Raw genomic sequence first — 72,089 nt, forward strand, 5'->3', positions numbered from 1 at the left:
CTGATCAGCTTGCCGAATGGGCCGAACTCAATAGATTGTCCGGACTCGCCATGAGGTCTGTCGTGGATCATCTGTGGCCGGAAAGGCCAAAGCCGAACAGCTATTTTAGCTTGGTGTAGCAGTTCCTTGGTGCGGTGCCATGCATTAATGCGATGAAGAGGTCGGCGTGCATAGAAGGCTCGCGGATGGCCCTTGCCCGTGTCAAAACATACTGGGCGGAGATGGATGCCACCACTGTCGCGGCGCAGGGTTCGGCCATAGGCCGAGTGGCTGCCGAGCACTATTTTGAAGAAGTTCTTGAGGGCGCTCATTCGATAGAGGCCCAGTGCTCGAAGAATGTTATGTTTGAGTGACATGTATTCCCATTGTAAAAACAACATTTTATTGAATTTATCAAGGTTGTATTTATACTTTTGCCCGAAAGTATTGTGATGCCTCCTGTGCGGCCGTTTATGTATATATGTATATAACCTGAAAGATTGCAGTCGTCGGCTTCAGCCCCCACACATATAATGCGGGGGTGTTCGCAGAAGACGCGTATTCACACTTAATCCGACGTCTTGGTCCTATTAAGGAGGTGATAGCGCAGCAAACTAGGCAACCGGACTATAATGCTTTAACACTTTCACTTAGCCAGAGGAGTTTGATAGTGGGGCTACTATATAGCCCCTGGTGGCTCCGCACTCTTCCGGATTCGGGGTGCGTACATGCCTGGCCGAGAAACGACCCTTTGTTAATGCGGAGGAATCCCGAAGATTCCAATAGGTCATCGAGTGGTTGACCAGTCTCACGCTATATCATGACAGTCAGTTTTTGGTTTTCTCTACTGAGGTGCTCGTCCGGATGAACCAGGGCACAATCGCAGTAGTTCTCCTGGTGCCGCCTTAGCCGATAGAGCGGAACGTAAGGCAGCAAAACACAGGAGCCGGGCAAACCCAACATTTGACCAAAGACATGATTCGGAGCTGATGCATATAAGGCCAAACTCGCGACGCCGAACACTCCCTAAGGTATTCGGTCTTTATGGTGTAAACCGGGTCTAAACATTACCCTTTGTAATAAACCCCTGGTGTCCAGGTACGTGCATTATTCTGGCGTGGCCACATGCCAATACGTCAGCATCCTTCTCGATTGTACTGAGAATCCGAGGGATGTAAATCAACAAGAGACAATAAAAAAGGTTTACGCAGGGTCTTAATCTACAAAGAATCCTTGGAACGGGTCCCTGCTGCACGTGTGCGCCTGTATCTCCGTTGTGCCGTATCCTGGACGGGTGTAGCACGATGGTCATCTGAAAAAGAGAGGAACTTAATTGAAAAGTTGCCATGCAAACGTTAAGTTATACTAAATGAACAATATATAGTTCAAAATGAGTAAAGGTGAGCCTTATTGCCACTTGTGCGCGCGCGTTGAGCCCCTTGTATTGTAATAGGGGTATAGCCATCAAACCTGTATCAATTATATATTGCTGTACCAGACTCGTCCAACCGTGTCCGTGGTCTTAACAACCTGTCAAATACTTTAGTTGGTGAGGCCGTTTACTGTGCGGCTGCCAAGGCAGCCGCACTGTCTTCGGCGCGCAAGGAGCGCTCAATATTTTCATTTACTTTGGTGATGCCGCGTGGACCGGGCATCTTAAGTGTGAGGGAAGCGTAATGCGGTATTGCGTTAAAGCGAGCGAAAGCTTCGCGTCCGAGCAGTGCTTGATAGCCACTTTGGAACGGAGCGATGTGGAAGGTTAAATTTTCACTGCGGAGGTTATCGGGGAAGATGAATATAACCTCTAGTAGTAGGGAGCCCCTGCAATGGGCCTCTGGGCCTGGCGTTACTCCTTTAAAGGTAGCATTGCTGCGGCAAATTTTTGTTGGGTCTATCCCCATTTTGCGGACTGTGTCCTGATATATCAGATTTAAACTGCTGCCACCGTCCATCAGGACTCGTGTGAAGTGGTATCCGTCAATTATTCGATCTAATACCAAGGCAGCCCATCCTGCACGCCGAATACTTGCCGAGTAATCCTGATGGTCGAAGGTGATCAGTTGGGACGACCAGTGGCGGAGCTCTATGGTGATAGGCCCTCAGGCATGTCTTTCTAGGGGTGCCGCTTTGTTTTTCCCCTTTAACACATGTAACACGTTGACTGTTTTGACTTCTGGTGGGAATTTCTTCTATTCCCCTGTGCTTTGCTTGCGAGGCTCATCCTCGTCTTCGCTTGGTGTATCATGCCCCTTGTGCTCGGCATTGAGCTTGCCGGACTGTTTGAAGACCCAACATTCTCTATGGGTATGATTTGCAGGTTTATCAGGGGTGCTATGGATCTGACATATTTGGTCCAGAATTTTGTTTAGGCTAGACATTTCGTCTCCGTTGCCTTTGGAGGGCGGCTTCTACTGACCTGGCCGAGAGCTTCTAAATTCGGCGTTTACCGTCATGCTCTTCGGGCTGTCTTCTTTATTCTGGCGCTTATTCTTGCTGCGTCGTGATTTCCCATTTCCATCCCTGACTTTGGATGTACTTGGGTCGCTGGTGCTGCATCGGGCGAACCAGTTGTCCTCGTCTGCGCAAAAACGGGTCATGAGGCTTGTTAATGCTGCCATTGTTCTCGGCTTTTCTTGACCGAGGTGTCTAGCAAGCCATTCGTCTCAAACGCTATGCTTGAAAGCTGCTAAGGCTTCGGTGTCCGGGCAGTCGACTATTTGGTTCTTTTTAGTGAGGAACCCGTTCCAAAGTTTTCAGGCTGACTCACCGGGTTGTTGAGTTATATGACTTAAATCGTCTGCATCCAGTGGTCGGACATATGTCCCTTGAAAATTTGCCCGAAAGGCGTCTTCGAGCTCTTCCCAGCTTCCGATGGAGTTTTCGGGGAGGCTTTTAAGCCAGTGCCGAGCTGGCCCTTTGAGCTTGAGGGGTAAGTACTTGATGGCGTGGAGATCATCTCCTCGAGCCATATGGATATGGAGGATGTAGTCCTCAATCCAGACCCCAGGGTCTGTTGTTCCGTCGTACGCCTCTATGTTTACGGGTTTGAATCCCTCTGGAAATTCATGGTCTAGCACCTCGTCGGTGAAACATAGGGGGTGTGCGGCACCCCTGTATTTGGGTGTACCGTGGTGTTCGGATGTTTGTTGTGTTGCATTATATGTTGGAATGCGCTTGCGTGGTCCATAGATGGATCTGGTTGCGCCGTCCTTTTGATGCGAGCCCTTGCGTGGGTCGCGTACTGGCTTAAGTACCGCGTCGTTTGCCGCTCTATATTGGCCACGAGGTCATCTATCCGACCGGATGGCCATTTTATTTTTTAGTTGCAGAGGATCTAAGGCCTCCTCATCGAATTCAGGTAGCAACTTTCGCTCCGGGTAGCTCTTGGTGTGGTGATTACTGCCGTACTTCGCTGCTATGTTGAGTACTTCACTCCATCTGATTTTGAGTGTGTCTTGTGCAGCCCTGAGCCTTTGCTTCTGCTTTTTCAGACTCCTCGCAGTGGCAACCAGCCTTTGATGGGCATTCTGTTGCTCCGGGAGCCTGTCCGGTGTGATGTCGTCCGGACTGTTATCTTCGACGGAGTCGGGTTGTTCGGTTTGATTCTCCGTGTTGCCCTGGTTGGGCGATGGTTCACCCTGCTCTATCGCTGGGCCTATATGGCCGCTGTTTCTGCCGAGGCGGGGTTTGGAGCGGCGCTTGCACCGCCGGTTTGACTGCTTCTCGAGGGGACAATCCTTTGTTGCGTCCTTCCGTTCCTCGTCGTCATTTTCTTTGGGTGTGTCCACCATGTATACATCATATGATGAAGTGGGTGTCCAGTGCCCTGTGGGCGGTGGTTCCTGTTCGTCTCCAGCATCGTCGTCCATACCATCGATGTCTTCGGAGTCGAAGTCCATCATGTCGGTTAGGTCATCGACAGTGGCTATTAAGTGGGTGGTGGGTGGGCGGCGAAGTTCTTCGTCATCCGCATCCCAATTCTGCCGAAGGTAGTTCGGCCAGGATTCTCCTAACAGGGAGAGAGACCTTAATGAGTTCAGTATGTCGCCGAAGGGCGAGTGCTTAAAAACATCCGCGGAGGTAAACTCCATGATCGGTGCCCAGCCAGATTCGACAGGCACAGGCGCAGGCGGTTCGGAGTCCGTGGCCGGAGAAGGATCCGGTAGTTCGGCAACACGGCTCTCGTGAAAGGTAAGGTTGTTCCTTGGCTCGATCGCCGCTGAGAGTACGGCCTCCAAGGCGGGGTCTATCCACCCGTCCATGGATGGTGCGATTGGCTCCGAATTGAGGGTCGGAGCAGTCGCCGGTGAGATATCCTGAATACTGTCCGACGGCAGAGCTAAATCATGCTCATCGAGACCGTGCAGCGCACTTGGCAGGGGTGCGAATCCGTCGAAGATCAAGTCTCCGCGGATATCGACCGTGTAGTTTAAGCTTCCAAACCTGGCCTGGTGGCCAGGGGCGTAACTTTCGATCTGCTCTAGATGGCCAAGCGAGTTGGCCCGCAGTGCGAAGCCGCTGAACACAAAGATCTGTCCGGGGAGAAAAGTCTCACCCTGGACTGCATCGCTATCGATGATCGTAGGAGCCATCAAGCCTAACAGCGACGACACAGAGGAACTCTCAATGAAAGCACCAATGTCGGTGTCAAAACCGGCAGATCTCGGGTAGGGGGTCCCGAACTGTGCGTCTAAGGCGGATGGTAACAGGAGGCAGGGGACACGATGTTCTACCTAGGTTTGGGCCCTCTTGATGGAGGTAAAACCCTACGTCCTACTTTGATTTATTCTTGATGATACGAGTATTACAAGAGTTGATCTACCATGAGATCGGAGAGGCTAAACCCTAAAACCTAGCATATGGTATGATTGTATTGTTGGGGATCGCAGCAGAAATTCAAAATTTTCCTACGTGTCACCAAGATCAATCTAGGAGATACTAGCAACGAGAGAGAGCGAGTGCATCTTCATACCCTTGAAGATCGCTAAGCGGAAGCGTTACTAGAACGCGGATGAGGTAGTCGTACTCGTAGCGATTCAGATCGCGGTCGGTTCCGATCTAAGCGCCGAACAACGGCGCCTCCGCGTTCAACACACGTGCAGCCTGGTGACGTCTCCCATGCCTTGATCCAGCAAGGAGAGAGGGAAAGGTTGGGGAAGACTCCGTCCAGCAGCAGCACGACGGCGTGGTGGTGGTGGAGGAGCGCGGTACTCCAGCAGGGCTTCGCCAAGCACTACGAGAGACGAGGAGGGAGAGAGGTAGGGCTACGCCTTGGGAGAGAGAGACTCGTGTGTTGTGCAGCCCCAAAACCTCCACTATATATAGGGGCAAGGGCGAGGGGAGGCGCCCTAGGGTTTCCCCTAGGGGGGCGACGGCCAGGGCAGATGGGATCTCCCCCTTGGGTGACTTGGCCCCCAAGCCAGGAGGTGGGAACCCTAGATGGGGCGCTCCAAACCCCCTGGTCACGTGGGAATAGGTGAGGGGGCGCGCAGCCCCTTAGTGGGCTGGTTTTCCCCCTTCCCTTGGCCCATGAAGGCCCCCAACACTTGTCGGGGCTCCCGAAACACCTTTCGGTCATGCTGGTCATCACCCGGTACCTCCGGAACACTTCCGGACTCCAAAACCCTTCGTCCAATATATCAATCTTCACCTCCGGACCATTCCGGAACGCCTCGTGACGTCCGGGATCTCATCCGGGACTCCGAACAACATTCGATAACCGCGTACATACCTTCCCTATAACCCTAGCATCGTCGAACCTTAAGTGTGTAGACCCTACGGGCTCGGGAATAATGCAGACATGACCGAGACATCTCTCTGGTCAATAACCAACAGCGGGATCTGGATACCCATGTTGGCTCCCACATGTTCCACGATGATCTCATCGGATGAACCACGATGTCAAGGATTCAGTCAATCCCATATACAATTCCCTTTGTCTACCGGTATAGTACTTGCCCGAGATTCGATCGTCGGTATCTCGATACCTCGTTAAATCTCGCTACCGGCAAGTCTCTTTACTCGTTTCGTAACACACCATCCCGTGATCAACTCCTTGGTCACATTGTGCACATTATGATGATGTCCTACCGAGTGGGCCCAGAGATACCTCTCTGTTTACACGGAGTGACAAATCCCAGTCTCGATTCGTGCCAACCCAACAGACACTTTCGGAGATACCCGTAGTGCACCTTTATAGCCACCCAGTTACGTTGTGGCGTTTGGTACACCCAAAGCATTCCTACGGTATCCGGGAGTTGCATAATCTCATGGTCTAAGGAAATGATACTTGACATTAGAAAAGCTTTAGCAGACGAACTATACGATCTTGTGCTAGGCTTAGGATTGGGTCTTGTCCATCACATCATTCTCCTAATGATGTGATCCCGTTATCAATGACATCCAATGTCCATGGTCAGGAAACCATGACCATCTATTGATCAACGAGCTAGTCAACTAGAGGCTTACTAGGGACATGTTGTGTTCTATGTATTCACACATGTATTACGGTTTCCGGTTAATACAATTATAGCATGAACAATAGACAATTATCATGAACAAGGAAATACAATAATAACCATTTTATTATTGCCTCTAGGGAATATTTCCAACAGTCTCCCACTTGCACTAGAGTCAATAATCTAGTTCACATCACTATGTGATTGCAATGAATCCAACACCCATGGGGTTTGTTCATATCTTGCTTGTGAGAGAGGTTTATTAGTCAATGAGTCTGAACCTTTTAGATCCATGTGTGCTTTACAAACCTCTATGTCATCTTGTAGATGCAGCTACCACGCACTACTTGGAGCTATTCCAAATAACTGTTCTACTATATGAATCCGGTTTACTACTCAGAGTCATCCGGATTAATGTCAAAGTTTGCATCGACGTAACCATTTATGATGAACTCTTTTACCACCTCCATAATCGAGAAAATTCCTTAGTCCACTAGTTACTAAGGATAAGTTCGACCGCTGTCGTGTGATCCATTCCTGGATCACTCTTGTACCCCTTGTCTGACTCATGGCAAGGCACACTTCAGGTGCGGTACACAGCATAGCATACTGTAGAGCCTACGTCTAAAGCATAGGGGACGACCTTCGTCCTTTCTCTCTCCTCTGTCTTGGTCAGGTCTTGAGTCTTACTCAATATTCACACCTTCTAACACAGCTAAGAACTCCTTATTTGCTGATCTATTTTTAACTCCTTCAAAATCTTGTCACGGTATGTATTCATTCGAAAGTACTATTAAGTGTTTTTGATCTATCCTTATAGATTTTGATGCTCAATGTTCAAGTAGCTTAATCCAGATTTTCCATTGAAAAACACTTTTCAAATAACCCTGCATGCTTTCAAGAAATTCTACATCATTTCTGATCAACAATATGTTAACAACATATACTCATAAAAAATTCTATAGTGCTCCCGCTCACTTCTTTGGAAATACAAGTTTCTCATAAACTTTGTATAAACCCAAAATCTTTGATCATCTCATCAAAGCGTACATTCCAACTCTGAGATGCTTACTCCAGTCCTTAGAAGGATTGCTGGAGCTTTGCATACTTGTCAGCATCTTTCAGGATTGACAAAACCTTCTGGTTGTATCACATACAACCTTTCCTCAAGAAAAATGTCGAGGAAACAATGCTTTTACATCTATCTGCAAGATTTCATAAATAATGTAGTAACTGCTAACATAATTCCAACAGACTCTTAGCATCGCTACAAGTGAGAAAGTCTCATCGTAGTCAACTCCTTGAACTTGTCGGGAAACATCTTAACGACAAGTCGAGCTTTCTTAATGGTGACACTTACCATCATTGTTTGTCTTCCTTTTAAAATCCATCTGCACCCAACAGCCTTACGACCATCAAGTGGTTCTTTCAAAGTCTATACTTTCTTTTATACATGGATCCTCTCTCGGATTTTATGGCCTCGAGCCATTCTTCGGAATCTGGGCCCACCATCACTTCTCCATAGCTCGTAGGTTCATTGTTGTCTAGCAACATGACTTCCAAGACAGGATTACATACCACTCTGAAGTAGTATGCATCCTTGTCGACCTATGAGGTTTGGTAGTGACTTGATCCGAAGTTTCATGATCACTATCATAAGCTTCCACTTCAATTGGTGTAAGTGCCACAGGAACAACTTCCTGTGCCCTGCTACACACTAGTTGAAGTGACGGTTCAATAACCTCATCAAGTCTCCACCATCCTCCCACTCAATTCTTTCAAGAGAAACTTTTCCTCCAGCCGTTTCTAGAAACAATCACTTTTGCTTCCGGATCTGAAATAGGAGGTATACCCAACTATTTTTGGGTATTCTATGAAGATGCATTTATCCGCTTTGGGTTCGAGCTTATCAGCCTGAAACTTTTCCACATAAGCATCGCAGCCCCAAACTTTTAAGAAACAACAGCTTAGGTTTCTCTAAACCATAGTTCATACGGTGTCGTCTCAACGGAATTGTGTGGTGCCCTATTTAAAGTGAGTGCGGTTGTCTCTAATGCCTAACCCATAAACGATAGTGGTAATTCGATAAGAGACATCATGGTATGCACCATATCCAATAGGGTGCAGTTGTGATGTTCGAACACACCATCACACTATGGTGGTCCAGGCGGTATTAGTTGTGAAACAATTTCCACAATGTCTTAATTGTGTGCCAAACTCGTAACTCAGATATTCATCTCTATGATCATATCATATACATTTTATCATCTTGTCACGACAATCTTCAACTTCACTCTGAAATTACTTAAACCGTTCAATAATTCAGACTTGTGTTTCATCAAGTAAATATACTCAACATCTACTCAAATCATCTGTGAAGTAAGAACATAACGATATCCACTGCGTGCCTCAGCACTCATTGGACTGCACACATCAAAATGTATTACTTCCAACAAGTTTCTTTCTTGTTCCATCTTACTAAAAACAAGGCCTTTCAGTCATCTTGCCCATGTGGTATGATTTGCATGTCTCAAGTGATTCAAAATCAAGTGAGTCCAAACGATCCATCTGCATGGAGTTTCTTCATGCATATCTACCAATAGACATGGTTCGCATGTCTCAATCTTTTCAAAATGAGTGAGTCCAAAGATCCATCAACATGGAGCTTCTTCATGCGTTTTATACCAATATGACTCAAATGGCAGTGCCACAAGTATGTGGTACTATCATTACTATCTTATATCTTTTGGCATGAACATGTGTAGCACTACGATCGAGATTCAATGAACCATTCATTTTAGGTGCAAGACCATTGAAGGTATTATTCAAATAAATAGAGTAACCATTATTCTCTTTAAATGAATAACCATATTGCGATAAACATAATCCAATCATGTCTATGCTCAATGCAAACACCACATAACAATTATTTAGGTTTAACACCAATCTCGATGGTAGAGGGAGCATGCGATGCTTGATCATATCAACCTTGGAAACACTTCCAACACATATCGTCATCTCACCTTCAGCTGGTCTCCGTTTATTCTGTAGCCTTTTATTTCGAGTTACTAACACTTAGCAACCGAACCGGTATCTAATACCCTGCTGCTACTAGGAGTACTAGTAAAGTACACATTTAATATATGTCCAATACATACTTCTGTCAACCTTGCCAGCCTTCTCATCTACCAAGTATCTAGGGTGGTTCTGCTTTAGTGACCGTTCCCCTCATTACAGAAGCACTTAGTCTTGGGTTTGGTTCAACCTTGGGTTTCTTCACTAGAACAACAACTGATTTGCCATCTCATGAAGTATCCCTTCCTTCCCCTTGCCCTTCTTGAAACTAGTGGTTTTACTAACCATCAACAATTGATGCTCCTATTTGATTTCTACTTTCGCGGTGTCGCGAATAGCTCAAGGATCATCATATCTATCCCTGATATGTTATAGTTCATCAGGAAGCTCTAGTAGCTTAGTGGCAGTGACTTTGGAGAACCATCACTATCTTGTCTGGAAGATCAACTCCCACTCGATTCAAGCGATTGTAGTACTCATACAATCTGAGCACATGCTCAACGATTGAGCTTTTCTCCTTAGTTTGCATGCTTAGGAAACTTGTCAGAGGTCTCATACCTCTCGACGTGGGCACTAGCCTGAAATCCCAATTTCAGTCCTTGGAACATCTCATATGTTCTGTGATGTTTCAAAAAAGTCTTTGGTGCCTCAATTCTAAACCATTTAGCATTACGCACTGAACTATCATGTAGTCATCAAAACGTGTATGTCAGATGTTCGCAACATCCACAACCGATGCTCGAGGTTTAGCTCACTGAGCGGTGCATTAAGGACATAATCCTTCTGCGCAGCAATGAGGACAATCCTCAGTTTATGGACCCAGTCCGCATAATTGCTACTAACAACTTTCAACTAAATTTTCTCTAGGAACATATCTATAACAGTAGAACTAAAGCGTAAGCTACGACATAATTTGCAAAGACCTTTTGACTATGTTCATGATAATTAAGTTCATCTAATCAAATTATTTAATGAACTCCCACTCAGATAGACATCCCTCTAGTCATCTAAGTGATACATGATCCGAGTCAACCAGGCCGTGTCCGATCATCACGTGAGACGGACTAGTCATCATCGGTGAACATCCTCATGTTGATCGTATCCACTATACGACTCATGTTCGACCTTTCGGTCTTCCGTGTTCCGAGGCCATGTCTGTACATGCTTGGCTCGTCAAGTTAACCTAAGTGTATTGCGTGTGTAAATCTGGCTTACACCCGTTGTATGCGAATGTTAGAACCTATCACACCCGATCATCACGTGGTGCTTCGGAACAACAGACCTTAGCAACGGTGCACAGTTAGGGGGAACATAATTCTTGATATTTTAATGAGGGATCATCTTATTTATGCTACCGTCATTCTAAGCAAATAAGATGTAAAAACATGACAAACATCACATGCAAATCATAAAGTGACATGATATGGCCAATATCATCTTGCGCCTTTGATCTCCATCTTCGAGGCACGGCATGAACACCATTGTCACCGGCATGACAGCATGATCTCCATCATTGTGTCTTCATGAAGTTGCCTCGCCAACTATTACTTCTACTACTACGGCTAACGGTTAGCAATAAAGTAAAGTAATTACATGGCGTTTTCATTGACACGCAGCTAATAAATAAATTAAGACAACTCCTATGGCTCCTGCCGGTTGTCATACTCATCGACATGCAAGTCGTGATTCCTATTACAAGAACATGATCAATCTCATACATCACATATATCAATCATCACATCCTTTTGGCCATATCACATCACATAGCATACCCTGCAAAAACAAGTTAGACGTCCTCTAATTGTTGTTGCATGTTTTACGTGGCTGCTATGGGTTTCTAGCAAGAACGTTTCTTACCTACGCAAAACCACAACGGTGATATGCCAATTGCTATTTACCCTTCATAAGGACCCTTTTCATCGAATCCGATCCGATTAAAGTGGGAGAGACAGACACCCGCCAGCCACCTTATGCATCAAGTGCATGTCAGTCGGTGGAACCAGTCTCACGTAAGCGTACGTGTAAGGTCGGTCCGGGCCGCTTCATCCCACAATGCCGCCGGATCAAGATAAGACTAGTAACGGTAAGCAAATTGAACAAATCATCGCCCACAACTGCTTTGTGTTCTACTCGTGCATAAAATCTATGCATAGACCTAGATCATGATGCCACTGTTGGGGATCGCAGCAGAAATTCAAAATTTTCCTACGTGTGATCACCAAGATCAATCTAGGAGATACTAGCAACGAGAGAGAGGGAGTGCATCTTCATACCCTTGAAGATCGCTAAGCGGAAGCGTTACTAGAACGCGGATGAGGTAGTCGTACTCGTAGCGATTCAGGTCGCGGTCGATTCCGATCTAAGCGCCGAACAACGGCGCCACCGCGTTCAACACACGTGCAGCCAGGTGACGTCTCCCATGCCTTGATCCAGCAAGGAGAGAGGGAGAGGTTGGGGAAGACTCCGTCCAGCAGCAGCACGACGGCGTGGTGGTGGTGGAGGAGCGCGGTACTCCAGCAGGGCTTCGCCAAGCACTACGAGAGACGAGGAGGGAGAGAGGTAGGGCTACGCCTTGGGAGAGAGAGACTCGTGTGTTGTGCAGCCCCAAAACCTCCACTATATATAGGGGCAAGGGCGAGGGGAGGCGCCCTAGGGTTTCCCCTAGGGGGGCGACGGCCAGGGCAGATGGGATCTCCCCCTTGGGTGACTTGGCCCCCAAGCCAGGAGGTGGGAACCCTAGATGGGGCGCTCCAAACCCCCTGGTCACGTGGGAATAGGTGAGGGGGCGCGCAGCCCCTTAGTGGGCTGGTTTTCCCCCTTCCCTTGGCCCATGAAGGCCCCCAACACTTGTCGGGGCTCCCGAAACACCTTTCGGTCATGCTGGTCATCACCCGGTACCTCCGGAACACTTCCGGACTCCAAAACCCTTCGTCCAATATATCAATCTTCACCTCCGGACCATTCTGGAACTCCTCGTGATGTCCAGGATCTCATCCGGGACTCCAAACAACATTCGGTAACCGTGTACATACTTTCCCTATAACCCTAGCGTCGTCGAACCTTAAGTGTGTAGACCCTACGGGCTCGGGAATAATGCAGACATGACCGAGACATCTCTTTGGTCAATAACCAACAGTGGGATCTGGATACCCATGTTGGCTCCCACATGTTCCACAATGATCTCACCGGATGAACCACGATGTCAAGGATTCAGTCAATCCCGTATACAATTCCCTTTGTCTACCGGTATAGTACTTGCCCGAGATTCGATCGTCGGTATCTCGATACCTTGTTCAATCTCGTTACCGGCAAGTCTCTTTACTCGTTCCGTAACACATCATCCCGTGATCAACTCCTTGGTCACATTGTGCACATTACGATGATGTCCTACCGAGTGGGCCCAGAGATACCTCTCTGTTTACACGGAGTGACAAATCCCAGTCTCGATTCATGCCAACCCAACAGACACTTTCGGAGATACCCGTAGTGCACCTTTATAGCCACCCAGTTACGTTGTGGCGTTTGGTACACCCAAAGCATTCCTACGGTATCCGGAAGTTGCACAATCTCATGGTCTAAGGAAATGATACTTGACATTAGAAAAGCTTTAGCAGACGAACTATACGATCTTGTGCTAGGCTTAGGATTGGGTCTTGTCCATCACATCATTCTCCTAATGATGTGATCCTGTTATCAATGACATCCAATGTGCATGGTCAGGAAACCATGACCATCTATTGATCAACGAGCTAGTCAACTAGAGGCTTACTAGGGACATGTTGTGGTCTATGTATTCACACATGTATTACGGTTTCCGGTTAATACAATTATAGCATGAACAATAGACAATTATCATGAACAAGGAAATACAATAATAACCATTTTATTATTGCCTCTAGGGCATATTTCCAACATGTATGTTGTCCTACGGACTAAAATCCTCCGGTTTATATAGACACCGGAGGGGCTAGGGTTACACAAGGTCGGTTACAAAGGAGGAGATATCCATATCCGTACTGCCTATCTTACCTTCCACACCAAGTAGAGTCCTATCCGGACACGGGACGAAGTCTTCAATCTTGTATCTTCATAGTCCAACAGTCCGGCCAAAAGATATAGTCCGGCTGTCCGGAGACCCCCTAATCCAGGACTCCCTCAACCACCTTGGTAGATATACAAAAAAGCTCCATATCGACCTTATCACATGGCAGATTCGAGATGTTCCATTGTCTCTTCGAAGTGGTCCCCTGCAAACCATGACCAACGGAGATGGAGCGCCCTCCCAAAGCGCTCTGAACCAAGCACCTAGAGCCCTCCAGGCTCACGCGGGTGATAAAGACCGACCAATTAACGAGATAGTGGTCACCATCCTCACCACTCCAAAATGAAGGCACACTGCAATTTATTGAATTTTTTTCTCACACACTTACTAAGGGGAAAGATAGTCATATGAAGAACCTCGATGGCTGAGAGCACATATTTGGCAAGAGCAATTCTTCCGTCCATATTGAACAACTTACCTCTCCAACCTTTTAAGCCTAGAGCCTCCTTTATCAATAAGAGGGTGGAGATCCACATTACTTCTTTGAGGTGGAGGAGTAGCCCCAAATTTTTGCATGCGAAGGTGTCAACCCTTGCATGAAGGTGAAACCTTGTTCATTATAGCATATATTATTTCACCAACGAGCAACCATGAAAGACTAGACTGATGCAAGATTACAAATTCCACTAAGTTAAGTTAGTTCTATGCCTAATCTTTGATATTATTTGTTTCCACTGGTTGCTAAGTTGATGCAAATCATGTGCAACCTATGTGAAGCATACGGTTCGCCTTTTCCAGTCGGGAGTCAAACTTAGCTGTAAAAAACATAGTCAATGTAACAAGAAATTTGCAACTTCAATCGGAAGTGGTTCCATTCACCGCCGATCCACACACCAGTAAAAAAAGAAAACAAATAATTTCCCGGTGATGAAGAGTAGATCATTGATTCTTTTCCTAGAGTTTACTATGTCGATGAAATTATGTGTAACCAATGTCATGTGTTAAATGCACCTTTCAAGTCAGGATTAAACCACCAAAATACATATTCCCTTGCAATGCGCAGACAAACTAACTAACTAACTATAATTTCATAACTTAATTCTTGTGGTTTTATTCACTGCCAGTCCAGCCCCACACACAGATTATGGCCCATTTTCTAGCAATGAAGAGAACACGAGAGCTCCTAATCAACGCCTTTAGCGCTGATGTACTGCATATCGCATAGGGAGCAAATGGGTCGAGAACCAGCAATCTTTTACGCTATGTGCTCGCTTGTTTCACACGCCTTTTCTTGTTGTTCTTTTCTTCGTTTGCGGATCTTTGTCTCCGGATAAAACAACTAAGTTTTTTTTGTTAACTCAAAAAAGTTGGTGAATATGAAAAAAGATTGTAAAATTTTAAAAAGTTGACAAATTTGAATAAATTTTTTGGATTTGGAAAATATCAACGAATTTAAAAAAACTTTATAAGTTTTAAAAATACGCCTGAACTTTAAAAATAGTTCAAAATTAGAAAATTTCACGCTTGGTTTTGAAAAATGGTCTGTCTAGAGCACATCTAGACTGACCTAGTGATTGCACATCTACGTGATTCAATCAAATCAAACATAAATAAAAAAATATCCGCACGAATCTTCATGTAACATCAATGACATATGACTTAGATGTGCCGGATGTGCAATACTTAAGGCATATCTAGATTATATTAGCAAAACCGTTTGAAAAAAGAAAAGCGAAAAACCAAACAGAAAACCGAATAAACCAAAGATAAACAGGAAAAGAAACCAAGCGAAGGAAAGCTTATGCAATGCTCCCAAACCGAAAGAACCTCACTTCTGCATTCCCTCTATATGGGCCGTCCCATTTAAGAAATGGTCATCCTTGTTGCGCGTTCTCCATTGCCACTTTGGGCCGGCCCGGGTCTGGCCCATCCATACCATGGCCTGATGGCCCGAGGTTTCTCTAGGTATAAATTCGCTCGCCAGGCATCACCGTGTCTTCTTCTCCTCCCCCTGCTCTTTCCCCCCCGCCGCCGCCGCCTCCCCCCTAGGATCTGCGCAGCCGACCTCCGCCGTCCACCATGGTGAGCCCCTCTCCTCCGACGATTTGCATGTCTCACTTTCTTCCGTGGCGCATGGCGATGTGCTAACTAGCGAACGTATTCTTGGGGTGCAGCCGAAGCAGATCCACGAGATCAAGGACTTCCTGCTGACGGCGCGGCGGAAGGACGCGCGGTCGGTGCGGATCAAGAGGACCAAGGACGCCGTCAAGTTCAAGGTCCGCTGCTCCAGGTACCTCTACACCCTCTGCGTCCACGACACCGACAAGGCCAACAAGCTCAAGCAGTCCCTCCCCCCAGGTCCGCTCCCTTCTCTCCCCCACACACCCTCTTTTTTCCTCGGATTTCTTCTATGATCAAGTGCTCTCGATTGTTACGCACATCAAAGAGCATACGAGCTGCAAGTAAATCTGGAATGTTAATCATTGTGATACAAACAATTGTTATTTTTATTTTGCAATAGACCATCACCCAACTGTATCAGCTAGAAGCATGCTGGCAGGCCTGGTTGCTCATACATGGTGCTATCAGCATAGCAAAACACACCTACGAGCATAGTGACGCAAGAAATTGTTTTCATTTTGCCACAGACCAATACCCAGTTGTATCAGTTGTAATTGTCTGTGCTGGCCACATGGCCAGCTTTGGCGACAGTTACTTGTTCTCTGCAATGCCATTGCACTATTTAGTTGTAGACTTGTAGTCCTGCACAGATCAGTTAACATTTGGTCAGCTCTAATGTTATCCTTGTTTGTTCGAATTTGCATTTCCAGCGATGTTGTCACCGCATAATGCAAACATAGCCTCGTTAATCTCATATATATCTGCCATGTTTGTGGTTACACACTATTCAGTTTTGTACCTGACTGTATTGGGTAGGTGTGCCCAAATTGTGTTTAGTAGGCTTATATAGTCGTTATGACATGTATCTCTTGTTCCATGCTTCCCTGACCTACTGTTTGTTGCTCAAATCCCACAGCCAGCCAGTTTTGTTAACACTTACTAACTGTGATGATCTTTTCGCTGCAGGTTTGAACGTCCAGGAGGTTTAAGAATCATCAAGCCAGATCATGCCTTTACTCTTGTAGCCGGAATGTTGGATTTAGCAGCGTCTGTGTCCAGTAAACGAGTTTACCATGAGTATGTTCTAGACTGAAATGTAATGTTTGGGACCTGTGAGGATTCTGTGTTATTTCACTTGCTGGAGAATGGAGATATGTTACTCCCTTATTATATCCTATATAAATTGATTGCACACTATTTTTCCTCCTGGATTGTTCTGCATTTCCTTGAAGCCATTCATTGTTTGTTCTGAGATGCCATATGTCTGGTTTTTGTGGTTGTGATGGTGAAACCAGTTGTTTTTCTGGGTTGGAGGATCCAAGGAAGTTTTTTTTACTTGTGTTATTGGCATTTTGTGTTGTTCTTCTGCAGGATTTAAGCCACGCTATATATGTTAGTTATGGTCCCAAATGCAGATCCAGTATAATAGTTACAGAAAAAGATACTGGTTTTGTTGCTTGACAAGTCCATATGAATGATATAAGTTTGTGGGTAGGCAATGTAGATAATTGTGTTCACGACTTGTACGGCTTCTGTTTTCATGTTGCTTGGGTATTTGGATTTCAGGTATCTTATGTATGGATCAGTCATTTGGTTGATTGTTTTCAAGCTTGATTGTTGGTTAAGAATTTGTACCCGTATATACTGTTGTGCACGATTGCAGTTACCAAGGGACAACAACAAACTGGCCCAGTCCAGCAATGCAAATGATACTTTTGCTCCGCGAAAGGCATTGCTATTGGTATATTCAGGTACACCTAGTTAACACTTTTATATGTTGAACAACTACACAAATCTGCCATGTAATTGCTATTGGTATATTCAGGTACACCTAGTTAACACTTTTATATGTTGAACAACTACACAAATCTGCCATGTAGTTATACTATGATGCTCGCCGTCGCTAGAATCTGCCATCCTAGTTATTCGGGGACGATTGGAGTCTTATGTGAGCCTCCTAGTCCTGACTGAGTCCTGGTATAGTTGATACATTTGCTGAAAGCATAGTACTCTGCTCTCCTGCTTGCACTGAATGGAATGAGCGTCTTTTGCCACAAGATTTCCGATGGTTCTCCAAAATATCAAAACTGAGGCGGCAATATGGGTTACCGCCGGTGCCAGGAAATTAGGAACAATCATGTCGGCAGAGTTATGGACCTTGTGTAATGTCGGTGTGTTCTACAACAAAAAACTCTATTCCTTCTTAATTAATAGACGAGGCAGCAAATTTGCCTTAGCCCCTCATGCGCTACATTACACTTCAGTATGCTGCACCTGCATGGCTGCTTGTGTTTGAGTACTTCGCTACTGCTTGTGTTTGCCAGAGTCATTTTTTTTGAGTTGTTCAGGTTCATGTACTCAACAAAAGAGCAAGGAACAAATGTCTCAGTTTTTCTTTTCTTTTTGCCGCGTGTTAGGTTCAGATCCAGGTTCACGCACTCATGGGACACACAAGTCATTCATGAAAAAAAAACCCGTATAATTTTTTTGTGTGAACACAATACAGACGCAGACACAGCCCAAAGTTTCCTTTTTAATGAACATAATCTAAAGTTGGGCGCGACTATGTATCGCTTAGTTTTTTCTCAGACAAGACTATGTGTCACTTAGTGTGAGACCGAACAAAGTCTTGCCTGAAACGGGCGGCAATGAGCTGGCCTAGCGCGCTGGAGGTCCATACGCCTTAAGCACTTATTTTTTCACATTTTTTTGGTTTGCTTACTTTTTTACTTTTCTGTTTATATTTTGAATATTATAAACATATAAATATATATGAACTATAAAATTGAACTATAAAATAATTTGAAATTCAGTTTTAAGTAAATGTTAATCATGCATTTGAAAAATGTTTAACAAGTATAGAAAACTGTTCCAGTGAATACAAAAAATGACAATGTGTATGAAAAAAATAAACATCCAAACATATATATGAAAAGTTGTTAAACGTGTATAAAAATTGTTTATAATGTACAGACAAAATGTACATGGTGTATGAAAAACATTAACATCAAGATATATATTTGAACAAATGTTAATCAGATATTTGAAAAGTGTTGAATGTGTATAAAAAAGTTTCTGACATACAGGAAAAATGCACATTATGTATGAAAAAAAGTTGACATCAAAACATATGTTTGGAAAAAATTATTAAAAGTCTGCATAAGAAGCTGTACAATCTGTATGAAAAAAGTAGACATTAAAACAAATATAAAAAAATGTTAATCATGTACATGAAAAATGTTAAACGTGTATACGAAAAATGTTTCCTATGTATGCAATAGATGTACAATCTATATATATATATATATATATATATATATATATATATATATATATATATATATATATGTAGACATCAAAACATATATCTGAGAAAATATTAATCAATTATTGGAAAACTGATTATTGAATATAAAAGAATTTTACTATTATGTATGGGAAATGTATAAGCTATATGAAAAAAACTGGACGTCAAAACATATTTTTTAATGGTTAATCATGTATTTTAAAATTGATATATATATATATAATTTCTTTATGTATAATAAATTTATAATGTTTATGTAAAAATTAAATAGGAATCAAAACATGTATTCAAAAAAGGTTAATCATGTATTTGAAAAGTGTTAAACGTATATAAAAAATGTATCGGATATATACAATAAATATTAACCTGCTTCAAAAGACCAGAAGAAAACCGAGAAAACAAAAAAAGAGAGAAAAGGAAAGAAGTCATATAAAACAGAAAAGTAACCAAGAAAGCCAGAGAAAACCGAAGAAAACTAAAAATCAAAATCAAAAAGGGAACAAAGAAGCATAAAGAAAAATAAAAACAAAAAAGATAGAAAACCAGAGAAACCTAGAAAAACAATTGTAAAGCAGAGGAAAACCATGCTGCAGTACAAGGCCGACCCAGTACTGTTGTAGAGATTGGGAGCGAGGGGAGCGTACATCTCACTATAAGCATCATTTAACTCCCGCGCTCAAAGTTTGGCCTAGCAAGTATGCACGAGATGGCAATGGGTACCCATTACCTGCGTACCCTGCGGGTAAAAACCCTATTAGGGTAAGGGTATGGAATTTTTTTACCCATGGGTACTTAAATGGGAAAATATCATACCCATCGGGTAGAGAGGGTATGGGTATGCGATCGTGTAACCCATGCCCACGTACCCATCTAAAATGTTGACAAGTGGGTTTCTTTTATAATATTCTAACGTATTACCCCCCCCCCCCCCCCCCCCCCCCCCATCGCACTAGGTAAAAACTCTAACGTGCAGTCAAATTATCTCTATAATTTATCGTGATTTTATGAACTTAAAGTGTATGATTATGTGTTGTTATTTATGATTATGTGTTGTTGTTTAATGGGTTGCTTTATGTGCAAGTTTGTTGTTTTGTTTTTGAGAATGTGCTTTTATGCATTGTTGTTTAACATATGTTGCTATTAATAATTTATGATTATATGTTGCTTTTCACAATTATTTTCTACTCAATTTGATGTGTTGTAAATGTGGGTATTTTTACCCGCGGGTACCCATATACCCTGACGGGTGACGGATATGAGAAAAAGTTGTACCCTTGACGGGTATGGGTATGGGTGATAAGTAAGTTCAGAGTGAACGGGTAAGGGTCTGGGGAGGCTCCACCCGTATCCATACCCTGCGGGTGCCATCCCTATGCACGGCTCAACGAATTATCTGTGTGGGGTTTATCCCAAAAGCTTTTGCAAGCCCAAATGCATTGAGGCTAATCAAGCCTTTTACCCACCTCATGGGTTTCAAGGAAACTAATCCAGCATACTAAAAAAACATTAAAAAACCACAAAAGAAATCCAGGTTAAAAAAGGAAACCAAATCTATCTAGAGAGAGAGAGAGAGAGAGTTATGAGACGAAGAGGCGACAACGACTAGGGTTTTGATCGGCGGTGAGCGTGGTTCCCTGGCCTCCGGCCTCATGCGGCGAGGTGATGGGGCCTCGGGTCCTTCCAGGTATGTTTAAAGTTTTTAAGTATAATTTTTATGGTCTTCGTCAGCGACATTCTTGCGAAAGTTGCAACGCCGGTGAGATAAAGTTACTCTTGTTCTTCTTTTGCTGTGATGAATCCTTACCGGGTAGTGCCACAAAGCCAAAGTTATATTGACTTCATAAGTCCAATCTTGCGAAATTCAGGTTTTTGTTCTCACAGATGCATTTATGCAGATATGCGTTTGTGTTAGTGTCTGGTGCTTTTATTGGTATGATATTTTGTGGCTTCAGTGTGCTTCTCCGACAGCTTGGTGAAGATTTTGCAATTTGACAACCTACATTTCTATCGTATCATCTCCGGCACAAGAACATTCAACGCACAGGTCTTGTCATCTTTTCAAATGCACGACTCACGGGGCTTTCAAAAACCTTGGTAGTTAAGCTCGTGCAAGTATATGATTGGGGGTGCCACGACTTAGGTCTAGTTGCATTATGGTTACTGAAGCCTTGGTAGTAGGTCATGTTGCAAGGATTGACACCATGGAGAATACGTCTCCAAGAAATATATTTGTAATTCGTAGTAATAGGAGTATTTCTTTTGCCAGATGTAGTAACATGAGTTATTCTATAATTTTCCTGGGTCTATGATCCAAAGCATTGTACTACCTATAATGGATGTTGAGCTTCAATAAGACTACTGGTGATTCTCAAAATAAAACTAAAAAGGAAAGCTAACTCATCATGCGACTTTTTTGTGTGATGGTAATCTATCATGAGCTTATTCGCCATAGAGAAGTCAAAGCGTGTCCTAAAGAAAGGCTTCTCCCGAGGAGAGTACTTTGGTAGCTTACCACACGTGCATGTGGCCAAATTACTGGTTCTTCGATGTTGAAAACAACAACTTTTTGAAAAAGAACAACTGCTAGTACTTAATTGAATGTGAAAAAAATGAAAATGATGAATCCCAAACGTTCGGGATCTAAACATGGCAAATCGAACGTTTTTATGGCTATTTTTCTGATGCGAGGATGTCAAGTTTAGTTGCCAAGCACATCAATTTTCCGGCAAAAAAATATACATGGAGCATGAATTTCCATGTGTTTGAACTAAACTTATCATCCTCGCATCACTAAAATTGTCATAAAAACGTTCGATTTGCCATGGTCAAAATCCAAACGGGAGTTGTTGGTTTCCAAAAAAAAAATGGCCATCTTCTTGCTGCTAGTTTTGGAAAATAAAAACAAATTACCGCTACTTTCTTACCCTTGTTTTTTGTTGCACGGATGGATATTGGAGATTATACTTTAGGTACCGACCCGTTTCAATTTTTTTTACTTCAGGTAGATGTACGTAATTCCACACGAGCTAGTGACACGTACGTACGTGTTGCTTAGTTACAGGTTAATCGGGTCGAAAATTCCGTAGCTGTTCCGGGCAAAAAAAAAAAATCCTTAGCCGTGTAGCACCGACTGTCGGACCGACGCGGTTAAGCTAGCTGCGTGCAGTGTCATTTTCCATCTCAAGAAAACGCGCGACGGCCATTGATCGAGCCACACTACGAAAGCGAAATATATCTGAGATCGGTCGGTATCGATTCGTATGAACAAATTGAAAAAACAAATCTGTGACGCGAGTACTCAAGCAAACACAAAGCATCTTCTATTTGTGAGCAGAAGAGTAGCTAAAAGCACACGTCGAAAAAGTTGAGAACGCGTAAGAGGAACGCGCGTAGGTACGTGCGAGTCAGCTGCATATGCTAGCGCTGCGCCCGTACATGATCTTCTCCATCCTATATAAAGAGACATGCATGCCCTCATGTCAAGCACATATCACAAACACAGATCCTCCTCCTTCAAACACATACATAGATCCTCATCCTCCTATATACCCATCGATCACACAAGGCACGAGTGCGTACGTACACGAACGTATACCGGTGAGAGATCGGAAGGCTAATTGGTGATGGGGCGCCACAGCAGCAGCGGCAAGCCCGAGGCCGGCGGCGAGCAGTACCGCGAGGAGGAGAAACATCACAAGCACATGGAGAAGTTGGCCAAGCTCGGCGCCGTCGCAGCCGGAGCATACGCTAGGGTACGCCCCACAGCTCACGCTTTACATATTACTTGCAATTGATGGCATACGCATTACTCTACTCATGGTTAACTATAGTGCTGATAATTACTTGACAATATGCAGCACGAGAAGCACGAGGCGAGGAAGGACCCGGAGCACGCAAGGTCGCACAAGATCAAGGAGAAGATCGCCGCCACGGTCGCCGCCGGCAGCGCCGGCTTGGCGATCCATGAGCACCACAAAAAGAAAGAGGCCAAGAAGCACGCCCGCCATGGCCACCACCACTGATACACATACACTCATGGATGCAAATGCACACGTAGACCCTTGCTAGCTATCTTATATGTACGGCCGGTTACATTCATTCATTTTGTTGTCTTGTTCCATAGTACTGAATTGCTGTTTGGTATGTGTATTTTCGTCACATAGTCATGTTGGTACATTCTTGTAGTACATGTTTGGGCACATCTCCTCTAATAATAACCTACACGCCTTCTTTTCTCTCGAAATAGCAGGGATCTCCATTGAAAATGCCCAACATTACAACATTACTAGATGTCATGGAGTACTGGGCGTGAACCACATGATAAATATTTGTCTCCATGACTCGTGGTTACTTTCTTCTACCGAGCTTTATTATTTGGTTGAGTGTTGCATTCTACCATAACATGTTGGTATTGTTGCAAGATCTATTGCCTCATATAGGTTGAAGCAACTTAGTTGTATTTAAACTTTGGAGAACTTATACTTCCACTGTCTCTAAATCAACTAGGAAATTTAAAATATGTAGTCGGCTATTTGACCCCACCTCTAGTCGTCATCTTTGATCCTTCGCATGGGGATTCGAAATTTGTGTCTTCTGACCCATAACTAGAATAGTCTTGATAAGTCTCAATCGACTAAGCTTCGTTAAGTCTCACTCGATGCTATATCCGTGAGATCTTACATTGAGATCCGTGCAAAATTTTATTTTTAGATTTTCCATTTTCTCTATTACATGTTATCACTTGACTGAGACTTGGTTAAATCTCAGTCGACTGAGACCAAGGCACACCCAAATTAGAATGAACCAAATCTTGAAGAAAAACATCACCTTGAGTTAAATGAAGAAGCTCACCCATTTCCTTTATCAACATCAACTCTACCCTTTATTTGGCAACTAGGACAAGGTTATTACTACCTGGACTATCTAGCTCAAGGCGACTTCAATGAAATTGTGCATGCTCATGAGAAAGAGGGTGGAGTTGCACACCCCAACGTTGTATGCAAGCGTTTAGTAATGCTCTTTGATTGCAGTCTGGATTATCTTGGATATAGTGGTGATATTTTCTTGTGGCGCTGGGTCATATGCATGAACGGCTAGACTGGGAAGTGGGCAACAGTGGATGGGTTGGTTTGTTTCCCTGCTTCGATGTGTCAAATGAACGCTTTGACAAATCGGTACCATCACCCGATTCTGGTGGACATCGAGTTCCAGCTAGGCCTGCAACCAAGAGGGTCTAGTGGAACGTTGTCTTGCCGAAGAGGATCTCAGAGAATTGTCCAAACTGCATTAATGTGGGAAGATGCATGGTGTGGTGTCTCTAGGGCAGCTCACATCGGTCATTCGCTCTGCGCTACACCGCTAGGACAAGGAGGTTTTGAAGGGGCCTCATAGTAGAGTCTGAGAATTAGAAAAGAAACTGAATGAAGTAACGCCCAGCCCACTAACATGAAATTCCTATGAAATGGAGTACCTGCTAGAACAGGAAAAGAATTTACTAGATCCAAAGAGGCGTGCTGATTGGCTCAGTCACGGTGACCAAAACACTGACTTCTTCCACAGGGCAGCGATGGGACGACGTAAGGAATTTACATTAAACGATTGAAATGCGATCCATGTGATTGGATTGAGGACCAAGACATTATTGATAACGTTAAGCCTAGTGTGACCGAATATATGATTTGTTTTGCGAGAAACCGGATATATAAATTAGGAGTTAAACAAACCTTACACTAGAGATGAGGTTTAAAAAGCTATGTATAATATCAACAAATTAATTAAAAGTACCAAGCCTGGATGACCTACATGTTGTTTTCTATAAGAGTTTTTGCCACAAAGTCGAGGACGATCTCATTGATGAAGTGTTGTTGGCAGTAAACACTAGGAAGATTCCGGATGGCTAGAATAATACCACTATATTTCTCGTCCCTAAGATCGACAATCCTGAGGTCATAACTCAGTTTTTTGACCCATAAACTTATGCAACGTGGTGTATAAGGTGATTTGAGAACTGCTTGTTAACCGTCCGAAATTTCTTCTGTTGGAGATTATTTCGCCAAACCAAAGTGCTTTTTTCCCGGGAGGTCTTATATCAGATAATTTGCTGATGTCTTTTGAATCTAATCATGCTATTAAAAAGAAGAATAAAGGTAAATATGGAACTTGTGTGGTGAAGCTTGGCATGCACAAGGCATATGATAGGGCCAAAAGGATTTATCTAGAGAGGATCTTATTACACCTGGGGTTCACGACATATTGGCTGTCACTTATTAAGTATTGGAAATATGCCTTAGAGACAATAATACCGTATTATTATATTTCTATATTGATAATTAAGAGTTTACATTCTATGTTATAACTGCTATGATCATGGAATAAGCGATCCAATGGGAAACTCATATGCACATGTGGAGTGATAGATGGTCAAAAAAGATTCCTAGTCTCGTCTCTAAGACTAGCTGAAGTGTTGTTGGTGATCACATTTTCCAGATCTTGGGATATCATTAAGTGCAACGATAGTTATAAAACAAAACTAAGAGTATGACCTTAGAATAACGATCATATTGAATCAACCCAAACTTGTTTGTTATACTTTGAGATAATATCGCCGGAACAAAACCGGTAGCGAGGAGACCGGCATAGTGAGCATGTGTATGACTCAAGAGGATACCGATATACCTCACCTTGGGTTTTGTAAAGTATCACGAAGCAAAGGAAATAGCCCATCAAAACCAAAAGTTCACTTGAATGTCATCATGTACTCATAGGGATCGATATGGATGTCCACGGTTTCACTTTTAGTCAGGGATTTTGTTCATGTCTATATTTTACCAAACCTACAGGTTCGCAAGCTTAATGTAATCATGATCTGCTGAGTGTTAATATGATAGGAGTAATGAGAAAATATTTATGAAATTGTTTCATTAATATTCGAAATAGTTTCGAGAGGAACCGGAAGCGCTTCGGGGTTTCCGGAAGGGTTTCAGAGTTTATTGGACAATACCGGGTATTACCGATAAAATATATATAGGTGGAAAATGTCTCCAGAGATGTTAAATTAATAATAAAAGGCTCTAATAATAGTTATGAGGCTTTTATATTAATTAAATATCAACGAATCTTAAAAGGCCAAGTGGTGGAAGGAGAATTGGTCCACAAGGGCCCAATAGGGGAGGCGCCCCCTTTTCCTCATGGAAAGGAGGGAGGGAGGATTCATCACTGCACGGTAAACAAACATCACATAATCATGCTATAGATGTCCTTGCGAAGGGTGCAACGCCGGTTAGAATGAAGTTACTCTTGTTCTTCTTTTGCTGTGATGAATCCTTACGGGCTAGTGCCACAAAGCCAGAGTTATCATCACTTCATAAGTCCAATCTTGTGAAATTTGGGTTTTTGTTCTCACAGATGTGTTCATGCGGATATGATGAGTTTGTGTTAGCGCCTGGTGCTTTTGTTGGTCTGATCTCTTGTGGCTTCAGTGTGCTTATCTGGCATCTTGGTGAATATTTTGTATTTCAACAACCTACATTTCTAGGGGGTCATCCCGGCCGAAGAATGTTCGACGCACACGATGTTTCATCTTTTCACATGGACGACTCATGCGGATGTCAAAAAACCTTTGAAGGTAGTTAATATGCTGATGCAAGTATACGGTTGGCCGTACCACAACCGAGGTGTGATTGCATTATCTTTACCAATGCGGTAATGCCTTGCTAGTAGGTCATGTTGCAAGGATTGTCACCATGGAAAATAAGTCTCCAAGAAATATCTTGGTAATTCATCGTAATAGTGTAATTTTCTTGGGTCTATGATCCAAGGCATTGTACCTCCAATGGATGTTGAGCTTCAATAAAACTATTGATGATTCTTAAAATAAAATTAAAAAGGAAAGCTAAGGGCATCTCCAACATCGATCCGTAAATTCGCTCTGACATCTGTCCGCGGATATGGGGACCAGTCCGCATATAAGGATGTGGGAGACGACCATCCAACCATAGCCGCATATATTCAAAACATCTCGCGAAACATTTGGCTAAATGAACCTACTAAAAGCAAACATTTGGCTAAATGAACCTACTAAAAGCACTAAGCAAGGCTACGAAGTACACCACTATGGCGGAAGCAAACATTCCGCCAAATCGAAGCAAGGCTACTAAGCACGCCATGCCATGGCGGAAGCCAACCTTCCGCCAAATGAATGCCTATTTTGATTAATTAAAATACTAATTAGCACCTTCCGCCAAATGTAAATGTATTATTCAGTACTACCTTCCGCCAAAGTGCTAGCTATTTGCTGCAATTATCACATTGCATTTCACTAAATACTAGTCATCATAGGCAGACGCAGAGTAGAGATGATACATGACGGCTTTTTGTTGGTCATCCAGATGTCAGGACTCTTACAAAGCTCAGCTACGTTCTGTTCCGATTTGTGGGAGAACGGACGTCCCGACCCGTCGGCGGACCGATGCAGAACCGTATTGAATGGCACAATACATCCACACAACACAGTCCAAACGTATGCAAACAGTTTGAAGGTTGACATTGAAATGCCCTAACTTATCATGCGACTTTTTTTATGGTAATCCATCATGAGATTGCTGGCAGTAGAAAAGTCAAAGGGTGTCTAAGAAAAGGCTTCTCGTGAGGATAGTACTTTGGCAGCTTACCACATGTGCATGTGGCGAAATTACTAGTTTTTTTAGCTACTTAATTGAATGCTAAAAAATGAACGTCTTCTTGCTGCTACTTTTGGACATAGTACAGATGCAAATGCTTATACATGTGCACATACACTTATTTTATTCTTATGAGCATCATCGAGAGACTGAACGAGAACATCATCTTGCGATTGACGAAGTCGATACAGACGCATTTGTAATCGACGAGAACGTCTCCTCTCACTGAACGCACAGCGCCGGAGGATGTGAAATAAATCTATGAAAATACGATCAGCGGTGTCAAGTTTAGGACTTGAATCCTGTTGCGCTAGAGATAATACTGTCCTTCTAACCTTCCTACTACAGGTTGGTTCGCCTTTGCCTCTTTTTGTTGCATGGATAGATACTGTAGATGATACGTCAGGTATGGATCCGTTTCAAAAAAAAATGTTACTCCATTTGTAAAGAAATATAAAAATGTTTAGACCCCTATCTTATACTCTCTCCATTTCAAAATAAGTGTCTCAACTATAATACAACTTTATACTGAAATTAATACACAATTGAGTCACTTATTTTGGGCCGGAGAAAGTATTTCTTGAGAGAGGAAATACTTTCAGGTAGATGCACGTACGTCCACACGAGCTAGCGACACGTACGTCTTGCTTAGTTACAAGTTAATTAGTCGGGTCGAAAATTCCGTAGCCGTTCCGGGCACAAAAAATAAAAAATAAATCCTTAGCCGTGTTGCACCGACCGGCCGGCCGACGCGGTTAAGCTAGAATGCAAACGAACTCGGTCGTCCTCGAGTAGTTTCCGTTTCTACTGGAAATCCAGTGGCGTGCGTGTCGTTTTCTATCTGAAGAAGAAAACGCGAGGGCGATTGATCGAGCCACATCTAGTCTACGAAAGCGAAGTATATCTGCGATCGGTCGGTATCGATATGAACAAGGCTCAATAATTGCTTGAAAATTGAGAACGCGTAAGAGGAAGGCGCGCACGTACGTGCGAGCTGCATGTTGCGCCCGTACACAGATCCTCCTATATAAAGAGACATGCATGCCCTCATGTCAAGCACATATCACAAACACACAAACACAGATCATCATCCTCCATTCCTCATGTATAGACAAGGCAAGGCACGAGTTTAGTTCGCACACCGAGGTACTCCATTGCTAGCTCGGAAAGCTAATTTGTGATGGGCCGCCACAGCAGCAGCAGCGGCAAGACCGAGGCCGGCGGCGAGCAGTACCGCAAGGAGGAGAAGCATCACAAGCACATGGAGAAGCTGGCCAAGCTCGGTGCCGTCGCCGCCGGAGCATACGCTAGGGTACGCAGCAAACACCTCATGCGTTGTACTACTTATTTTCTACGTAATGTCAATTACTCATGCTTAACTAGAACTAACAATCACTTCACGATCGGTATACAGCACGAGAAGCACAAGGCGAGGAAGGACCCGGAGCATGCGAGGTCGCACAAGATGAAGGAGACGATCGCCGCCACTGTCGCCGCCGGCAGCGCAGGATTCGCCATCCACGAGCACCACAAGAAGAAAGAGGCCAAGAAGCACGCTCGTCATGCCCACCACCACTGATACAATCATGGATGCATATGCACATGTAGACCCTAGCTAGTTATTTTATATGTACGGCCGGTTACATTCATTCATTTCGCTGTATTGCTGTTTGGTATGTTTATTAGTTTTGATTCGTGCTAGGCCATTGACGTCGTTGTGGCATACTATGTTGGTACATTCTTGTACATGTTTGGGCACATCTCCTCTAATAATCTAAATGTCTTCTTTCGAAATAGCATGTATCTTTTTTTTTGCGAGTTCAGAAATAGCATGTATCTCCATTATTGTAAAAGGCATCATTACAAGATTACTTGATGAGTTCATGTCATGGAGTACTTTCTTAGGTTCACGTCACCACCGTCCTAGGGCGTGAACCACATGGTAAATCTTTGTCTCGTTGACTTGTGGTTACATTTTTCTACCGAGCATTATTATTTGATTGAGTGTTGCTTGCTACTGTAACATGTTGGTCTTTTTGCAATATCTATTGTCTCATATAGGTTAAATCATCTTAGTTGTATTTACATTTTAGAGAACTTATAATGCCGCAGTCGCTAAATCAAATAAGAAATTTCGAATGTGTAGTCTGCTATTGACCCCACCTCTAGTCGTATCTTTAATCCTTGGCCCATAATTAGAATCAAGCAAATAGACCCAAAAAACATAATCTAGCGTTAAAAAATGAAGAAGGTTCACCCATATTCCGTTATCAACATTATCTCTTCCCTTAATTGACAATTAGGTCAAGGTTATTAATCCATCTGAAGGTGACTTCAAGTAATCTTGCATGCTCATGAGAAAGAGGGTGGAGTTGCACACCGCCAACGTTGTATGCAACCATTTAGTAATGCCCTTAATGATTACAATATGGATTATCTTGGTTACAATGGTGATATTTTCTCGTGGTGCAGGGGGTCACATGCATGAATGAGCAGTGGGCTATAGTGGATGGGCTGGTTTGTTTGTTTGCTCCAGTGTGTTTCATATGCAAATGGAGAACCTGCTCAAACAGGAAGAAATCTACTAGATCCAGAGAAGTTGTGCTGATTGGCTTACTCACGGCGACCAAAACACTTACTTCTTCCATAGGGCAGCCACGGGGCGACATAATAAAATTCTCATTAGACGATTGAAAGCAGATACAACTGATTGGATCGAGGACCAAGAGATGTTCAAGTCACATGTGGCGACCTATTTCTGTTCCCTGTTTTTGCCGGTGGTCCGAGAAACTGACCAGAATATTATTGATAAGGTTAAGCCCAGTGTGACCGAATATATGAATGTGGAGTTAGACAAACCTTACACCAGAGATGAGGTGAAATATCTATGTATAATATGGGTGGATTTAAAGGCACTAGACGCGGATGGCCTACATGTTTTCTATAAGAGATTTTGCCACATAATCAGGGAGGATCTCATTCATGAAGTGTTAGCAAACTAGTGTTGGAGACTTTTATTAGAACCTGTCTCTTTATGAGATAGCGTGTTGAGAGCAAAATACACCCCTGCTGATGGAGACCTCCTGAAGTGCAACCTCAAGAAGGGGAGCTCTTATACTTGTCAAAGCCCGTGGGGTGGGATCCAAACTTTTAGGGCATGTTTGGTAGCCGTAGCAACTTTTGTCTGCATTGCATGCTTGACCCAGTTGAGCCTAGCTGAGTAAAAACAAGCAAAAACCAACATTTGCATGTTGTTTTGTTGCCTGGATACCCTCTACCCTACCTGGGGCGAAACGGAAGGTAGGATGTTTCATTGCCCGCTTGTTTAGGTGGAAACACAAACCATGGCGTTTGGTTACATGCAACGCATGTGGTCTGGCAACCTCCTCATCAAGGTGGCGAGGTTACCAGCACACTAATTAGGTAGAAAAAACAAAAAGACACACATAGTAGCATAAAAACATACTTTTAAACCAAACCAAGCAGTTATGACGATAGTACGACACTTCAACCAAACAGTTTTGAACCAAACCAGTACGGCATTAAACTAATAACAAAACCAGCACGAGCACGAGAGAGCTCTTCTAGACGTTTACGGCGATGGTGTCATCGTGCCTCCCGTACTTGGTCACCACTTCAATGCCTTCTCCATGGCTGGCATGACGTCCTTGCCCTTGTTCTCCGTGTCGATCTGCATTATGAGCATCACAAAATTCTGCATTACGAACAACACAAAGTTCAAAGGTTGATCGGCATTAAATCCTATCGTCCACCTCTCCAAAACACCTATATTTACTCAGCCAAACACTAACTACTTACCGACCACCGCACTCAATTAAGCCTCCTTGTCTCTCACTCCTCTTCCACCTCTTCATCTCCATGAACTCCAACCCCAACCCCTTCCCTTGGGGCATTGGATGGAGGGCTTTCTTCCTCAGGTGCTCGCTCGGTGACCGCAACAAGTTCAAGAACACCATGGAAGTGTGCTCGAACTTCACTAGCATCGAAGACATGCAAAAGGAGGCAGACGTTGTGGTGAAGAAGGCGACGGCGAAAGAGTTGAAGACGCTGATTCTGAACCAGCGAAGGGTTCTATGTCAGTGGACATCCTGCACAGGGCCATGAATACCGATTCCGGTGATGCTAGTTAGAGGGCAAGATGGTCCAAGTATAGGGGGTACATGGCTCATCAAGACCAACTTCCTGCGTTATGGACTAAGACATTGGTGGCACCGGGGGTCATCGGTCTAGAGTTGGAGGAGGAAGAAGAAGCGGTGGAGGTGGTGGTCAGGGCGCTGGAGCCAGGCCATAGTTGTATGCCGATCGATCTGAACACCAGCAAGGATGAGGAGATGGTGCATGCTACGGTAGCTAGGGTGCCGGAGCCAGGCCCCGCCGCTCCAAGCGCCTCTAGGGTCATCATGGCTAGGATTTACTACTATTGTGTAAGATTAACCTCGAATCCCTGTTCCACCTGTACTCAATCCCGAACAAAACCTAAAATCCATCGCTACTTAGTACTAATGAAGAAGTGTTGATCAATCTTATGGCTATTTACCCCGATTCCCCTTTTCCGTAGAATGTGGATTGAATAGGTGGACCGAATCTTAATGCGGATCGAATATGATAAACATAAGCGAGGAGATGAAAATAGGGCTTTCCGCCATTGCCGAAGTGGTGCAGGTGATGTTGGTGATGCCGGTGATGGAGGCCGATGGTTGGCTTACTGTTCTCCGATCCTCTTATAGCAGTTGTCGGTGTGAGAATGGTAGAATGGTGAGGGAAGGTGGGGGTAATTATTGCTGGTGCTTCGGAAAACAACACGACGTCTTGAGTGTGGCTCCTCGCGTGCAGCCGACGCCACCGTCGTGCATCCCACGCACATGGGTGTTGAAAAACTGTCGATTCGTAGGTTCCCAGCGAGCCTGGCCCCAAGGTTCTTTAAGTTTGTGCTATGAAAGACAAACAGTGAAAGCAGGTAACCAAACAACCCATTTTCTTCCCGGGCGGGCTTGGTTGGCCTATATGCAGGCAACCAAACACGTCCTTATAAGAGGATACATATGGAGAGTTAGTGATGGATCACAAATAAATATCTGGGAGGCCCCGTGGATCCCTAGCAGACCTGCCATGAAAGTGATGAAGAGTGGAGGAAACATTCTGATCATGAAGGTTTGCGACCTACTCAATGTGGACAACAGAGAATGAGATGAACAACTTATCACAAAATCTTTTTGGCCAGTTATTGTGCAACGAATCCTAGACATCCCGCGTGCTATGGGAATGATGGAGGACTTCGTTTTCATGGCACTATAACATGAGTGGTATATTTTTGGTAAAAAGGCTTATCGCGCAGAATGCAAACACTAACATGGACGAATGTTGAGGAGATCCCCATGTACTAGGGACGTGTCTGTTAGCTTGCATGAGGCCCGGTCTGGCTCGCGCGGGACGAAAACGGGCCGATTGGTTGCCTGCTTTCACTTTTTGGCCCGCATGGCACGAACCTTAAAGCACTCATGGGCCTGGCTCCCTGGGAATGCACAAATCGGTAGTTTCTCCAGGGCCAGGCCCGAGCGGTGCACGTGGGCTGCGGCGGCTGCACGCGTGCGGCCATGCTCGAGAAGCCGCGTTGCTTCCTGAAGCGCCGGCAGTTATTAGCCTCACCGCCCCTCACCGCTCCCTCTCCCCACTCTCCCCCACTCTCCCAACTCTCACCGGCGGTGGCGGATATGAGCAGAGCAAGAAGACCACCGGACTCCATCACCTGCGAGCGGATCATCAGTTGGCTCGCGACAATGGCGGTAAGCACTTCTCTCTGTTCGACATGCAGAACTTTTCCCCCTTCGATCCGGCGATAGATTCGATCCACGGCGGAGGGGAATGGGGAATAGAGGTAGATAAGCATGTAGAGGTAGTTCATACTAGTTCATACGAGTTCATAGTACTTCAAACTAGTTCATGCAAGATCAGAATAGAGGTAGATGCGATCACCAGAAGGGGGATTGGGGTATAGGGGGTACACAACGGACACTGGCTCACCGCGGCGGCCGTCACTGGTGTGTGGAGCGGCGGGTCGAGCCGCTGGGCTTCATCTTCTTCTTCATCCACGTGCGGGCCGGCGGGACGTCATCGTCGTCCTCGCCAGAGCGAGGTCGATCTGCCAGGTACAACAGCCTGGCTCCGGTGCCCTCACTGGCATCTGCACCACTTCTTCCTCCTGCTTAGGCTCCCCATCGATGACCGCCGATAGCGCGTTAGCCGTCTCCCAATACACTGCGGCACGACGGTCATTAGGAGCCCAGTAGTTCTTATACTTGCATCACTTCTTCCTCTGTTTAGCGTCATCAGAGACGTCCTGATTCATGGACCAGCGAATGATGACGACTAGAAGTGGGGTCAAATTGCCGAATACATATTTTAAATTTCCTAGTTGATTTAGAGACAGTGGAAGTATAAGTTCTCCAAAGTTTAAATACAACTAAGTTTCTTCAACCTATATGAGGCAATAGTGAGTATGTGTATGACTCAAGAGGATACCGATATACATCACATCGGGTTTTGTAAAGTATCGCAAAGCAAAGGGAATAGCACATCATAACCAAAGGTTCGCTCGAATGTCATCGTGTACTCATAGGGATCGATATAGATGTCCACGGTTCCGCTATCAGTCATTGAACGAAAGGGGTTTTGTTCATGTCTATGTTTTACCGAACCTACATGGTCACAAGCTTAATGTAATCACGGTCTGCTGAGTGTTAGTAGGATAAGAGTAATGAGAAAATATTTATGAAATTGTTTCATTAATATTCGAGATAGTTTCGAGAGGAACCGGAAGCGCTTCGGGGTTTCCGGAAGGGTTTCAGAGTTTATCGTGGAATACCAGGTATTACTGATAATATATATATATAGATGGAAAATGTCTTCGGAGATGTTAAATGAATAATAAAAGACTCTAATATAGTTATGAGGATTTTATATTAATTAAATATCAACGGATTTTAAAAGGCCAAGTGGTGGAAGGAGAATTGGTCCACAAGGGCCCAATAGCGGAGGCGCCCCCTTATCCTCATGGAAAGGAGGGAAGCAGGATTCATCACTGCACAGTAAACAAACATCACATAATCATGCTATGGATGTTCTTGCGAAGGGTGCAACGCCGGTTAGAATAAAGTTACTCTTGTTCTTCTCTTCCTGTGATGAATCCTAACGGGGTAGTGCCACAAAGCCAGAGTTATCATGACTTCATAAGTCCAATCTTGTGAAATTTGGGTTTTTGTTCTCACAGATGCGTTCATGCGGATATGATGAGTTTGTGTTAGCGCCTGGTGCTTTTGTTGGTCTGATCTCTTGTGGCTTCATTGTGCTTATCGAGCATCTTGGTTAATATTTTGTATTTCGAGAACCTACATTTCTAGGGGGTCATCCCAGCCCAAGAACGTTCAACGCACATGATGTTCCATCTTTTCACGTGGACGTTGCATGGGGATATCAAAAATCTTTGAAGGTAGTTGTCGGTGTCAAAACCGGCGGATCTCGGGTAGGGGGTCCCGAACTGTGCGTCTAGGCGGATGGTAACAGGAGGCTGGGGACACGATGTTTTACCCAGGTTCGGGCCCTCTTGATGGAGGTAAAATCCTACATCCTGCTTGATTAATATTGATGATATGGGTAGTACAAGAGTAGATCTACCACGAGATCAAGGAGGCTAAACCCTAGAAGCTAGCCTATGGTATGATTGTTGTTCGTCCTATGGACTAAAAGCTTCCAGTTTATATAGACACCGGAGAGGGCTAGGGTACACAGAGTCGGTTACAATGGTAGGAGATCTACATATCCGTATCGCCAAGCTTGCCTTCCACGCCAAGGAAAGTCCCTTCCGGACATGGGACGAAGTCTTCAGTCTTGTATCTTCATAGTCCAGGAGTCCGGCCGAAGGTATAGTCCGGCTATCCGGACACCCCCTAATCCAGGACTCCCTCAGTAGCCCCTGAACCAGGCATCAATGACGACGAGTCCGGCGCGCAGATTGTCTTCGACATTGCAAGGCGGATTCCTCCTCCAAGTACTTCATAGAAGATTTCGAACACAAAGGTAGTGTCCGGCTCTACAAAATAAGTTTCCACATATTGCCATAGAGAGAATAATATTTACACAAATCTAATCTGCTGACGTATTCCGTAGCGTGACATCACACCACGGCCAAGTCTTTATTCAAATCGTTTTACTGTTCCACCTTAGCGCGTTAGCGAGGCGGTTTCCTTGGCACGTCTTGTCAAAGCAGAGATCGTGTCCCCTTATTCCGGGATTCTCATCAATACGGGCATGGGTAACCCAACCGTACCCGTTGGTATGTTTTCTCGATCAAAGGCGAGTCCCAAACGGTCACCAGGAGGGCCCTTGGTATTCAACCTCTTATAAAGAGACCAAGGCCTTACTCCTTTCTTTCAATCTCAAACGAGTTCGCCCTTCGCCTCGAGTTCCAACACCCAAGGCTCCAGATTTCAGGCGCTTCGGACCTTCGACAATGTCCGGTTCCGACCTTCGAGGCCGATGGATGCCCTCCTCCGTCACGGAGGAGGACGTGCTGAAGTTGAGAGAGGCCAGGTTCTTGACCGGCGAAATCTCGCATAGGCTGCCTGCTCAAGGGCAGGTCATTCTCACTCCCAAGCCTGGTGAGAGTGTGGTGTTCATGTATCACTTCCTTCAGGGGCTAGGCTTCTCGACGGATCCCTTCATGAGGGGGCTCATGTTTTATTATGGGCTGGAATTTCACGACTTAGCTCCGGAGTCCATCCTCCATATTTCCTCATTCATCGTCGTGTGTGAAGCCTTCCTCCGTATTACCCCTCACTTCGGACTATGGCTCAAGACCTTCAAAGTAGAGCCGAAGATGATCGAGGGACGGCACGCGGAGTGCGGAGGTGCTTTTATAAGCAAGAATGCTGGTGCTCCATGGCCCGAGGGCTCTTTTCAAGAGGAGTCCAGCTTATGGCAACGAGAGTGGTTTTATATCACAGCTCCCAGGAGCACCAAGTGGGTGGCATTGCCTGCTTTCCGCTCGGGTCCCCCCGCCACGACTGGCGTCATGGGTCAATAAGGGGCTGGACTGGGGATCGGCAAAGGATGTGCCCCTATTGCAGGGCCGCATCCGAGATCTCCTAGAAAGAGACATCAGTCTGGTCATGGTGACGCAGGTTATGTTAATTCGCCGAGTTCTACCCTGCAAACGTCCCCCCCTCCGCCTGTGGGAGTTCAACCCAGAGGGACCACGAGTTCTCCAACATTTTCTTGGCATGACGCCCGTGGAGATGTACAAATTGTTCTTCGGACCACAAGTAGTGTGTCCGGATTCTACGGAGGACACAGGTCTGAGCTGCAATCATCCGGATACTCAAGTAAGTAGCCTTGTGCCCGGACTCGCTATCCGTATATTTATCATAAAATTGCCCCTAAAAGAGCTGTCCTTTAAACAAGAGTGGATAGCGAAAGCAAAGCTAATCAGGTGTCCGGTCCCCCTCCCCGAGACCACGCCGGGTCCCGTGCTAGTCAGGATGTTGGAGGTTGTGCCTTAAAAGGAAAGCGAGGGAGGGGACAAGGAAGCTACAGCCTCCTCGAAGGAGGTTGTCCGGAAGGGAGGAATCGAAAATTCCTCTCCTTAGGGGAAGAAGAGGACCGCCTCTGAAGACCCGGAGACCATGGCCTCAAAGCGGAGGAAGAAATCTTCGCCAGAGGGTCCTGTGCTGGGGGATACTTCGGCCGAATTATGCCCTCAAGGGGATCAACCCTCCATCGAGCCGTAAGTAGAGAGGAGTTTTCTTTTTAAGAAACGAGAGAAATCCTTGCTTTATATCTGAGAGAAGTAATTGAAAATTTACCTTGTAGCTCGGACCTTAGCCCTTCTCAGCAGAGCTCGTCTTCGGGGGATCTTCTTCCGGAGATGATGGAGAGCGGAACGCCTCCCCCTGCCGTACCGCCTTGCAAGGCGGGCGACCCTGAGGTATCATCGCGGAGGGTTTCTCTGAGTCCGGCAGGGCCGGAAGGTAGTCATATGCCCCCCCCCCCAAAGCCCTCCGTGTCCGGCCTTCGAAAAGGGCCATCGGACGAGTCCGGCGCCATCTGGTGCGCGGTCGGAGGAGCTAAAGGATCTGCTAGGGCGAGCATCTATCTCAGAGGAGCACCGTGCATTGATGGGTACGGTGATTGAGAGGATTTCATCCGCGGAGAGCGGATTGCACGAGGCCGTCAAGATTTTACTGAGAGGTTTTGAGGTACGCAAAATAATGTACCCTTTTTGGACAGTTGTGCATAAATAAGATGCGCCCTGTGTAGATAGTAGCCCTTGAGACTCTGTGCGTTGTCAAAAGTGATGGCGCGCAGAGGATCATAATCCCAGGTTTAATATGCCGCCTTCATACGTAGGTGGCGAAGTGTCCAGTGTCAAGCCGGACTGATGAATTTGCCGAGCTAAAGTGGCAACTTGACGTGGCAGGTGCCGACATCGCGCTTGTCAACAAGCGGCTTGATGAGGCCCAAGGTATGTAATTCCTTCGGCGGCACCTGGTAAGAGGAGCTTTATGCCAGTATCTTACAATGTGTGCACTTGATGCAGATGGTGCTGCTGCCATGGAGAATCTTAGGGCGGAACTTGCCCGAGCCAAGGAGCAAGCCAGAAAAAATGATGCGGGTGCCGGAAAGGCAATTGAAGAGCTGAAAGCCGAACAGGCTGCTCATTACTGAAGCAAGAAGGAAATGGCCGAGATGGCCGTGAAGCTGAAGAACACCGCTGACCGTTGCAAGCTTCTTGAAAAAAAAGATCGGGCGGAATAGACGGACCTGGAGAAGGCCGTTTCCGATGCCAAGGATGCTCGCTCTGCAATGAGAGCTATGAAGGAGGAGCTGCGTCAGGCCAGAGAGATCGCGGCTGGAAAGCCCTTTATGCTGCGGAGGAAGTTCTGTGATCCTAAACATGCTCCATTAGACCGGATGTGGAGTACGGCGGACACCTATCTGGATTTGGAAGCGAGTGCCGTAGATGCGGCCGAACACTTCCGAGATCAAGAAGATCGCGAAGTGGAAAAGCTCTTTTGGTCGCAGTTCCACAATCCGGAGCGTCCACTGTCATTAGCCGATCGTTTGGCCGAATGGGCCGAGCTAAATAGGTTGTCCGGACTCGTCATGAAGTATGTCATGAGTCATCTGTGGCCAGAGAGGCCGGAGCCGAAAAGTTATTTCAACTTAGTGCAGCAGTTCCTTGGTGCGGTGCCGCATATCGATGCGATGAAGAGGTCAGCGTGCATAGAGGGTTCGCGGATGGCTCTTGCCCGTGTGAAGACATACTGGGCGGAAATGGAGGCCACCGCTGTTGCATCCCCAGACCCGGATGGAAGCCGAGTACCTGCCGAGCACTATTTTCAGGAAGTTCTGCAAGGTGCTCGTTTAATAGAGACGCAGTGCTCGAAGGATACTATATTCGAATAGCATATATTATTGTAAAACAATATTTTGATAAATTGTAGAAGCTTTTTATACTTGTGCCTGCAAGTATTATAATACCTCCTGTGCGGCCGTTTAACATATATGTATATATAATCTGAAAGATGGCAGTCGTCGGCTTCAGCCCCCACGCACATAATGCGGGGGTGTTCGCAGAAGGCGCATTTTCACACTTGATTCAACGTCTTGGTCCTACAAAGAAGGTGATAGCGCAGCGAACTAGGCAATCAGACTATGATGCTTTATCACTTTCACTTAGCCATATGAGTTTGACAGTGAGGCTACTTATATAGCCCCTGGTGGCACCTGCGCTCGCCCGAACTCGGGGCGTGTATGTGCCTGGCCGGAAAGCGGCCCTTCGTTAATGCGGAGGAATCCTAAAGATTCCGGTAAGTCATCGAGTGGTTGACCAGTCTCACGCTATATCATGAGAGTCAGTTTTCGGCTTTCTCTACTGAGGTGCTCGCCTGGCCGAACCGGGGCACAATCGCAGTAGTTCTCCTGGTGCCGCCTTAGTCGATAGAGCGGAACGTAAGGTAGGAAAACACAGGAGCCGGGCAAACCCAACATTTGACCAAAGACATGATTCAGAGCTGATGCATATAAGGCCAAACCGCGACGCCAAACACTCCCTAAGGTATTCGGTCTTTATGAGGGCGGGTGGGATAACGCCCTTAGTAATAAGCCCCTAGTGTCCAGGTACGCGCAAAACTCTGACGTGGCCACATGCCAAAACGCCAGCCTCCTCCTTTGTTATACCAAGAAACCAGGGGATGTGTATCAACAAGAGACAGTAAAAAAGGTTTACGCAGGGTCTTAATCTGAAAAGAATCCTTGGAACGGGTCCCTGCTGCACGTCTGCGCCCGTGTCTCCGTTGTGCCGTATCCTGGACGGGCGTAGCACGGTGTTCATCTGTAAAAGAGAGGAACTTAGTTTAGGAAAGATCGTGCCGAACATGAGTTATACTAAATAAACGAAGTATAAATCGAAATGGGTAAAATTGAGCTTTTTTATCTCTTGTTTTATATGCGCGGAGCCCCTAGTATAGGGGTATACGGCTATTAAGCCTTTATCAATTGTATGTTTATGCCGGACTCGTCTAGCCGTGTCCGTGGTCTTGACGACCTATTTAGGTGCTTTGGCTGGTGAAGCCGCTTTATTGTGGGGCTGTCAAGGCAGCCGCACTGTCTTCCGCATGGGAGGAACACTCAATGTTTTCCCTTTAATGAGATGATGCCTCGTGGACCTGACATCTTACGAGTGAGAGATGCATAATGCGGTATTGCGTTAAAGCGGGCGAAAGCTTTGCGTCCCAGCAGTGCTTGATAGCTACTTGAGAATGGGGCAATGTGGAAAGTTAGCTGTTCGTGACGGAAGTTATCGGGGGAGCCGAACATAACTTCTAGCCGGAGAGAACCCATGCAACGGGCGTCCGGGCCTGGCGTTACGCCTTGAAAGGAGGTTTTGCTATGGCGAATTTTTGTTGGGTCTATCCCCATGTTGCGGATTGTGTCCTGGTATAACAGGTTTAGACCACTGCCGCCGTCCATCAGGACATTTGTAAAGTGGAGTCCGCCGATTATTGGATCTAATACCAAGGCAGTCCAGCCTGCGTTCCGGATACTTCTAGAGTAATCCTGATGGTCGAAGGTGATCGGTTTTAACAACCATTGGCGAGACTCCTTTGGGATAGGCCGTATGGCGCGTATCTCTGTTGGCGCCATTCTGTTCGTCACGTGAAGTAAGTTTATTGTTTTGACTTCTTGTGGGAAATCCTTTTGTTTCCTGGTGCTCTGCTTGTGGGGTTCATCGTCGTCCTCACTTGGTGTGTCGAGCCCCTTGTGTTCGGCATTGAGTTTGCCGGATTGCTTGAAAACCCAACAATCTCCGTGGGTATGGTTCGCAGGCTTCCCGGGAGTACTATGTATTTGACATATCTTGTCCAAGATTTTGTTTAAGTTGGATAGCTCGTCCCTGTTATCCTTGAGGGGTGGCTTTCTCTGATTCTGCCGCGAGCTTTTGAATCCGGCGTTGACCGCCGTGCTCTTTGGGCTGTTTCTCTTATTTCGGCGCTGGTCCTTGTTGCGTCGGGGTTTTCCGTTTCCATCCCTAACTTCGGATATACTTGGGTCGCTGGTGCTACATCTTGTCAACCAGCTGTCATCTCCTGTGCAAAAGTGGGTCATGAGGCTTGTTAATGCGGCCATTGTTCTTGGCTTTTCTTGGCCGAGGTGTCTGGCGAGCCATTCGTCTCGAACGTTATGCTTAAAAGCTGCTAGGGCTTCGGCGTCCGGACAGTCGACTATCTAATTCTTTTTAGTAAGAAATATGTTCTAGAATTTCCGTGCTGACTCTCCGGGCTGTTGAGTTCTGTGACTGAGATCGTCTGCATCCGGAAGGCGGACATAGGTCCCTTGAAAATTTGCCCGGAAAGCATCCTCAAGCTCTTCCCAACTTCCAATGGTGTTTTCGAGAAGGCTTTTGAGCCAATGCCGGGCTGGCCCTTTAAGCTTGAGGGGTAAGTATTTTATGGCATGGAGGTCATCTCGTCTGGCCATGTGTATGTGGAGGATATAATCCTCGATCCAGACCCCAGGGTCTGTTGTTCCGTCGTACGCCTCTATGTTTACAGGCTTGAATCCCGCTGGAAATTCATGGTCCAGCACCTCATCGGTGAAACATAGGGGGTGTGCGGCACCCCTGTATTTGGGTGTGTTGTGATGTTCAGATATTTGTTGTGTTGCATTGCTTACTAGAGCTTGCTTTCTTGGCCCGTACATAGATCTGGCTGGGTCATATTTTTGATGCGGATCCTTTGGTGGATCGCGTGCCGGCTTGTGTGCGTCGCCGCTTGCCGCTCCATGCTGGCCATGCGGTCGTCTATCCGACCGGGTGGCTTTCCTATTTTTTGACTGCGGGGGCTCTAAGGCCTCCTCGTCAAATCAGGCAGTAGCTTTCGCTTTGGATAGCTTTTTGTGCGGCGACTTCCGCCATATTTGTCTGCGGTGTTGCGTACTTTGCTCCATCTGATTGTGAGTGCATCTTCCGCAGTTTTGAGCTTCCGCTTCTGATTTTTCTGGCTACGCGCAGTAGCGACGAGCCCTTCGTGGAGATTCTTCTGTTCCATGAGCCTATCCGGTGTAAGGTCGTCCGGACTGTTGTTTTCGCCGGGGACGGGGTGTTCGGTTTGTTTATCCAAGTTGCCCTGTTCGGATGGTTGCTCGAAGGCATGTTCGTCGTCCGCCGGCTCGTCCTGCTCTATGGCTGGGTCTGTATGGATGTTGTCTTTGTCGAGGCGGGGCTTGGAGCGGCGCTTACGTCGCCGCTTTGATTGCTTTTCGAGTGAACGATCCCTCGTTGCATCCTTGTGTTCCTCGTCGTCGCTTCCTTTGGGTGTGTCCACCATGTATACATCATGAGATGAGGTGACTGTCCAGTGCCTTATAGGCATTGGTTCATGTTCATCTCCTACATTGTCGTCCATACCGTCGATGTCTTCGGAATCAAAGTCGAGCACGTCATTTAAATTATCGACAATGGCTACGAAGTGGGTGATGGGTGGGCTTTGAATTTCTTCATCATCCGCATCCCATCCTTGTTGACCATAGTCCGGCCAGGGCTCTCCTGATAAAGAGAGAGAGACTTTAGTGAATTCAGAATATCGCCGATGGGCGAGTGCTGAAAGATGTCCGCGGCGGTGAACTCCATGATCGGCACCCAATCGGGTTCGATCGGTAGGGGCTCGGAGGGCTCGGAGTCTGGAGAGGAGTCCGGCTCCTTGGAGTCACGGGCTTCGCAGAGAATAGGGCTGGTGTTCGGCTCGATTGCCGTAGAGATTGCAGCCCCCGAGGCAGTGTCCAACCACCAATCCTCGATTGGCGCAGTTGGCTCCGAATTAAGGGTCGAAGCTGATGCGGGTGCGGCCTCCAGGGCACTGTTCGGCGGCAGCGCTAGATCATGCCCATTGTGACAGTGCGGCGCGCTCGGCTGTGGCTCGAATCCATCGAAGATCAAGTCTCCGCAGAGGTCCGCTGTGTAGTTTAAACTTCCAAATCTGACCTGACGGCCAGGGGCGTAGCTTTCGATCTGCTCCAGATGGCCAAACGAATTGACCCGCAGTGCAAAGCCGCCAAATACGAAGATCTGTCCGGGAAGAAAAGTCTCACCCCGGATTGCATCGTCATTGATGATCGGAGGAGCCATCGGGCCTAAAAGTGACGACACAGAGGAACTCTCAATGAAAGCACCAATGTCGGTGTCAAAACCGGCGGATCTCGGGTAGGGGGTCGCGAACTGTGCGTCTAGGCGGATGGTAACAGGAGGCAGGGGACACGATGTTTTACCCAGGTTCGGGCCTTCTTGATGGGGGTAAAATCCCACGTCCTGCTTGATTAATATTGATGATATGGGTAGTACAAGAGTAGATCTAACATGAGATCAAGGAGGCTAGACCCTAGAAGCTAGCCTATGGTATAATTGTTGTTCGTCCTATGGACTAAAACCCTCCGGTTTATAGACACCGGAGAGGGCTAGGGTTACACAGAGTCGGTTACAATGGTAGGACATCTACATATCCATATCGCCAAGCTTGCCTTCCACGCCAAGGAAAGTCCCTTCCAGACACGGAAAGAAGTCTTCAATCTTGTATCTTCATAGTCCAGGAGTCCGGCTGAAGGTATAGTCCGGCTATCCGGACACCCCTAATCCAGGACTCCCTCAGTAGTTAATAAGCTCATGCAAGTATACGGTTGGCGGTACCACGGCCGAGGTGTGATTGCATTATCTTTACTAATGCCTTGCTAGTAGGTCATGTTGCAAGGATTGTCACCATGGAGAATAAGTCTCCAAGAAATATCTTTGTAATTCAAAGTAATAGGAGTTATTCTGTAATTTTCTTGGGTCTATGATCCAAGGCATTGTACCGCTAATGGATGTTGAGCTTCAATAAAACTATTGGTGATTCTTAAAATAAAATTAAAAAGGAAAGCTAAGGGTATCTCCAATGCTGACTTGCAAATTCGCTCCGGCATCTGTCCATGGACATGGGGACCAGTCCGCGTATAAGGATGCAGGAGACGGCCATCCAACCATAGCCGCATATATTCAAAACATCCGGGGAAACATTTTACCAAATGAACCTACTAAAAGCAAACATTTTGCTAAATAAACCTACTAAAAGCACTAAGCAAGGCTATTAAGCGCACCACCATGACGAAAGCGAACCTTCCGCCAAATCAAAGCAAGGCTACTAAGCACGCCATGCCATGGCGGAAGCAACCTTCCCCCAAATGGTATGAGCACATTTCGCCAAATGAATGCCTAATTTGATTAATTAAAATACTAATTAGCACCTTCCGTTCCGCCAAAGCGCTAGCTATTCGCTGCAATTATCACATTGCATTCTACTAAATACTAGCTATCATGGGCAGACGCAGAGTCGAGACGATACATGGTGGTTTTTTGTTGGTTATCCAGATGTCAGGACTCTTGCAAAACCCACCTACGTTTGGTCTGATTTGCGGGAAAACGGACGACCGGACCTGTCGGTGGACCGATGCAGAATCGCGTTGGATGGTACAATACATCCACACAGCACAGTCCGAACGTATGCGGGCGGTTTGAAGGTTAGCGTTGGGATGCCCTAACTCATCGTGTGAATTTTTTTATGGTATCCATCATGAGATTACTGGCAATAGAAAAGTCAAAGGGTGTCTAAGAAAAGGCTTCTCGTGAGGAGGAGAGTACTTTGGCAGCTTACCACATGTGCATGTGGCGAAATTACTAGTTTTTTTTATGTTGAAAACAACAACTGCTACTTAATTGAAATAGTCAATGTGTACGTACAATGCATACTAATTTGAAAGTATATTAAGTGCATGCGGATATTAAGTAGGATATTATTTGCATGTTATTATGTACTCCCTTCGTCTAGGTGTGTAAGTCACATTAGAAGGTGCATCACGACCTAGGTACAAGCTGATTGGAGGAGAAGTAAAATTTGAACCGATCCTTCTTCCAATCAAAACGTTGATTTCCTTCTTCTAAACATAGCACTTAATAGCAACAATTAAGAGGATGATGTATTAACTACCATGCATGCCCACGTACTTCTAGCATGCAAAGCCGCATTGATTTCTCGCCTAATCAACGCATAGACTGCTGCATGCATTGATCATTGTTTGAGAAAAAAATGGAAGGAGGGGTTATCGCCGGAAGATAACGAGGTATAGGAGGCAAAGCTGGCTGGCGAACAAGGCTGAGAGGGAATCGAGATGAAAAATTAATGAACGGCGCCTAAACGTTTTGAAAAAAATCTGATTTTTTGTAAGGTGACTTACACACCTAGACGGAGGGAGTAATTAGCATTATATTTGGCATGAAATTAACTGCACGCTAAACGTGTTGAGCGCTCGACATTGACGCAATCTAGGTCATTGGATTGACATGATTTGATGGTCGAGATTAATTGGATCTGTCCCTTTGAGTCTTTTTATATTGATATAAATATAGATGCGAAAAAATGACCGTCTTCTGCTGCTACTTTTGGACATAGTACAAACGCAAATGCTCATACATGCGCACATACACTCATCCTACTCTTATGAGCATCTTCGAGAGACTGAATCAAAACATAAACTTGCGATTGACGAAGTCGCTACAGACGCCTTCGTAATCAACGAGAACGTATCCTCTCACTAAATACACAACGCTGGAGGATGTGAAATAAATTCATGAAAATACGAGCACTGGTGTCAAGTTTAGAACTTGAGTCATGGTGCGCTAGAGATAATACCGTCCTCCTAACCTTCCTACTGCAGGTTGGTTCCCCTTTGCCTCCTTTTTGTTGCATGGATAGAACCGTAGATGATACGTTAGGTATGGATCCGTTTAAAAAAAATGTTACTCTATTTGTAAAGAAATATAAGAATGCTTAGACCCCTATCTTATATTTCCTCCGTTCCAAAATAAGTATCTTAACTATAGTACAACTTTGTATAGAAGTTACTTCCTCCTTTCCGGTTTATAAGGCTTAGCTCAACTTTTGTGTTTTTTCAATTTAGAAGGCTTATTTTCATCTCATTTTCAGTTTCCAATGCGCATTAAATCTTTGCATGTAAGAATTAAAGAGGAATACATCAATGCATGTAATGTTTCTACTCATCTAGTGGCTAAGCATGCATGCACTGCAATTAATCCAAATTAATGCATGAGCTTAATTGGGGTAGTTTTATAAAGTACGAGATATATTTCTTCACTAATAAAATGCCTTGGTTGATGAGATTTGAGATTTGAAGCTTATAAAGCGAAAAGGAGGGAGTAGTACAAAATTGAGTCACTTATTTTGGGCCGGAGGAAGTATTTCTTTATAGAGGACTTACTTTCAGGTAGATGCACGTACGTCCACATGAGCTAGCGACACGTACGTCTTGCCTAGTTACAAGTTAATTAGTCGGGTCGAAAATTCCGTAGCCGTTCCGGGCACAAAAAATAAAAAATAAATCCTTAGCCGGTTGCACCGACCGGCCGGCCGACGCGGTTAAGCTAGAATGCAAACGAACTCGGTCGTCCTCGAGTAGTTTCCGTTTCTACTGGAAATCCAGTGGCGTGCTTGTCGTTTTCTATCTGAAGAAGAAAACGCGAGGGCGATTGATCGAGCCACATCTAGTCTACGAAAGCGAAGTATATCTGCGATCGGTCGGTATCGATATGAACAAGGCTCAATAATTGCTTGAAAATTGAGAACGCGTAAGAGGAAGGCGCGCACGTACGTGCGAGCTGCATGTTGCGCCCGTACACAGATCCTCCTATATAAAGAGACATGCATGCCCTCATGTCAAGCACATATCACAAACACACAAACACAGATCATCATCCTCCATTCCTCATGTATAGACAAGGCAAGGCACGAGTTTAGTTCGCACACCGAGGTACTCCATTGCTAGCTCGGAAAGCTAATTTGTGATGGGCCGCCACAGCAGCAGCAGCGGCAAGACCGAGGCCGGCGGCGAGCAGTACCGCAAGGAGGAGAAGCATCACAAGCACATGGAGAAGCTGGCCAAGCTCGGTGCCGTCGCCGCCGGAGCATACGCTAGGGTACGCAGCAAACACCTCATGCGTTGTACTACTTATTTTCTACGTAATGTCAATTACTCATGCTTAACTAGAACTAACAATCACTTCACGATCGGTATACAGCACGAGAAGCACAAGGCGAGGAAGGACCCGGAGCATGCGAGGTCGCACAAGATGAAGGAGACGATCGCCGCCACTGTCGCCGCCGGCAGCGCAGGATTCGCCATCCACGAGCACCACAAGAAGAAAGAGGCCAAGAAGCACGCTCGTCATGCCCACCACCACAGATACAATCATGGATGCATATGCACATGTAGACCCTAGCTAGTTATCTTATATGTACGGCCGGTTATATTCATTCATTTCGCTGTATTGCTGTTTGGTATGTTTATTAGTTTTGATTCATGCTAGGCCATTGACGTCGTTGTGGCATACTATGTTGGTACATTCTTGTACATGTTTGGGCACATCTCCTCTAATAATGTAAATGTCTTCTTTCGAAATAGCATGGATCTTTTTTTTTTGCGAGTTCAGAAATAGCATGTATCTCCATTATTGTAAAAGGCATCATTACAAGATTACTTGATGAGTTCATGTCATGGAGTACTTTCTTAGGTTCACGTCACCACCGTCCTAGGGCGTGAACCACGTGGTAAATCTTTGTCTCGTTGACTTGTGGTTACATTTTTCTACCGAGCATTATTATTTGACTGAGTGTTGCTTGCTACTGTAACATGTTGGTCTTTTTGCAATATCTATTGTCTCATATAGGTTAAATAATCTTAGTTGTATTTACATTTTAGAGAACTTATAATGCCGCAGTCGCTAAATCAAATAAGAAATTTCGAATGTGTAGTCTGCTATTGACCCCACCTCTAGTCGTATCTTTAATCCTTGGCCCATAATTAGAATCAAGCAAATAGACCAAAAAAACCATAATCTAGCGTTAAAAAATGAAGAAGGTTCACCCATATTCCGTTATCAACATTATCTCTTCCCTTAATTGACAATTAGGTCAAGGTTATTAATCCATCTGAAGGTGACTTCAAGTAATCTTGCATGCTCATGAGAAAGAGGGTGGAGTTGCACACCGCCAACGTTGTATGCAACCATTTAGTAATGCCCTTAATGATTACAATATGGATTATCTTGGTTACGGTGGTGATATTTTCTCGTGGTGCAGGGGGTCACATGCATGAATGAGCAGTGGGCTATAGTCGATGGGCTGGTTTGTTTGTTTGCTCCGGTGTGTTTCATATGCAAATGGAGAACCTGCTCAAACAGGAAGAAATCTACTAGATCCAGAGAAGTTGTGCTGATTGGCTTACTCACGGCGACCAAAACACTTACTTCTTCCATAGGGCAGCCACGGGGCGACATAATAAAATTCTCATTAGACGATTGAAAGCAGATACAACTGATTGGATCGAGGACCAAGAGATGTTCAAGTCACATGTGGCGACCTATTTCTGTTCCCTGTTTTTGCCGGTGGTCCGAGAAACTGACCAGAATATTATTGATAAGGTTAAGCCCAGTGTGACCGAATATATGAATGTGGAGTTAGACAAACCTTACACCAGAGATGAGGTGAAATATCTATGTATAATATGGGTGATTTAAAGGCACTAGACGCGGATGGCCTACATGTTTTCTATAAGAGATTTTGCCACATAATCAGGGAGGATCTCATTCATGAAGTGTTAGCAAACTAGTGTTGGAGACTTTTATTAGAACCTGTCTCTTTATGAGATAGCGTGTTGAGAGCAAAATACACCCCTGCTGATGGAGACCTCCTGAACTGCAACCTCAAGAAGGGGAGCTCTTATACTTGTCAAAGCCCGTGGGGTGGGATCCAAACTTTTAGGGCATGTTTGGTAGCCGTAGCAACTTTTGTCTGCATTGCATGCTTGACCCAGTTGAGCCTAGCTGAGTAAAAACAAGCAAAAACCAACATTTGCATGTTGTTTTGTTGCCTGGATACCCTCTACCCTACCTGGGGCGAAACGGAAGGTAGGATGTTTCATTGCCCGCTTGTTTAGGTGGAAACACAAACCATGGCGTTTGGTTACATGCAACGCATGTGGTCTGGCAACCTCCTCATCAAGGTGGCGAGGTTACCAGCACACTAATCAGGTAGAAAAAACGAAAAGACACACATAGTAGCATATAAACATAGTTTTAAACCAAACCAAGCAGTTATGACGATAGTACGACACTTAAACCAAACAGTTTTCAACCAAACCAGTACGGCATTAAACTAATAACAAAACCAGCACGAGCACCAGAGAGCTCTTCTAGATATTTACGGCGATGGTGTCATCGTGCCTCCCGTACATGGTCACCACTTCAATGCCTTCTCCATGGCTGGCATGACCTCCTTGCCCTTGTTCTCCGTGTCGATCTGCATTATGAGCATCACAAAATTCTGCATTACGAACAACACAAAGTTCAAAGGTTGATCGGCATTAAATCCTATCGTCCACCTCTCCAAAACACCTATATTTACTCAGCCAAACACTAACTACTTACCGACCACCGCACTCAATTAAGCCTCCTTGTCTCTCACTCCTCTTCCACCTCTTCATCTCCATGAACTCCAACCCCAACCCCTTCCCTTGGGGCATTGGATGGAGGGCTTTCTTCCTCGGGTGCTCGCTCAGTGACCGCAACAAGTTCGAGAACACCATGGAAGTGTGCTCGAACTTCACTAGCATCGAAGACATGCATAAGGAGGCAGCCGTTGTGGTGAAGAAGGCGACGGCGGAGGAGTTGAAGACGCTGATTGGTACGTCTCCAACATATCTATAATTTTGGATTGTTCCATGCTGTTTTATTATCAATCTTGGATGTTTTATAATCATTTTATAGTCATTTTATATCATTGTTTGGTACTAACCTATTGACATAGTGCCAAGTGCCAGTTGCTATTTTTCCATGTTTTTTACATCGCAGGAAATCAATATCAAACGTAGTCCAAATGCCACGAAACATCACAATGATTTTTTATGGGCTAGAAGGAAGACAATGGGCCCTGGTTGCACCTGGGGGGTGCCCCGAAGTGGGCACAACCCACCAGGGTGCGCCAGGAGGCCTAGGCGAACCCTGGTGGGTTGTGCCCACCTCAGGTGCCCCCCGGACCGCCTCTTTGCTCTATAAATACCCGAATATTCTAGAAACCCTAGGGGAGTCGGCGAAATATTCATCCAGCCGCCGCAGAGTCCAGAACCACCAGATCCAATCTAGACACCATCTCGGATGGGGTTCACCACTTCCATTGGTGCCTCTTTGATGATGCGTGAGTAGTCCTTTGTAGACCTTCGGGTCCATAGTTAGTAGCTAGATGGCTTTCTCTCTCTCGCTGAATTCTCAATACAATGGTCTCTTGGAGATCCATATGATGTAACTCTTTTGCGGTGTGTGTGTTGAGATCTGATGAACTTCGAGTTTATGATCAGTTATATCTTTTTGTATCCATGAAAGTTATTTGAGTTTCTTTGATCTCTTATAGCCTCGTATTCTTCTCCGATATTTGGGTTTTGTTTGGCGAACTTGATCTATTTATCTTGCAATGGGAAGAGGTGCTCGGTAGTGGGTTCGATCTTACGATGCTTGATCCCAGTGACAGAAAGAGAACCGACACATATGTATCGTTGCTACTAAGGATAAAAAGATGAGATCTGTATGTGCCGCCATATAGATAAACAGATCTTGTCTACATCATGTCATCATTCTTATTGCATTACTCCATTTTTCCATGAACTTAATACACTAGATGCATGCTGGATAGCGGTCGATGTGTGGAGTAATAGTAGTAGATGCAGGCAGGAGTCGGTCTACTAATCTTGGACATGATGCCTTTGTAATGATCATTGCCTGGATATCGTCATAATTATTTGAAGTTCTATCAATTGCCCAACAGTAATTTGTTTACCCACTATTTGCTACTTTTCTCGAGAGAAGCCACTAGTGAAACCTACAGCCACGGGGTCTTCTTTCTCATATATTTGCCTTGCGATCTACTTTTCCTTTGCATTTTTATTAAGATCTATTAAACAAAAAATACAAAAATACCTTGCTGCGTTTTATCTTTATTTATTTTATTTGGCGTTCGATTTATCAATCTACTACAATTTACCTCACGTCCGCTTGCCTATCTTCAGGCGCCGTACCCCGAAAGGGATTGGCAACCCCTTTAACTCGTCGGGTTGTGAGGTGTTGTTGTTTGTGTGCAGGTGCTATTTACGTTGTGTTGCTTGGTTCTCCTACTGGTTCGATACCTTGGTTTCATAACTGAGGGAAATACCTACCATCGCTGTGCTATATCATCCCTCCCTCTCCGGGGAAATACCGACGTAGTTGCAGCTACCATCAAGGAGAATTTCTCGCGTCGTTGCCGGGGAGAATCAAGTCAAGATAGCCTCCCGTCAACATGCGATTTCTAGCGCTCTTGCCAGGGAGGATCTTCAACATAACCAGGTTCCTAATCACAATTCTCATCTCCTTGCAATTTACATTATTCGCCATTTGCCTCTCGTTTTCCTCTCCCCGATTTCACATAAATTTGCCGCTTTATTCGCCTCTTTTTCCGTTCGCCGTTTTTCTTGCCAGATCTGTTTTTGAGTGCAATATTGTTGTGTGGTCATCATGACTTAAGAGAACACCAAGTTATGTGATTTATCAAATACCAACAACAATGATTTTATTGGCACCCGGCTTGCTCCTCCCGCCACTAGTGCGGAGATTTGTGATATTAATACCACTTTGCCGAATCTTGTTATGAAAGACCAATTTTCCGGTACTCCTAATGAGGATGCCACGTCCCATCTTAATACCTTCCTGGAATTATGTGATATGCAAAAGAAAAAAGATGTGGACAATGATGTGGTCAAGATGAAATTATTTTCGTTCTCTTTGCGTGATTCTACAAAAAATTGGTTCTCTTCTTTGCCTCGTAATAGTATCGATTCTTGGAAGAAGTGCAAAGATGCTTTTATGACTAAGTATTTTCCTCCCGCAAAAAATATTTCCCTTAGAACCCAGATCATGAATTTCAAGCAACTTGAACATGATCATGTTGCACAATCTTGGGAAAGGATGAAAATGATGCTAAGGAATTGCCCAACTCATGGGTTAAATCTTTGGATGATCATACAAAAAATTTATGCGGGATTGAATTTTTTTTCTCGTAATCTTTTAGATTCCGCCGTGGGTGGTACTTTTATGGAAATTAGTTTGGGTGAAGCCACCAAATTGCTTGATAATGTCATGGCAAATTATTCACAATGGCATGTCGAAAGAGCTCCTACTAGTAAAAAAGTTAATTCGGTTGAAGAAATTTCTTCTTTGAGTGATAAAGTTGATGCTCTTATGAAATTGGTTGCTAGTAAAAGTGCTCCAATTGATTTTAATGATATGCCTTTGTCTACTTTGATTGAGCAAAATAGTGATGCTATTGATGTGAATTTTATATCTAGAAATAATTTCAACAACAATGCTTATAGAGGTAATTTTAATCCTAGGCCTTTTCCTAGTAATTCCTCTAACAATTATGGTAATTCCTATGGAAATCAATGTTACAGTAATAATAGGAACACCTCTGATCTTGAGAATAATATTAAAGAATTTATAAATACACAAAAAGTTTTCAACACTTTCATATAAGAAAAGTTGAATAAGATTGATGAAAATTTTTGTGCCTAAGGTAGATGAATCAATTAAATCTCTTTATGTTTCTATGGATGAAAGTAAGAAAAGAACTGCTATGCTTAGAGCTAAAAGAGATTTTTTTTTAGAAAAAGCTTTTCCTAGTGATTATTCTTGCAAAGATGGTGAAGATCTTAAAATGATTGGTGTTTCTTCTATTGATTTCTTGTTTAGTAGAGTTAAGAATGATGAAAAAGGGACTGGAGAAGAGTCAACTTTAGGTAGAAGGCGTCCCAATATTTCGGAGGGTGAAAATCTTGTTGGGAAAAATGATGAAAGTGGGTTTGCAGAGGTCAAAACTTTAGCTAGTGATGCACCCACTCTTTTGGATTACAAAGACTTTAATTATGATAGCTGCTCCTTGATTGATTGTATTTCTTTGTTGCAATCCATAATGAATTCACCCCATGCTTATGAACAAAACAAAGCTTTTACTAAACATATTGTTGATGCTATTATGAAAGCTCTTGAAGAAAAATTGGAATTAGAAGTATCAATTCCTAGAAAATTGCATGATGAGTGGGAACGAGTGAGGGCTTTTGGCGGGGGACTTCCATGGAGGTGGTTATTTTGAAAAATTCAATAATTATATTTTGGAGTTTCAAAAAATTCTAAAAAAAATTCTACACATTCATATGGATGTATTCTACATGTGTATAAAATCTGACAACAAAATACATTATGGTGAGAGCTGTACAAGAAAGAGAAAAATCTGCATTTCTAATAGTGAACAGTGTTTGCACTGTTCATCAGTCTGAAAAACGCGATTTGTCTTTTTTGTGTAGCTCTCATCATAATGTATTTCATCTTAAAAATTTACACATATGTAAAATACATCCATGTTAACAAGTATGATTTTTTCAGAATTTTTTGAAACTTTAAAATATGTTTTTCGATTTTTTCAAAATACCCACCTCTATGGAGGTCGACCGCCGTTGGCATTTTGCGGAGTGGGAACCTACTATCAAAGTCAAGATTAAAAAATTATGAGTGTTTTTCTTTGTGTGACTTGGGTACTAGTGTTTCTACAATTCTGAAATCTTTATGTGATGTGCTTGGTCTTACCAATCTTGAAGAGTGTTCCTTGAATTTGCAATTGGCGGATTCTACTATTAAAAAGCCTATGGGAAGAATTAATGATGTTATTATTCTTGCAAATAGAAATTATGTGCCCATATATTTTATTGTTCTTTATATTGATTGCAATCCATCTTGTCCAATTATTCTTGGTAGACCATTTTTACGCACTATCGGTGCCGTGATTGATATGAAAGAAGGCAATATTAAGTTCCAATTTCCTTCGAGGAAAGGTATGTAACACTTTCCTAGAACTAGAATTAAGCCACCTTATGAATCAATCATGAGGGCATATTATGGATCTCGAACCAAAGATGACAAAACTTAGATCCTTGCTTTATGCCTAGCTAAGGGCGTAAAACTATACCGCTTGTTGGGAGGCAACCCAATGAATAATTTTTTTTTTGCTTTTTGCTTTCTGTTCTTGAGTGTTAGCACAATTATGCTACTGTTATGATTGTGATTTTGTGTTTTAATTAGTGTTTGTGCCAAGTAAAGCCTTTAGAATCTTCTTGGGCAATAGTTGTTTGATCTTGCTGAAAAAACAAAAACTTTTACGCTCACAAAATTAATTTTCATTTTTTACCAGAGAGCGATAAAATACCCATTCCAATTGCAGTAGATCAATATACAAATTTCACAGGCTTTCCTAATTTTTCAGAGTTTTTGGAGTTACAGAAGTATTTGAAATAGTCAGATTGCTACAGACTGTTCTGTTTTGACAGATTCTGTTTTCTTTGTGTTGTATGCTTATTTTGATGGCTCTATGGTTTTCTTTGATGAGTTTTTGCCATAGTAAGGTTGGAATACAGTAGATATAATACAAAAAAATAAGAATTGGTTTGATACAACACTTATAGTAGTGGTTTATTATTCTTAGACTAACAGATCTCGCGAAGGTTTTGTTGAGTTTTGTGTGATTGAAGTTTTCAAGTTTTGGGTTATCTTACGATGGATGAAGGAAGGATGTAAGAGCCTAAGCTTGGGGATGCCCTGGCATCCCAAGCTATTATCCAAGAATGAGAAACCAACTAAGCTTGGGGATGCCCCTGAGTGGCATCCCCGCTTTCTTCCAACAACTATCGGTATTTTACTCGAGGCTATATTTTTATTCGTCGCATGATATGTGTTTTGCTTGGAGCGTATTGTATGATATGTGTCTTTTCTTGTTTTATTTTGTGTTTTAAGTCATCAATCCTTGCTGGACACATCTTTTTGAGAGAGCCAAAATTATATCATGACTTGTTAGAATTGCTCTCTATGCTTCACTTAAATCTTTTATGAGCTAGGACTTGCTCTAGTGCTTCACTTATATCTTTTTGAGCACGGTGTGCTTTGTTATTTTTGAATAAATGCTCTCTTGCTTCACTTATATTTATTTGAGAGTTAGTAAAATTTTGAAGAAATTCTCTCTTGCTTCACTTAAATTATTTTGAGAGAAAGAAAATTTGTTTTGCTCATGATCTTCACTTATATTTGTTTGAGCTTATGAAAAGCAACACATAAAAGTTAGTCCCAAAGTGATAGATATCCAAGAAGGATAAAGAAGAAGAAAAAAAGAATGTGTCATGAAGATCATTGGACCAAATAAACTTGATTCTTAGTAATAGTTTTGAGATATGATGATGTGATATGTGAGTTATGTTGATGAGTAAGTGTGCTCTAGTAAGAATATTGGTGTTAAGGTTTGTGATTCCCTATGCATGCACGAAAGTCAATAATCACGCAATGAAATTATATCCTACTTGTGGTGCATTATTTGGTGTTAATTATGTTTAATGCTTGCTTATGATATTATTCGTTTCTTGGTTGGTCGCTTCCCAATCTTTTGCTAGCTTTCATTTTGCACTAAGTATGACCTCTACTTGTGCATCCAAAATCCTTTAAACCAGTTTTGCCACATGAGTCCACTATATCTACCTATATGCGGTATTCTTTTGCCGTTCTAAGAAAATTTGCATGTGCCATCTCTAATTGTCAAAATAAATTTCTCTTTTGCGTGTTTATTTCGCTCGCGGAACGGTAACGGGTGGCTAATATTTTCCATGCTAGATGTGTTATTCTCAAGATGAGTGTTTATTCACTTGCCATTGCACGAGAGTAAGGCAAAGGTATTAGGGATGCCCAGTCCCGAAATGCAAAAATAGATGAATTTACTTCATGTTGTCAAATAATAAATTCCTTGGAAAAGTTGGTATGGAGGGCACCAGTGGATACGGTTAGCCATGGAAAGTGAAAGATATGGTGGAAAAAGGAATAAACTTTATTTTCTGTTTGGGAACCGCCTATGATATATCTATGCATGGAAAGTATTGGGAAATCTAAGTCGTTTTCATTGGTGGGATGAATACACCTCCCAAAATGTTTTTACCTCTAATTTTTCGCTTTGAGCTCTAGCACCTCTACAAATCCCTACTTCCCTCTGCGAAGGGCCTTTCTTTTACTTTATGCAATTTTAATTTTAAATTTGAGTCTCCATCTTCTCTCATAAAAGCACCAACTAGGAGGCAATATGACCATGCTCAAGTATTGGGTGTAGTTAATATTCGAGTGTTTCATGAATGGATCAATGTTTGAGCATGATGGGCTAGGGATAACTTATTTTAGCATTGATATTTTGAAAGACATGGTTGCTTGTTGATATGCCTGAGTATGTAAATTATTATGCCAAAAATAGACTATTGCTTTGAATCACATAAAAGTCCAAATGTCCATGCTATAAAGAAAAGAATATGGCATGACTTGATGAACAACACTCCACATCAAAAATTCTGTTTTTATCACCTACCTACTCGAGGACAAATAGGAGTTAAGCTTGGGGATGCTGATACATCTCCAACGTATCTATAATTTTTGATTGTTCCATGCTATTTTATTATCAATCTTGGATGTTTTATAATCATTTTATAGTCATTTTATATCATTTTTTACACTAACCTATTGACATAGTGCCAAGTGCTAGTTGTTGTTTTTTCCATGTTTTTTACACCGCAGGAAATCAATATCAAACAGAGTCCAAATGCCACGAAACTTCATGATGATTTTTTATGGGAAAGAAGGAAGGCAATGGGCCTTGGTTGCACCTGGGGGTGCCTCGAGGGGGACACAACCCACTAGGGCTCGCCAGGAGGCCCAGGCGCGCCCTGGTGGGTTGTGCCCACCTCGGGTGTCCCCCGGACCGCCTCTTTGCTCTATAAATACCCCAATATTCCAGAAACCCTAGGGGAGTCGACGAAATATTCATCCATCCGCTGCAGAGTCCAGAACCACCAGATCCAATCTAGACACCATCTCGGATGGGGTTCACCACTTCCATTGGTGCCTCTCCGATGATGCGTGAGTAGTCCTTTATAGACCTTTGGGTCCGTAGGTAGTAGCTAGATGGCTTTCTCTCTCTCTCTCGCTGAATTCTCAATACAATGGTCTCTTGGAGATCCATATGATGTAACTCTTTTGCGGTGTGTTTGTTGGGATATGATGAACTTCGAGTTTATGATCAGTTATATCTTTTTATATCCATGAAAGTTATTTGAGTTTCTTTGATCTCTTATATGCATGATTTCTTATAGCCTCGTATTTCTTCTCCGATATTTGGGTTTTGTTTGGCGAACTTGATCTATTTATCTTGCAATGGGAAGAGGTGCCCGATAGTGGGTTCGATCTTACGGTGCTTGATCCCAGTGACAGAAAGGGAACCGACACGTATGTATCGTTGCTACTAATGATAAAAATACGAGATCTATATCTACCGCCATATAGATAAACGGATCTTGTCTACATCATTTCATTGTTCTTATAGCATTACTCCATTTTTCCATGAACTTAATACACTAGATGCAAGCTGGATAGCGATCGATGTGTGGAGTAATAGTAGTAGATGCAGGCAGGAGTCGGTCTACTAATCTTGGACGTGATGCCTATGTAATGATCATTGCCTGGATATCGTCATAATTATTTGAAGTTCTATCAATTGCCCAATAGTAATTTGTTTACCCACCGTTTGCTATTTTTCTCGAGAGAAGCCACTAGTGAAACCTACGGCCCCCGGGTCTTCTTTTATCATATATTTGCCTTCCGATCTACTTTTCCTTTGCATTTTATTCAGATCTATTAAACCAAAAAAATACAAAAATACCTTTATGCGTTTTATCTTTATTTATTTTATTTGGCGTTTGATCTATCAATCTACTACAATTTACCTCACGTCCGCTTACCTATCTTGAGGCGCCGTACCCCGAAAGGGATTGACAACCCCTTTAACTCGTCGGGTTGCGAGGTGTTGTTTTTTGTGTGCAGGTGTTGTTTACGTTTTGTTGCTTGGTTCTCCTACTGGTTCCATACCTTGGTTTCATAACTGAGGGAAATACCTACCGTCGTTGTGCTACATCATCCCTCCCTCTCCGGGGAAATACCAACGTAGTTGCAGCTACCATCACTGATTCCAACCCACCGAAGGGCTCTATGTCAGTGGACATCCTGTGCTGGGCTATGAATCCGACCGACTCCTGGTGATGCTAGTCAGAGGGCAAGATGGTCCAAGTACAGGGGGTACAGCGCTCCCCAAGACCAACTTGTTGCGTTATGGACTAAGACATGGGTGGCACCGGGGGTCATCGGTCTAGAGTCGGAGGAGGAAGAAGAACCTGTGGAGGTGGTGGTCAGGGCGCGGAGCCAGGCCACCGTTGTACGCCAATCGATCTGGACAACGGCAAGGACGAGGAGATGGTGCATGCTACGGTAGCCAGGGCGCCGGAGCTAGGCCACCACCGCTCCAAACGCCTCCAGGGTCACCGCGGCTAGGATTTACTGCTAATGTGTAAGATTAACCCCGAATCCCCGTTTCACTTGTACTCAATCCCGAACGAAACCCTAAAATCCATTGCTACTTAGTACTCATGAAGAAGTGTTAATCAATCTTATGGCTATTTACCCCGATTCCCCTTTCCTGTAGAATGTGGATTGAATAGGTGGACCGAATCTAAATACGTATCGAATATGATAAACATAACCGAGGAGATGAAAATAGGGCTTGCCGCCATTGCCGAAGTGCTGCGGGTGATGTTGGTGATGCCGGTGTTGGAGGCCGATGGTTGGCTTACTGTTCTCCGATCCTCTTATAGCAGCCGTCAGTGTGAGAATGGTAGAGTGGTGAGGGAAGGTGAGGGTAATTATTGCTGGTGGTTTGGAAAACAACGTGACGTCTTGAGTGTGTCTCCTCGCGTGCAGCCGCCACCACCGTCGTGCATCCCACGGGCATGGTTGTGGAAAAACTATCGGTTCGTAGGTTCCCAGTAGGCCTGGCCCCAAGGTGCTTTAAGTTTTGTGCTATGTTGGACAAACAATGAACGTAGGTAACCAAACAACCCATTTTCTTCTCGGGCGGGATTGGTTGTCCTATATGCAGGCAACCAAACACGTCCTTATAAGAGGACACATACACTACTAGGGAAAAGCCTAGCAGTAGCGCGGGTTTTTATCCTATCAGTAGCGCATGTAACTGCGTTACTAATACGGTGCTACAGCTAAAGGTTAGCAGTAGCGTGTGTTGACACGCGCTACTGCTATATGTACTTAGTAGTAGCGCATGTTGTAACCGGCGCTACTGGTAATTACTAGTAGCGTGTCTCAGAGCCCGCGCTACTACTATTCGGTATTCTATTTTTTTATTTTATGACGTTATTCATACACCTTTATACAAGTTTTCATACAGTAGCAATTTAGAGATTGTTTTTAAATCACTAGGTGAAAGAACCGCAGATTAATTTCAAGTGGATGGATCCTAAGTGATCAAGTCATGGATTATCACGATAATCCATGACTTGATGATCACTTAGGATCCATCCACTTGAAACTAATCCACGGTTCCATGACTTGATCACTTAGGATCCATCCACTTGAAATTAATCTGCGGTTCTTTCACCCAATGATATAATAACTCATCATCATCATCATATTAATATAAAAACTGTTACATCATATCATCACCAACGACACTAGTTAATAATCATCATAGTCATTACCACTATTTAATCATCATAGTCATAGTGTAGCTATCTAATCACCACCAACACTAGCTAGCTAACAGTAATCATCATAGTCATTACCACCAACACTAGCTATTTAATCATCATAGTCATAGTGTAGCACACCATCATCTTCAAACTTATTATAGCTAGCTAATCATTCCTGCTGCCCTCTCTCGGGTAAAATAGCATAGAACATGTGTAGCACTCCTGCTTCATCATATTGCAGCATGCAGATGAACATGTCTCCTAATCGTGGGTTGCGCTTCTGATTGCTGCCCTCTAGTACTTCTCTGCGATCATTCACAATTCTGCTCCAGTCATTCACTATTAAGCATTCCTCGGTTTTTGAAATCTTGAATTCACTCATGTTCAATGTAGGATGTCTTGATCGTAAGCTAATCATTGTCATGCGACCTTTAGTCTCGATCCAATGAGGCACAACTATCATCGGGAGTCCCTGTTGAAGAACATTGTATAGTAACATACTTAGCAATGAAGTTTAGCTTAAAAAATAATGTATGCAAAAGATGCACTGAGGACAAATAGTAAAAATCTTATCATCTTTCCTAAATAGATGTGACCGTAGTTCAATAAGAACACTATTGGTCGCACGTTTTGAGTACTGAGATTTTTAAGTCCAGGAAAATAATTTGTCTTGACAGCATCAAGATCCTAAAGCCATGAAACATAATGACTTATGTCCTCGCAGTTTAGTTCAGCCCCGGCACAATGGATGGTCATGTCTACCAAGCGACGGACATGTTTGCTTGAATGGAAATAAGCTATCAATGTAAATTAGTTGTCAACTATTTTTGAATAAACAATATCGAAGACATAAATATGGTTGAGGAACTCACATAATGGTAGAACTGGAGGTGTCTGCACATCGACCCAAATGTCTCTATTACCTTCAATATCATCTTCTGGACAAATATCAAAGGTGATAACCATATCAGGCTCAAATGCATAAGCCTTGCATAGTGCTTGTCAAGTTTTGCATTCAAAATAGGTGTAGGTGTCTGCATTGTATAATTTTGCGTCGAAAGTATAACCATGCTCGGTTTTCAAGTAAACTCTCTTTACCTCCATAGTTTTCATAGGACTAAAACCTATCTTATCCAAGAGAAAAACTCTTGCATGGCAGGGGATACGCTAGTAGAATAGTAAAAAAATTAAATTATAAGTTGAAGCAAATGAAGCAGAAATCATGCTTAATTACAAAAAAGACTTGTCATTGTGACTTACTGTATCCACTTCGAAATTCTCGTCCAGTTTGATACTAAAGTGCCTATCATCAACTAGGAAGACTCTATCGCACAGGTCGCGCTCATCGTCGCAGTATTCGCAAATACCGAAATCCTTTTCGTCATCAGACATTTCCTATGTTCATAGTTGAAACATTATTGAAAATCGATCTAAGGCAACTACCAGGAAACTCAACACACAAATCCAGGGCACTCGGTAGTTCCTACATATTCTAGCACAAGTCATGCTTAAATTCACGAAAAATCCGGCATGACCTTTGCTAAAATAGGACATATCAAGCGCCTGAAATTTCCCGGAACGGAAATGAATCAACACTCCGGCAAAACATAGTCCACTCGGATTTTCCCAGTGATACAAAGATGTTCATACACATGCAATGATGCTTAAATTTGCAATTCCATCCGAATCATTTATCATAAGCATTCGCACATGAGCACATCGACTAAATACCCTAGTTCTACTCTATTCAACACACCGAGGAGTGGATAAAGAGGAGGTGGATTTTTACCTCACCAACTCGGGTGTAGAGGAAGTAAAGGTAGCTCGGATGACGATCACTCCAAGGAGACACGACTGTACAAAGCCTGCATATTCCACCGAGTAAAATTTTAGATAATCAAATCTCATATAGCATTCTTTGATCACAAAGTGATAAACTAGTTCTATTAAGCACTTACTATAAATAAACTAGTTATGTTAAGCACTTACTATAAATAAACTAGTTCTATTAAGCACTTACTATAAATAAACTAGTTATATTAAGCACTTACTATAAATAAACTAGTTATATTAAGCACCTACATTCTACCTATCTATACCGTAGTTCTAGCCCTAACATCTATCTATCCACCCATCTATCTATATATCTATATTCCAATGTCTACATTTAAATTACCTACATTCTATTCGTACCACCTAAAATAGTCAAAAAATGTATTCTATTAAAAAAACCTACATTCTACAATGTCTACATTAAAATTACCTACATTCTAGAAGAACAGAGACAAGGAAGGGAGGAAGGAGGGGTAGGAAGGATGGAGGGAGGAGGGGGAGGAGGGAGGAGGCGGAAGGAGGAGCGAGGGAGGAGGGGGAGTTAGGAGGAGTTACCTCGATGGCGGTGACGGCAGGGGGTGGGTGGGAGGGGGGCGACGGCGGCGGGATGAAGGGAGATGGAGGAGGGAGCTAGGGAGGGAGGGGGCGACGGTGGCGGGATGGAGGAGGGAGGGAGCGATGGCGGCAACAGCGGGCGGCACTGCGGCGACGGCGGGGGGGGGGGGGGGGGGGGGGAGGGGGGGGGGGGGGGAGGGGGAAGGGGGGGGGGGGGGGGGCCGGGCCGGGTGTGATATGATGGCTTTAGCAGTAGTGCTCTTTAGGAAAAAGTGCTACTATTAATCTCCATAGCAGTAGCGCCTTATACAATAACGCACTACTGCTAAGGCTAAGCATGTAAAAATAAACATCAAAAATACATTGGTCATGAATGATCTTTTTGTGTAGAATCTACATAGTCAATATGAATCCTCACCTGTTTAGGTACAGGTGAAGATTCATATTGCGGCCACAAATTCTACAGATAGAGTTCAATGAAGACCAAGTGATTGTGATATTCTGAGAAGTAACATATTTAAGGTGGTAGAAACCCTCCTTACGGAGCGAGGTGGGACTAATTTCTTTTAATAAACTTAGCAGTAGCGGGTATTACGGTAACGCACTACTGCTATGATCTATAGCAGTAGCACCCTTCATATAAACGTGCTGCTGCTAGAACTAGCTTCGCGGCGGGGTCGTGGCAATTATAGCAGTAGCGCGGCTTACAGGAGGCGCGCTACTGCTACTCTTAAATCAGCGGCGGGTTCTGCTGGAGCGTGCTACTGCTATATAGCAGCAGCGCCTTATTTTAAAACGTGATGCTGGTAAGATTATGTGTATAGGCTTTTCCCTAGTAGTGATATGGAGAGTAAGTGATGGATCACAAATAAATATCTGGGAGGCCCCTTGGATCCCTAGCAGACCTACCAGGAAAGTGATGAAGAGTAGAGGAAACATTCTGATCATGAAGGTTTGTGACCTAATCAATGTGGACAACAGAGAATGGGATGAACAACTTATCGCAAAATCTTTTTGGCCAGTTATTGTGCAGCGCATCCTAGACATCCCGCTTGCTATGGGAATGATGGAGGACTTTGTTTCATGGCACTATAACATGAGTGGTATATTTTTGGTAAAAAAAGGGCTTATCACGCAGAATGGAAACACTAACATGGACGAAAGTTCACGACATCCCCATGTACTAGTCCTATTTGGGAGATCATCTGGAAATGGCGTGTCCCGGTCAAGATAAAAATCCATTGCTAGAGAGTGCTTATTGGCACTATTCCCTATCTCGAAGTGCTTGCTAATAGACATATTATCACAAGCTCGCCAGTGGCGGAGCTACAATGAATTTTCTGGGCGGGCCAAGCCAAAGGCCACCTGAAACTTTTACCCTTGTAGACCAATTTTACCCTTATACTTTAGTGTTTTGGGCTCATGCTGGGCGGGCCATGGCACTGTTTTGTTCATACGTAGCTCCGCCAGTGAAGCTCGCAATGCCCTATCTGCAGGTCCGATTGCGAGTGGATCAGGCACACCCTATTCCTGTGCCCACATGTGCACAAGATATGGCGTCTCATCCGGCCTGTCAGCTTTGGTTAATGACTTTGGTGTTATGGACAGAGGATAAGGTTTAGTGTTGGTCGACTTATTACCGACAACAAGTATTGATGCGCCGTTGCTTCCGAATGTTACTCGCATTGATAGCTACTGCTGTGTGGTATGTCGGGTGGGAAGGAACGACGATGATTTACTCACGGTGGAAGCTTGTTGAACCAGCCAGATCAGTGCATGTAATCTCAACGCTTGCAAAATTTCTTCAAGAGCGAAAAAGGAAGGCGGTAGGCGTATACATTGACAAGTGTGGTCAAAACCAAAGGAATGCTTCGTCAAGCTGAATGTCGATGCAGCATTCGACTCCGACAAGGGTTCCAGACGATCAGGGGACACCCTCCATGATGCAAATAGTTTTTCCTTTGCTATTTCTTGTAGCAATATCCCTTTTGTTGAAGACGCGACGACAGCGGAGGCCCGGGGAGTCGGGACGGTCTCGTTTTGGCGAGCGATGTTGGCTGCAACTATCTTCTAGTTGAAGCTGAATGCATGGAGGTAATTGAAGTGATGCAGAAGCGGAATCTTGCTAGGACCTTCCGCGGCAGCCGAGAGAATTTCTTCTGCTGCCGTAAGGGGACACATCGCTACTGATTGTAAGGGCAATCCTAGTGCTACACTATGGACCGTATCTAAAAAATGACGCCCAAGTAAAAATATGTTGGCACACTATTCGATGAGAAAAGATAGAGTTACATACGTAGATACGACTCTTAGCTCCATATATACCCAGAACAACTCACACTTTCTTCTCATAAAACTACATTAATTCAGAGCTATTTAGATTTAGGCTGCAAGTATCATATACTAATATCAATGTTATGATACTAGTTTATGATATTACCTCCACAATGCATAGTATCATTATTTGATATCTTATTAACATCATTTATAATCATGCATGACACGTACTAGTATCATTTAATATGATACGATATCATATTATGATACTCAGTCCTTTCTCTCTTCATTAATTATGTGTCATCTCAACAAAAATGCCTAATTGGCACGATATGATAGTACTAGCTATGATACTTTCATTGCAACAATAAGATGTACAAGCCATTAGAGGAACTAGCAGGGTCAGCCGCGCATTTGCGCGGCTAGAAGCTATATTTTTCATTTTTAAATAAACATTTTTTGCCATCATAAGTTTTTAAATTTTGTATGATGTATTAAAACTAATATTTGTTTTGAGTTATAACGAATAATATCGAACCATTAAATGTAAATATGTATATATGAAAATTTAAGTTTTCTTTTTGAGTTATAATGAATAATATAGAACCATTAAATGTAAATATGTATATATGAAAAAGTAAATTTTCAGTTCAAACATATGGTCCAAGAATGCATGTACTTATACATATGCATTGGTGATGCCTTTGTTTGGCTACATTAGCTAAGTATATGGTTGTAATTTTATTGGGGAAAGTGTGATGCTACTTCTATTTTTTGCTTTATTCATCATTGAGAAACTTGGAATTTTTTATGTGTTGAACCACAATGCAATGTATGTAGCCATTCGATATATAGTTTCACGAAATGTACTGTGCAGTTTTTTATATCTTTATGAACTCTCTCTCTCTCTCTCTATCTATCTATCTATCTATCTCTATCTCTATCTCTATCTCTCTCTCTATCTATCTATCTATCTATCTATCTATCTCATACACATCCATTTGATTGAGATGTTTGATTGAATTGTTTGGTTCCCATGTGAAAACAGGGGGTAAGAGGGGACATGTTAAAATTTGCCTTCTTAAACAATATCTCATGAGCAATGATAAAGGATTAGTGGCTATCTATTTAGCTTCTCTGGTAACTTACTTTATGTGTTGAATGTCACCTCATAAATTACAACATTAGACCCCTAAGCCTGACAAGTAGTTTTTGACTACACATTGTTTTTCCCAGTTTCCCTAACAAAAGTTGTGATGGATTGGATGGAAATTACTATATGGTTGAGTGTGTTTCCCGTGTCGGTCATAAGGGAGAGGTGGCTACATTTCCTCTGCAACATCGCATCATCTGTACCCCAGTGTGATTAGTACAAAGAACTTGCACCTGCCTGATTTACTAAAAAGGAATCATTATTTTTTATGTCCTATTTTATTTTTGAGCGGGAATGTTTTATGTCATAGTTGATGAATTTTTTGATACTTCTGCATTGCTAAATGTTGTATGTCCAGTTTTTCCTCTCCAAAATTTATTGTAAACTTTTCTTCGCACGAAACGGTAGTGTCTCCATTAAAAAGATGATGTTGTCAAACTAATACTTTAGATTACCATGGAGAAATCTAAAAAACAAAATGTTTATAAAACAAGTGGGAAACTTTGGTACACTAAATTTGTTTATATTCTAATATAAGTTCATGTCACTTCCGGTTAATGGAGGTGTGGTTCTAATTCATTGTATGGATGGAACAAAGGAAAGTATCCTTGCAAAAAAAAAGGAAAAGCATGAGCTCAACCCTGGTATATTGCCGACATCACTTATGACTATAGCACAAGCAATGCCACGAATATCTTTTGTGAGGTGAATGCCACCTCGATTGCTCCCATGCAGTCATAGTTTCAATTCTTAGTCATGTCTACGCTTCATTTTCTTAACATTTTAATCTCCACCGCTATGTGCAATCTGTTACAAAAATAATGGCCAAGATCATTACATATGAACCTACTATGAAGGTGACATCACCATAGGTTTGGTTTGCTTCGTTGACAGTCATGCATCTGATGTTCCAACAGAGATAATGTTATTGTCTGGTTTTAGTGTGTTAGCCACCGCTCCCTGTCTTAGATTTGCATCGCCGAGTCTGCATATATGCATGAATTCAAATTCAAACCGACGGTTGTAGATTATACGTGCTACGTTTCATAGGATGATAGGATTTTGTCGGTGTACTTGTGAAGAAATCAAGAATGTATAGCTACCTAACTGTCGTTGACAATAATTCCTAAATTTCCTTGTAGGCATGGGACTGGTCATATACGCATATGCCATATATATATATATATATATATATATATATATATATATATATGTGTGTGTGTGTGTGTGTGTGTGTGTGTCTGGCACCACATCCTAAATTTCATCGTTGGTGTGGGACAGGTAATATAGGACATCAATTTCCTGAGTATATGATGTGCGCCATAAATACTTTACACCCGGTTCGTGTGCCGAGGATGGACCCATCGCTGCTGCACCAATGGCGTGAGTACGCCATAGTACATAGACTGACCAAGTAGCATCTCCTGCCCAGTATCATCCATGGTTATGGGGCCGTGGAAGCATGATCGCCAACGCCAAGTAGCATTCGACTTGCCCATTTCCCAGTCATGTGTTGCCGGCAAAATCTATGCAAGTGACGGCTGCAACCTAGGAGTCTTCGTGCTTGCGACAGCGATCTCGTGTGCCGGCACAATCTATGTAATTGACTGTGCGGCCATGGTAGACAACCTGGCCAGGTTTTTGAACTTGCGAACATGACATCGACGGCCTCTGGGATCGGCCACATCATAATTTACTTTGCTATCACGCTAGCCCGACCTTTCTTCCTGTAGTCCTCACATCCCAGATCTCTGTCGTGACTAATATCTGAACAAAAGAGCACGCCGGTGAGCACTCCTGCCATAATTCATACCCAGCCAATTCCATTTCGTGGCATCCAAACCATCCTGCAAGGTATTATCGTTCCATGGCGGCAACCGTCTCGACGTCATCGACCTCACATCGCAAAGCTCATGCAATCCCATATATATATAAACGTGCAATATGAGACTTCCTTTTTTTTTAGAAAGAGCCAGACTTTCCTATTTTAGTGAGCGAGAGAGAGGACGCTAGACTTTCCTTATATTTTTGTCTATGTTTACCGGTTAATGTGTGTTTGCTTTTTGCATCATGTGTACGTGACATGGTCTTTGCACGTACGCTGAAGCGTGAGACTTCGATTTTTTTTTAGGGAGAGCGGGCCTTTATTCTTTTATATATGGACTAGTACAAGTGCTCGTGCGTTGCACCGGACGGAAAAAAAACACAAACTACTTCATGTGCCATTGTGCACCATTTTTTATATACAATTTTAATAAATGCCGATGATAAGGTTAAACGTGGAAACTTTCCTATTTTTTAAAAAAATAATGATTTCATTAAAATTGGAACATTTTTTAAGAGTAGTTATGTTTTTATGAAATTCGAACATTTCTCAAAAAATAACATTTTTGAATAGATTTTTTGTTTTTGTTGTAAATTTCTAAATTGAAACATTTTTTAGTAAAAATGGAACATTTTTTGGAATTTTAAATTGAAACATTTCTTAGTAAAAATGGAACCCGCTATTAAAATCAAGATATTGAGAACATATAATGTATAAACTGCCATGTTAATTCCAAATCAAATAAAATTGAGCGTTGGTTGCACTTATAAGAATATAATACATTTAGTTGATGGATTACATGCGACAAGCTTGGAGACCACAATTTATTCTAAAAACCTTTATTTAAATTTATCAATTGAAACTTGCATTATTCATCATTGTACAAATACAAACAGCGACTTGTTCTTGTTTGGAATTTTCATTTTAGACACAACAATATAGAATAATACTTATATTATATAAGTAGTAGCATCTGTGAAAATTTCCAAGGTATTTTGTATAGATTTGAGCACCAAAAACATTTAGATTATGCTAATCCTGAGAAGCTTATGAAGTAGTAGATGAGAAGGAGGTATTCCAACCAATTTTGTTTGTTTTTATTTTCTTTCAACCTCTCCTTTTACCACTGACCGGTGGGTCACCTGGATCAGTCCAGCAGCGCCAGCTCCCAAGGGACACGCGCCCACAACCCCTTGCCCGGCCTCCTCCACTCCACCACCTCACTCTTTTCCTTCCTCCCTGGATCCTATTTCTCGTCAAGCTTCCCGGGAACGCTGCCGGTCGCCGTTGCAACGCAAGCCATAGGGACCGGCGGGATCCGCCAGCCATTGGCCCGGATCGATGTCCACGCCTCCGGCTCCGACCTGCACGCCCGCTGGACGCCGCTTTGAACCATCTCGTTTCTCCGGTGCGTTCTTGCTCCTAGTTAATTCCCTATCTCCATTGTTGCTCCTGCAGTCCCTCTAATGGTGATTCCAGGCGCCAAGGTGCAGGAATGTCTTGAACCAAGGCCGTCTTTCTCGGATTTCGTCGGCTGCTGTTGCGATGCCGCGGCGGTCCTCTTCCCCGAGCAGCTCCAGGAACCGTGTCGGGCTCCGCGTCGTTCGCGTTTCCTCTGGACCACGGACTCGAAGCCGCGGGTCCCTCCTACTTCTTTCTCGACCACTAACCACCATTGACGCCGTTCGGAACTCGGTGTCGTCCGTCCTCTCGCCTCCCTGCTCCGTCCCCAACCATGAATAGCAAGGTGAGGAGTCACCTCTGCCTGCTGCTGCTTGCTGCTGGCTTGCTTTGCTGCTTGCTGTTGTTGCCGCTGCTGGCTACTTGCTTTGCCGCTTGCTGCTGCTGGATGTTTTGCTTGCTTTTGTTGCTTGCTGCTACTGGTCTTGAGCTGCGGGTAAATGAGAGAAGAAAGGAAATTATACATTTGTGCAGGGAGATGGCCATATTAAGAATTTAAGATTCACCTAGAAATGGCCATGTTTCAGTACCGTTTAATTTACTTGTTCATCATACTGTCAGACTAAGGCTAGTCTTTCCTGTGCATAAAAGTAACAGAAAAATGCTCAACTTGCTGAAGTTGTAAAATCCATAAAAAAATCACTCGAGTTTCTATTTGGAGTAGTACTGATATGGAGTTGGATGGTTTAAATTGTACTGTAGCAATAGAAACCATTAACATAGTCAATATTATTGCTTGGAAGTAAAATATCATGTACTTTAACAACATGTCTTTAGATCTTGTATAAAAATTCACAACTTGCATTCTAGGACTCCAAGAAAATGTTGTTGCCAATTTCAGTATCTTCATTTTCATCTTACTGCATGACATCACATGCATTTCATGCTTTGTAACCAACATGTACTTCCTAAATATTCTTAGCTTTGTTTGACATGTACTTGGATTAATTAATATGAACACAAATAAGTGAATTTTGGGGGCCGTGGTTCGATGCTATGGTTAGATTGGGGTTACCACCAATCGCATCTCTCCCTTTACCCGTTGTGGGAGAGTTCGTTTTGATGGGACGCGTTAGTCATGGTCGGCCAACCATTGACTAACCCCCTATATAGGCACTCCCCGGTGGACTTTGGATGATGAGCCCAATGTCCAAGTCCAACTGAGATAAATTCTGATAAAATTTTATTTGATTGATATGAAGTATATATCATGATGATCTTGCTATGGATAATGGGAACCTTTGGATTCCATTACTCGACGGGCACAACACATGGTTGGCACAGCCGGAGTGGTTCCTGGCCGCTCCTCATTGCAGCAAGTTCATGGAGTGCTGCTACTTTATTGCTATAGTAGTACTTTTCACCTGTATTTGTTGTCTATTCATCTTCCTCGTTATCTTTAGCCTATGTTTGCGGACGTCATCAATGTTGGTGGCCACGGCAATGGACTATGGCAAGGGTGCTCTGCCGGCCGGCCATGACTCTAGCTCAGCTTGGCCACATCCAGACGGTACTTTCTCGTGAGTGAGCTCTGCCGGCTGGCCATGCCTCAGGCTCAGGTTCGGCTCGGAGCCGAAGACCTCATGTGCTGATGTCACATGGTCGTAGTAGGCCACGGCCGGCTGGCCATGCCTCAAGCTCAGTCTCAGCTTGGAGCCGAAGACCTCATGTTCTGCCGTAGCTTGTACTGGGCTCATTTTTGCCGGCCATGCCTGCACTCAGCTTGGCCACCATCCTCATGTACTTCTCTGTTACATTGAGTAGCTTGGATGTAAAAAAGTGAGGTGAAATTGTTTATTATCTGAATCAATCTTTATATTACAAATAACATATGCTCTCTCGGTTGGCCGTGCTGTTTTTCCTGGGCGTTAGTTTTAGAGTTTGAGTCTTGTCACCAGCAAGTATTTTTGTCTCAAACAGGGATAGGTGGGCTAGATTAATTGGGCCAATTTTTGCACGCGCGTAGGCCTACCCGGGGTGCCTGAAAGGCCCAGCTACGGGCGATAGCGAGCAGGATCGAGCGGAAAGCGAGGGTGGACGACGTACGACCAGAAGCAGTGCGTGCTTTATTATTAGGAAAAGGTAAAAGACGACCTAGACTTTCCTTAGATATGCTTTGGCGTGTACTAGGCGGCATCTGGCTGTTGCTGGCCAAACAACATCCGCGTTGATAGCCATCAGATGCTTAGCGCTAGCGCTTGGCCGTCCGATTTTCCACTAGTAGAAAAAGGTCTTTTATCCCAGCTCCAAAACCGGGACTAAAGGCTCTCCACGTGGCTGCTGCTTGGAGGTCTCCCTTTAATCCCGGTTGGTAACATCAACCGGTATTAAAGGATTTTTTTTTTATTTTTTCCCGATTTTCAAATTTCTGAATTATTTTAACCTCTAATCTCTAAGAATCCCTCATCTTTGCTCAATTTAATCTCTAATCACCCCTTATCATTCCAAATCATCTAACTTCCCGGACGGTCACCCATCCTCCCACTCCCTCAGCCTGAGCACGCTTAACTTCCGGGTTCTATTCTCCCTCATTTCCAAGTCTGCACTTGTTGTTTTCCTGACAATAGTAAAATGTCAATCCTATTAACCCTCAGGAGTTTAGCTTGAACATGAAGTCACACATTTCGTTGTTTGAGTTTGAAACTATTGTTCTAAAAAACAATAATTATTTAGTAACACTAATATTTCTTGAATAAGTAGTTTGACCATTGTTTGACCACAGTTTGACTACAATTTGACCAGATTTGACCAAAATTCAAAAAAACTGAAATAATTATATAGTAACACTAATATTCTTGAATAATTATTTAGCAACACTAATACTTCTTGAATAAGTAGTTTGACCAGATTTAACGAAAATTTAAAAAAAAAACTGAAATTTGAGCATAACTTTTTTCCTTTTGGAATTTGAGGATTCTAAAAATTTGCAAACATGCCGTAGGCTGTCAAAATCGGATTTAGATT

The 72,089-nt window shown here is 43.7% G+C and overlaps 4 protein-coding genes across 4 annotated transcripts; all 4 read left to right on the top strand.

Annotated features, from left to right (window-relative positions):
- The first annotated feature begins 15,521 nt into the window (after positions 1-15,521).
- LOC125549422 (60S ribosomal protein L38-like) lies at positions 15,522-16,872 on the top strand. Its single transcript, XM_048712835.1, has 3 exons — positions 15,522-15,636; positions 15,729-15,912; positions 16,642-16,872. Exons 1-3 carry the CDS (start codon positions 15,634-15,636, stop codon positions 16,662-16,664), a joined length of 210 nt encoding a protein of 69 aa, XP_048568792.1. The 5' UTR covers positions 15,522-15,633; the 3' UTR covers positions 16,665-16,872.
- Positions 16,873-22,481: 5,609 nt separating this feature from the next.
- On the top strand, positions 22,482-23,082 carry LOC125549423 (abscisic stress-ripening protein 2-like). The gene is made up of 2 exons (XM_048712837.1): positions 22,482-22,734; positions 22,840-23,082. Exons 1-2 carry the CDS (start codon positions 22,606-22,608, stop codon positions 23,002-23,004), a joined length of 294 nt encoding a protein of 97 aa, XP_048568794.1. The 5' UTR covers positions 22,482-22,605; the 3' UTR covers positions 23,005-23,082.
- A 5,646-nt stretch (positions 23,083-28,728) lies between these two features.
- Positions 28,729-29,517, top strand: LOC125549424 (abscisic stress-ripening protein 2-like). Its single transcript, XM_048712838.1, has 2 exons — positions 28,729-28,972; positions 29,075-29,517. Exons 1-2 carry the CDS (start codon positions 28,841-28,843, stop codon positions 29,237-29,239), a joined length of 297 nt encoding a protein of 98 aa, XP_048568795.1. The 5' UTR covers positions 28,729-28,840; the 3' UTR covers positions 29,240-29,517.
- Positions 29,518-47,006: 17,489 nt separating this feature from the next.
- LOC125549425 (abscisic stress-ripening protein 2-like) lies at positions 47,007-47,813 on the top strand. The gene is made up of 2 exons (XM_048712839.1): positions 47,007-47,251; positions 47,354-47,813. The coding sequence occupies exons 1-2, from the start codon at positions 47,120-47,122 to the stop codon at positions 47,552-47,554; spliced, it is 333 nt and encodes a 110-aa protein (XP_048568796.1). The 5' UTR covers positions 47,007-47,119; the 3' UTR covers positions 47,555-47,813.
- Positions 47,814-72,089: the final 24,276 nt, after the last annotated feature.

This window comes from Triticum urartu, chromosome 3 (assembly GCF_003073215.2).
Source record: "Triticum urartu cultivar G1812 chromosome 3, Tu2.1, whole genome shotgun sequence".
Lineage (NCBI taxonomy): Eukaryota > Viridiplantae > Streptophyta > Magnoliopsida > Poales > Poaceae > Triticum > Triticum urartu.

Excerpts from the sequence above, each read along its gene's own strand:
- LOC125549423 (XM_048712837.1), top strand. The coding sequence starts at position 22,606 with ATGGGGCGCCACAGCAGCAGCGGCAAGCCCGAGGCCGGCGGCGAGCAG. Across the intron at positions 22,735-22,839 it reads CAGCCGGAGCATACGCTAGG|CACGAGAAGCACGAGGCGAG; the intron begins GTACGCCCCACA and ends GACAATATGCAG.
- LOC125549425 (XM_048712839.1), top strand. The coding sequence starts at position 47,120 with ATGGGCCGCCACAGCAGCAGCAGCGGCAAGACCGAGGCCGGCGGCGAG. Across the intron at positions 47,252-47,353 it reads CCGCCGGAGCATACGCTAGG|CACGAGAAGCACAAGGCGAG; the intron begins GTACGCAGCAAA and ends ATCGGTATACAG.
- LOC125549424 (XM_048712838.1), top strand. The coding sequence starts at position 28,841 with ATGGGCCGCCACAGCAGCAGCAGCGGCAAGACCGAGGCCGGCGGCGAG. Across the intron at positions 28,973-29,074 it reads CCGCCGGAGCATACGCTAGG|CACGAGAAGCACAAGGCGAG; the intron begins GTACGCAGCAAA and ends ATCGGTATACAG.
- LOC125549422 (XM_048712835.1), top strand. Across the intron at positions 15,913-16,641 it reads CAAGCAGTCCCTCCCCCCAG|GTTTGAACGTCCAGGAGGTT; the intron begins GTCCGCTCCCTT and ends TTTTCGCTGCAG.